The 72,089-nt window shown below is 39.0% G+C and overlaps 2 protein-coding genes and 1 pseudogene across 3 annotated transcripts; 2 read left to right on the forward strand and 1 right to left on the reverse strand.

Annotated features, from left to right (window-relative positions):
- Positions 1 to 17,098: 17,098 nt before the first annotated feature.
- LOC143569265 (uncharacterized) lies at positions 17,099 to 21,412 on the forward strand (annotated as a pseudogene). The gene is made up of 13 exons (XR_013141708.1): positions 17,099 to 17,494; positions 18,634 to 18,776; positions 18,864 to 18,980; positions 19,064 to 19,178; positions 19,267 to 19,404; positions 19,477 to 19,572; positions 19,942 to 20,055; positions 20,154 to 20,222; positions 20,293 to 20,363; positions 20,468 to 20,561; positions 20,659 to 20,787; positions 20,874 to 20,964; positions 21,060 to 21,412. The product of XR_013141708.1 is annotated as an uncharacterized LOC143569265 (transcript).
- A 1,755-nt stretch (positions 21,413 to 23,167) lies between these two features.
- LOC143569266 (peroxidase 9-like) lies at positions 23,168 to 24,995 on the forward strand. The gene is made up of 4 exons (XM_077055227.1): positions 23,168 to 23,462; positions 23,543 to 23,734; positions 23,828 to 23,993; positions 24,449 to 24,995. Exons 1-4 carry the CDS (start codon positions 23,169 to 23,171, stop codon positions 24,859 to 24,861), a joined length of 1,065 nt encoding a protein of 354 aa, XP_076911342.1. The 5' UTR covers position 23,168; the 3' UTR covers positions 24,862 to 24,995.
- Positions 24,996 to 28,600: 3,605 nt separating this feature from the next.
- On the reverse strand, positions 28,601 to 32,130 carry LOC143569275 (mitogen-activated protein kinase homolog NTF3-like). The gene is made up of 3 exons (XM_077055236.1): positions 31,739 to 32,130; positions 31,018 to 31,516; positions 28,601 to 29,347 (listed from the first exon to the last, which is right to left on the reverse strand). Exons 2-3 carry the CDS (start codon positions 31,438 to 31,440, stop codon positions 28,661 to 28,663), a joined length of 1,110 nt encoding a protein of 369 aa, XP_076911351.1. The 5' UTR covers positions 31,441 to 31,516; positions 31,739 to 32,130; the 3' UTR covers positions 28,601 to 28,660.
- Positions 32,131 to 72,089: the final 39,959 nt, after the last annotated feature.

The following is a 72,089-nucleotide window of genomic DNA, read 5'->3' on the forward strand; positions in this document are numbered from 1 at the left end:
AACACTCTTTATAACCAAATCATCCATATACACTTCTAGATTTTGCCCAATCTGCCCCTTAAAGGCCTCATCCATCAAACGCTGGTATGTAGCACCCGTGTTTTTCAATTTGAAGGGCATAATCTTGTAACAGAATGTGCCTTGGTCTATGCGAAATATTGTCTCGTCTTCATCACCTGCCGCCATGCGGATCTGGTCATAGCCTTTGTAAGCATCGAGAAAACATTTAAACTTGAACAGGGCTACAGCGTCGACCTTGAGATCAATTTATGACAGTGGGTAACAGTCCTTTGGGCACCCTTTGTTTAGATCCTTGAAATCTATACACATCCACCATGCCCCCGTTGCTTTTGTGAACGACGGCTGGATTGGCGACCCAAGTCTGGTACTGGATTAGGTGGATGATCCCAGCATGTAAAAGATCTTGGACTTGTTCGTTTATAGCTTTGGTCTGTTCCGGTCCCATTTTGCGTTTCTTTTGTACAATTGGCGTGAACGTTGAGTTCAACCGCAGCTTATGTTCTGCGAACCTACGCGGGACACCAGTCTTGTCCGCGGGTTGCCAAGCGAAGATGTCAATGTTCTTTGTTAATAGTTGTTTCAAAAATGTCCTTACTATCTCTGAGATAGCAGGCCCAATCGTTATCGTTTGATCCGGAAACTTCTTGTTCAACACCCACTTTTCTGACTCAGTCCTCTAAACTTTCTTTGGAACTTTACTGGGTTTTGAACTTTCTGTCGCGAAACAGTGACGGTTAATGTGGATAATTGCTACACCAGTGTGGGTCGAAACTCCTACCACACCATGAGTTGTAGAGCGATGAGCATTAAAGTCACCAATTGCCTCACGTCCCAAGATGACATCATGCTTTGACGTCACCGGCAAAACCAAAAACTCAACATCTTCAGTTCTTGAATGAGTTCCATCACTAAGAGTGATTGGAAAAGATATTACCCCTCGCGGGTACATCACTTCACCACCAAAACCAGACAAAGGAGCGTGAATCGATTTTAGTCTTACTTTGCCATCCTCGTCAAGTTGCTCAAAACATTGTTCATACATTATGTCCGAGGTACTTCCGGTATCAAAGAAGACATAATGTGAACGATAATAACCTATGAGGGCGGTGATTATCAATGGATTTTTGTTGCAAGGGCCTCCTTTAACTCATGGCAGGATTACAGGTTCGTTCTTCCACTCCTCTTCAAGAAATTCTCTTCTCTTTCATCCTACCTTGTGCCTGCCTTGTATCATGTGAACATTTAGTTCTTTGACTTGCTTTATGGACGGGCCCTGGTTATCTCACACGGGAGCTTTACCAGTACCTGGTTTTGCATTTTTGACCAAGTGTCCAAACTTTCCTGATTTTACTGCCGCCTCGATTTCACTTTTCAAGGCTATACATTCATTTGTGTTTTGCCCTATATCATCATGAAACGAGCAGTGTTTTTTAGGATCAAGGAATGATCTTCTCGTGAGTGGTTGAGATTTCATGAAATTTACGTTCTCAGTGGTAAGAATTTTGGAAGGAGTCTTCGACAGTGGAGTCCAATTGTTAGTGACTCGCGCTGAAGAGTTCTGTTTGTTTTTGTTGCCTATCAGAGATTTGCCATCAAACTGTTTTCCGTGGAAGGCTGGAGCCTTGACCTAATAGATCCCTTGGCCTGCCTGTTTGACCGCGGAGTTTGAAATTCTACTTTTGGAATTTGTTTCTGGTTCTCAGAACCCAAAGTCTTCCCGATCCTCGAACAACTTTGCTGCGGACATTATATCGTCCCAAGACGTGGGCATTCCATCCCTGCCAGTTAAAGTACGAATCAACTCGTACATTTTTTCGGAAGGCTCCCCGCAACATGTCCTCACTTAAGCCGCCAATATTAAGACTCCTATTGTTAAACCGAGTAATGAAGTCTTCAATAGACTCATTATTTCGTCTAACCACGTCCAATATCTCATACGGTTCATGAGTGTGTTTTTTCTGCTAACTGAAGTGTTGGGAGAAATTAGCAACAAAGTCATCCCATCTTTTGATTTTTCCGTCCGACAAATTTTCAAATCATCAAAGTGAACATGTGACACCAGTAAGGAAGAGTCCAACCGTTGACTCCTCCCACAGCTACAAAAATCAATAGGTGATCACTAGGATCAGTCATCCCGTTATATTTTCCCACGGATGTTGGAATTTTTTCATTGACTGGGAACAGGGCTGTTGCAATGCGCGCAATAAATTTTGACTTTTCAGCAAAGGCTGCCTGACGGTATGGCTTAGTGAAGTCTTCTTCAGCGTCACTATGGTACCCGGCCTGATGAACTATCGCTTGCGGACGACTAGTTCCTTCTCGCCCATGAATTCTGCTATCACCGCTGTAATAGCTGAACTCACTCGGACGATATGTCGGATCGTAACTGTCATACTCGTCTCTGTAGGAGGGTACACGCATGACAATACGAGGACGTTCACGCCTCCTCCATTCTTCTCCAGGAGCTCTCACCGTCTGAAGACTATGACGCATCTGACTCCTCCTCGCCGTTGTGGGAGGGGAAGGAAATCTCCTAGGAGATTCATCATAAGTCAGACTATGAGCATGAAGTCTCTCTTCACGAACCATGCACTCGTACTAGGCTGTGACATTTTCCTGCTGGATACGGAACCATTCTTCAGAGGATAACGGTCCCCTAGCCCTGGAGTTACAACGATGAGTTCTCGCCTGTTCAGAATTGTCAGAATCATCTTCTAGACCCAATTCTGTACGGGTCCGGCGATTTTCTACCGTGATTTGAATAATTATAAGTGTATTTTATATTAAAATTAGTTATTTAAATTATTAATTTATAAATTTGATTATATATTTATCATATCAAGTAAACAAGGGTAATTTTATAAAAATTAAAAAATAATGATTTTAATAAATAAATGTTAAACAATAAAATTAATTTTTGCAATAATAATAACGATTGGAATTGTTCGTTCAATCAACAATATTATAATCACAAACATAACTCAAATTACTGAAATCCTAAATTAATTATACATGTTATCCCATTGATTATTAACCCATAATATTATATTATTTAACTAGGAACCCTTGACGCTAAATCCCGTCGGGTTTAACCATCTCACATCCTTATTTGTTATTTGTGCATCTAATCATGTGAGTATTTCACTCCCATTCTTTTACTTGTTTTTAATGTTTTTGAGACATATGCGTATTTACAGTACTTTCTTATTATTATTATTATTATTATTATTATTATTATTATTATTATTATCTACATTAGCAACTGTTATCCTTGTGTGTATATCAGATTATGCCTAACTTGCTATTTGCTTACTTGCTTTATTTTTATCGCATTCGGAGAGGTCCATCATAATAGTATGATCATACGACCATCGTAGTGGCCGACGCCCAATCGTATGACAATTGTTTCACTCACAACTCATTTTTGGTAACCAATGCACGATTCGCATGGCAACGGTTTAGCCCTTTATTTATTATTTGTTTGAATTGTGTATATGCTATGGCTTAATTGTTATCTCACAGGAGCAGATTATGTTTTCTTTTAAATATTATATTGTATCTCAATTAACTGGTGTTTCACTCACTCAACCGCGTGTTGACAAAAGCTATTTTATTTTGTACGCATATGAAGGTTACTGTCTGAACTGATTTATCAAGATTTATTGAAGAACTTAGGAATTGATATACTAGAGAAAGATTATCAAGACTTAAATTTAATTTGAACTATTTATTTCCTTGTTTGTTTTATTTATGAATGATGTACTTGCTTTATTTGGATTTAGTTAAATATTTAAATTAAATAAATAGATATTATCATTTTAATTATTGCATGATAGTACGTTGAGAGCTGTGAGCAATCAGCTCACACCCCGACATTTCCGCCTTAGGTTAGGTATGACACTTTACATCGGAATGTCCGAGACCACAGACTCAAGAAGCAAATCTGAACCAAGCCGAGGCTAAGTCGTCAACTCTTATGATGGCCTCGGTTGAAGTTGTTAACAAACATCTTATGTTATACGAGGAGAAGGTTCATCCAATCTGTTATGCAAACGACTCGGTAAGCGATTCAATTTGGTATTTAGATAATGGGGCGTCTAATCACATGACCGGATGTGAACCCACTATGTCCAAATTGATTATCAAGTGAGCGGTTTAGTGAAATTTGGAGACGGGTCCAAAGTGAATATCAAAGAGAGAGAGGTTCTGTTATTTTTTATTGCAAGAATGGTGAGCAACGGGTTAAGAATGGCGTTTATTACATACCTGACTTATGTAGCAACATATTGAGCATCAGTCAGTTAAACAAAAAAAGGTGTAAGGTTTGGATAGCAAACGACCATGTGTGGCTATACGGGGAAGAATATGCATTGCAAATGACAGTCTCGAGAAGTCCAAACCGTCTTTATAAGATCGAGCTTAGAATTGGAACCCCGGTATATCTTTGAGCTTCAATATAAGACCAAGGATGGCTATGGCACGCTAGATGATGGTCAGTTAAAAGTCGTGTGTTTTATTATATTAATTGTTTAGTTTTAGTTTCAATATATTGTGTGAACATTGGTACTTCAAGCGTGTTTATGTGTTTCAGATTATCAAACGTTAAGGATGCTTATCGAGGTGATTTTCGGGCTTGGAATGAAGACTTAGAAGAGCAGAATTGATCAGCACGCTTTCCAACGCAGATAACAAGAAGAAAAACAAAATCCCTGTCAAATGTCCCTATCGCGCGACGCGAAGAGATCTGAAAAAGTTGCTTTGCACGACGCGAAGCAATTCAAAACGTGTCGCGACTATATTGTCCTTCGCTAAGCCCCACGAGCACGGAACGAAAAACTCAACAAAACGTTGAAAGGTTTGGATTTTATTCTATGTCCGAGAGAATCAGCGGTTACAAACAGAATACAAGAACTGGCATTCTCATTGTTGGTGTATATTCGATGATCTTATCGTTAGTGGTTCGAGTCAAGCCGAGATTGAGAAATTTAAAAGTCAAATGAATAATGAGTTCGAGATGCAAGATCTCGGAATGCTATCTTATCCTTTGGGCATCGAAGTAACACAAAAGAAGCATGAGATAAATTTTAAACAGGAAGCTTATGGTAATAACATTTTAATGAGTGCAGGTTTAAGCGAGTGCAACCCGACTCGATTTCCTAAGGAACATCGGTTGCAAGTAACGAATGATGAAGAAGGACCGTTTATGCAACCGAATATCGAAGAATAATCAGTAGCTTAAGGTATTTGACACACACAAGGCCGATTTGAGTTACTCAGTTGGAGTTGCTAGTATGTTCATGCAAGAACTGAAACAATCTCATATGCAGATTTTGAAGTATATATTACGATACGTACAAGGAACGAGTGGATATGGTTTAACGTATGTATGTTGTAGTAGAGAGTTGATTGGTTTTTTTATAGTAGTTACGGTATGGATCAGTCGGATGGATGAGGTACCACATGAATGGCGTTTTATTATGTTGTTGCATTGATCTCATGGCTCTCACAAAAACAACAAACTGTAGCCTTGTCATCATGTGAAATTGAGTACATGGTAGCAGCAACCACGGCTTGTTAACCTATATGGTTAAGGGGGTTGTTAAGCGAGTTGACCGAGCATGAAGAAAAGGCGGTGACATTACATTTGGATAATAGATATGCCATAGATTTGATGAAGAATCATGTGTTTCATGGAAGAAGTAAGCATATTAATATTAGATTTCATTTCATTCGTGAATGTATTGAACGTGATGAAGTCCAAGGTGAGCACATTAGTGGAGAGAAACAAAAGGCATATATTTTAACAAAAGCGTTACCGAAGTTAAAATTTGAAGAGATGAGGAAATTTGATCGGGATTGAAGATCTGAAAGGAATGAATCAAGATTAATAGGGTGAATAATAATTATAATTTCGATTCGTTAAAGATATAACCAATGGGTGGCTAGGTCGATCTCAAAGGGAGGATAAAGAGGAGATCAAATCAAATTTATATGTTATTTTAAAGTTTAATTTCTATGTTTATCTTTTATTTTTATTAGTATCCTAGTTCAAGTCAAATTCATATTTGTTTAGTTTATGAATTGGGTTATTTATTTGAAGTTGAAGTTTAAGTTGCAAAGTCAAGGGAGTGGATCTTGCGAGAAGTAATATTAGAGCGAGAAGTGCGAGAAGTGGATCTCATCCATTGATTATATTAATCAATGGTTTAAAATACAAGATGGCATTTTTGTAATTATGTAGACTATTTGAACAGATGTTTTATACCTAAAGGGGCAAAATCGACTAAATAATGTAAGCTTACAAAAGTAACGTCTGGAACCCATTATTCTCTCCCAAATTGCTCGCCGTCACTCCTATCATGAAATTCGTCTCTGCATATGAAATTGATACACAAAATCGACATCTTTAACTAGGGTGATTCGGTTTACTTCTGTATAAAAGGCAATCGCCGGTTTTTGTTACTGAAGCGTAATTGGGGAATTTTGTATACGCTATGGTGGCCAAAACCTATGTAAGGATTCAAGGTATGTAGTATCATTTATGGTGTTTGTTTGAATCAAAGTAACATGTATATAAACTAAATGATGATCACATTCCGATTTCTTTTAGTTGTAGTTCATCAGCAAGCCGTACACCCAATTATTGTGTAGAGATGTAATATAATTGTGTAGGGTAGATGGTGCAGTTAGTATTACTACAAAAAGAAGTCAAATTTGTGTGAATGAGCTATTGAAATGGTTGGTTGGGTAAATTGGTGTATATTGATTTGAGAAAACTAGGGTTTAAAAAATAGTTTGGGGAAATTTGTTGGATTTTCACTATAATAACTATTTTATAAAAAGTCATACATGATTTTTTAGTATAAACTCACACTATTGTTATGTTAGTGTATTGATATTTATGTGTATATAGGGAGGCTGTGTGGGATTATTTGCAAATAATGTGGGTTGTGTAAGATTATCTGCAACAGTCAACAATGTTTGGTTAGTGTAATGATATGTCTGTGTATCTGTGTAGGCTATGTAAGGTGTATCTGCAAACTGTGTAGGTTGTGTAGGTGTTAATTTGAGTATACATTATGTTATGTGTAAGCTTTGTATGGTTCATTTGCAAATTGTATATGTTGTTTAGGTATTAGTTTGAGTTAGAATTATGTTACGTGTAGGCTGTTTAGGAGTTAAATTTGCATAAGTGCATTCAATGGTTGTGTAGCGATATGTTAGCTGTATATGCCTCTATTTATCTAGTTAGTGTAACGGTATTTATGCACATATATGTAGGAATGGACCTACACAACCATTAAAAAAATCTCAAAAAGTTTCTACACGGTACTTTATGAATAATATGATGATCTGTGTAGGTGGTATTACGAACAAGTATAGAATATGTAGGCATTAGGTATATTATGCATCTTTCTTACAATGACAAATTTCAACCTAGAGATAGAAAAATGAATGGATCGACTAACATATCTAATTTAATTTAAGTACATGTCAAGTTGGGTTTGGTTGCCACCAATGTTTTTGTTTTTCTATATTTTGCTACTGCGTAGTTGTTGTGTATGAACGGATATTTGTTACTGTGCAGGAGCGACCATGGTAGTTGTGTATCCAAGTTGTTTAAATATTTAATGAATTAAGTAAGAATAATGTTGCATGTGTAGGGGTGTATGCAGTTTGTTTTCTGTGTAGGGTTAATGGACCTGTTGTGTAAGTAATTTGTTACAACGTAAGGGTGACAGTGGTTGTTGTGTATGTAGGTTGTTAAAATATTTAATGAATTAAATATAAATAATGGGCATATTGTGAAGTATTTGTTTTCTGTGTAGGGTTAATGGGCCTTTTGTGTAAGTAATTTGTTTTTTGTGTAGGGTTAATAGGCCTTTTGTGTAAGTAATTTGTTTTCTACGTAAGGTTGATGGGCCTCCTTTATAAGTAATTTGGTACTATATAGGGGTGATTGTGGTTGTTGTGTATGTAGTTTTTTTTATTTGACAGATTTCTAATGAATTAAATATGAGTAATAACTATATTATAACAACAATAATAATAAAACTATTTTGCAGATTTTAAGTGATATAATTTTAGTACATGAATAAGTGTACTCAGTGAAATGTATAATGTGTAGGCCTATGCATGCTTATGTGTAAGTTCCTTCGTGATTATGTGTAGGACTATGTAAGGCAAACATATATACGCGCCTGATGAGATTTTGTGCAAGATTTATTGTGTAGGAGTTATGCTATAAATGAATTCCAATTACATAATATTATTGTGCATATATGTGTAGAATGTTTTGTTTTTAAGTTAAAAATATTTATATTTTGTTGGTCAGACTATGTTACTTTGTTTGTATTTTTATGAAATACGTGTATTAACTTTATTTGTTTTATTTGGCTTAAAAGTAGATGGAAAGGCATATGACACTTGAAAATATTCGAAACAAAAGAAGGGAGGCTTGAAAGGCATTGATCTTTATTACCCGTTTATAGAATTTGGATAATTGCACTCTTAATTAATGGAAAGTTGTTTATTCTATGTCGAGCAACAAAATACATTTCTAGATTTTGTATATTATGTTAGCTATGTAATTTAAGGAAAATCAACAGGATTGGGAAATCGATCGGTCCATTGTAATTACAATATCTTAGTGTTTGAATCTTGATTTGGATAATTTGATCCATACAATTGGAAAAATAAAAATATAAGACAAGGAAAACTATTTCTCTAGAATTAATTAACAAAATTAATCTAAGTTTATTTGATAATAACAAATAGATTCAAACAATGGAGATATGCATAAAATCAGAAACAAATCGATGTATGTTTGTGTTGTTGATAAATTGTAAATAGGAAGAAATCCATACTAGGAGTTACATTTTAAATATAGTTCAAATAAAAATTAAAAAAAAAAAAGAATGTGTAAATCTCTAACATAAGTATTAGCTACCAAAAATAAGAAGACACACAATTTACTAATATACCCACATCATTAAATAAATCAAAATATTAGAAGAAAATACACGATTGGTTAATATTATTTCTCGCACTTCTCGCTGTAAAAAAACTTCTGAAATGATCCAATACCTATATAGTCAAAAACTATATTATGTTATTTCCGATTAATCTACCTATACTATTAAAAGAATTGACTTTAAGTCCACATGGCATCTTCCTATTGATCATTTTCAATTCTTTCCATTTATATCAACAACTTCTTTATTTTTCTTTACAATAATATAATTCTAAAACAAAATATTTTTTTTAATAAACCATTCAATGCATCGTATAATAACTGAACATGTTTATCATTCCTATTTTAAGAATATTGATTCATTGGAAGTATTTAAATTTATCATTAAATGTGGATTTGTAACTTATCATTTTGGTCAAATTTTAAATAATATTAACTCACTCAACCATTTAATAAATCAAAGAGTGGATTTTGTTAATGGGTCTAAATTATTGATTATTTATTAGACATTTATTTTATATGTGTAAATGTTTAGTAAAGTTGTTGAACCATATTCTGTTAACGTATAAAACGTATAATTTACGTAACGGTTAATTAACGTGTCTAAATTAAAGTTAGAATACATATAGATATATTAATTCTATATTAGAGTCCCTTCGAAATTAAAGTCATTTCATTTTTCCATTTTTGAACATGTACAAAAATAAAAATAAAAAGTTAGATTTGACTTTCAAATTATGGCAATACGACCCAATCGATGTTTAATTTGTGATTTTTTTAATCACTTAAAATCACTTTAATATTATGTTAATTTGGTAAAACAAATTACACCTTAACTTATTCCATATAGTCTTTGTACAAGAACGACATAATTTTTGGTAAATAGATAGCTTAGTCTTCCCCTAACATATGTAAACTTAAACACTATATATTCAATACATTTTCTTGAGTTAAATTTGACACACTATATATTAAAACACAATATGTCAATGTTCATACTTGGTTGCTTATGAAGTTTGAGATGCAAGATTTTGAAGTTCTTCATGCCGTTTTAAGTTAACCGATATTATACTTTTGTAGTATACAAAGGTATGTATTTTTTTTTTTTTGAAGTTAAATTCTTTATTAAATAAATATAATCATGCGCCATCCTATATATGTTTTTATTGTCAACATGTTTAGTGTTTAATATTTGTTGGTATGAAAGCCTTATTATATTTTATTTTAGATGTCTTCAAGATACATGAAACGTAGTGTTTTTGAGTCATTCTCTCCCAATAAGAGAAATAATATAAACGATGAGTCATTTTAATATTATTTGTTTACTCTCTAAAATGTTATATTATATTTTTCTGAAAACGTGCAGTGTCAACGGAAAGAGAACCATTGAGTATCATATCCAACGGTAATATTTTAAAATGATTATTCATTAATACGTTTTCATATATTTTTATTTTATTTATTATTTTGTTGGATTCAATTATTATATTTACACCAAGTTATGAGATATACTATAAATGTTAATTTTAAGTAAATATATTTTTTGCTATGGAGTATGTATTTTACAAAATTGAACATACACAAAAAAATGTAGATACTCATTTTAGCATATTACTATATTAAAAACGTATACTTATATTAACAACAAAAAAATATGTCAAAATGATTACAAATTGGAATGATAAGAATTAAGATTGTTATTTTGTATATTTCCGTTTTATTTTTATATGTTTCATTTTTAACAACCAAGTACCTTTATAATAACATTAACATATTACGTAACCATTTTTTTTTAATATTTTACAAAATCTAACATACGTTAGTATAGACAATAATTTGTTTTTTAAAATATGTTAAGTTTAATAAACTTTTTGCTTATGTTATTCTAATAACAATTAACTATGCAGTTACTTGTCCAATCACATCGTTTAATGTTAATCGATTAGACGATGGAGAAGAAAATGAACCGCCAACTACTAAACAAGGTTCTATATGTACAAACTCAAATAACACATGTTACTTTTTTCTATTCATTGACTGATTGGATAAAGTACATGTATTTACACTTTATTTCATAGGTTATACCAAATATTTTTATAACCATTCTTCTGTTTTTATATTTAATAGTTGCCACGATAAATACCAAAGAAGCAATTGTATAGGGAATTTCACGAGTGAAGAGTACAGACGGTGTTAAAATGCTTATATTAGAAAAGACGGAAAAGTTACAAACAAAACTACAAATGTGGTTTATAAGGAACTATTTAGTAGTTAATGAATTTTTGATTTTGAACTTTGGATTATCTATCGAATAATTGTATAAAGGATGTTAATTTCGTTGAAAGTTATGTTTGATAATTAATTTTTTTACCGGTATTATTAACAACTAAATATCATGTACCCATCCCAACTATATAACAACCTATTTTATAATTTTATATTAACTGCGGTTTTTACATGATTTATAAATTTTCACCGGTATCGTACACAGGTCAATAGCCTAGTTTATATTAAATCATCACAATATTTGATTTTCCATATATCTACTTCTAGTTTTCTCATACCAAACAACAATTACAAACCGGTGACGTAAACTGTTTCGTTCAAGAACACAATTATAGTGTTAAAAGTTTTAAATCCAACTTGTTTCTCCAACGTAATGTATTTGATGAGTCGTTTTCATTTATGATGGATTTTCAACTTTTTGAACATAGAGCATAGTGCCTTGGTGTGTTCGTTTTGGAACTTTGCCACTTGCTAGTGTAGCAAACTAAGATCGAAACATATATACTTTACCACTTAATATATCAAGTGGCAAGACTATGTCTTAAAGATTATATAGCCGTGTACTATGACTTATCACATTAAGACTATGTCTTAAAGATTATATAGCCGTGTACTATGACTTATCACATTTTCACTTTTATTTAATACAACATATATTCATGCCTTATGTTAAATTTATATTGTTATAGTGTGCAGGGCCGACCGAGCCGAAATAAAAAGGTCCGTAGCCTCTAACAAGTAACGAAATATTATAAGCAAAAAAAAAAAAATTAGGCTGTCACACCCCAGTTTAGGGCCTAGGCGTGTGACCATAAGTTGGTACATGTTTTGTAAATAAATCAGAGTTGCGGGTTTTATTTCAGCGGAAGTCTTTAATAAAATATTATTACTTTGAAAACTTATTAAACTCTCGGGTTTAAATACCCGTTCAATGTTTCAAATACATTTATTTCGAAAACATATTTCTTTTATAATATTTTGAAATAAAATATCTGAGCCATCAGATAGCATCTAATTACTATAACTCCAATCTTCTATTCCTCTTTGCTTGTATAGTCTAACATTTCTTGTTTCCCTGTAACATGGGGGAAAAATACGTCAGCACAAAGCTGGTGAGTAACGCTGACTCTAAAATCTCTTTTCAATACCTTTGTGAAACCAACAAAATACCTTTGTGACTACTCATTAGGCACCCAACTAAATTGGGATCAAATTACCCTAAGTACCATGTACAATTAATTATATACACAATATCATTTCTCTGAACAGTCCCGTAGACCTTCAGAGGCATGTTGATGATATGCATGGCCTCGGGGAAATGCCGAGTAACCATGTATGTTTGGATCCAGACACATGTATACTCTTAATCAGAGTGTCCGTTTCTTATTATTGCACATAAAGTTTTAAGGATTCGTAAATCCTATGCAAATATTCTGACTCAATATAAAAGGTTTGGGGCGTATTCACCTTGTCTGTTTATAATCAGTTTCTTTTACTGATTCCTGTTTTCTTATCCTTCTTCTTGTTCTCGGACCTATAGTACGAGAATAACATTTTGTATAAATAACTAGATCAACGATCTAGCTTTAGACCTTTAATCTATTTCGTATAGCTTTACCCTTGATAAAATCATTTGTTTATATAAAACATTTGGACCTTTAGTCATTTTCTTCATTTACCAATTATATGCTACGTTTCTTCTTCAAGAAGAAACATTATTCAACTATACTCTTTGAATATTATATTTCTTAATATTAAAGAAATATTATTTTAACTATAACCTTTGCTAAAGAAAAGTTATATTATTCTTATTTGTAATCAAGTTTAGCTATGACTTCGACTATGGTCTAAGCCATTTATAATAATATAATAACTTAGGCAGAACCTCTTACCTCACACGGGTATTTGAAGTTAGATATTCCTAAGTTTATACGGGCAGCATTTCTACTCTTATACGCACGTTTCTCGAGGCGTTCTTGATCCACCTTCCTTGGCACGCAAATCGAGGCAATGTTCGGTCGCCGGGTCATGCACGTACTTCGAGACAGAATGTCGGGTTGCTTTGGGGTGGCACGCACTTCGAGGAAAACACCGGGTATTTAGCACGGATTACGAGGTAATGATTGTCGGGTCGGTGGCACGCAAAACGATGTTCGACATGTAAACCGAGGTAGAGAGAGAAAGTTGTTTTAGAAAGAGAGTGGAGATTTGTGTATGAGAAATGCCGTGACCTACCCTATTTATAGCCAAAATTGGATCATATCGCGATACGCGATAGGCTCCTTTCTCATGTTCATCGCGTATCGCGATGACACATGTCATCAGGCGTTGCCACGTGTCGCCACGTGGCCTGACACGTCTGCCACGTGTCGCCACGTGGTCTGACACGTGTCCTTTCATGCTGACACGTGTCACCAGAGTGTGACACGTGTTGATGCGTCATCACGACCCATCGCGATACGCGATGGCCGTCTTCTTGAACTCATCGCGTAGCGCGATGGGTTCATGGATATTATTTTTCACTTTTGGTCCTTCATCTTTTGCAGCTTGTCACTTCTGGTCTAATTCTCGTTATCCAAAAATACTAAGGCGGCTCTCAAAGCGGCTCGCGGCGATGCAAGCGTGCGAAGTGCAAAGTGCGCCATCAAAGCGCCACATTGCGCCCAATGCCCTTCGCCGTCGCCATCGCCATCGCCATCGTACTCGTCCTCGCCCGAGCCCGTGCGCGTCGGGTGCTACGCACCCTCCGCTAGGACCACTTGGTCCATGATATTCATAAAAGAATATAACTATGGAAAATCTCTTCCTTATAAAGAGCTTCTATTTTACCATTTTTCATGTGGGATGGATTCCATCTCTCTTATTTATACCTTAGTGGAATGCTTCAACTTTCTTACATCTTCCAATGTGTGATGGAATTTCTTTTCATGTAAGTAAACTTAACTTAGGAAATATTTTTATTTCCTTATTTTTCTTATAATTCCTTTATTTAATATTTTTCCATTACTTATCTTTTGATCCCTCAACTTTCCTAAGTTGTCAAATTTGGATCGAAATTTTGGGGATGTTACATAGGCCTTATGTAAATGGTTTTTTTTGTTTGGTTTAAACAATTATATATTTAAATGGCCTTACTTAGTTATGAGTTACGTTGTGTATAAAAATAAACTTAAAAATGTATACCCCTTTACCACTAGACCAACCTAATTATTGTATAAATAGAGTAAAACACTAAATATACATATTTGTTTTTTCATATATATATATATATATATATATATATAAATTATGCCCCCGAAATCAAGTGCATCGGCCGGTCGCCCACATCGCCCTATGCCCGAGCCGCTCCTAACAGTGTGCGTTACAATACCACACCATACAGTCTGGTCAAAAGGAACATAATGAATATATAACTTGTGCATGCGTGTACCCTTGTTAAAAATTAAAAAGAAATTAGAGTAAAGTGTTATTTTCGTCCTTGTGTTTTGACAAATAATGTGAATTTAGTCCAAAAAGTTTATTTTTTTCATCTGGACCATCCACATTTTCCAATTCTTGTTAGTTACATTCAAATCACTAACTCTATTAAATTTAATCGTTAAGTCAGGGGTAGAAAAGTCTTTTTACTTTTTCTTTATTATAATACTTATTTCAGTGAAGTGCGGTTTCCGTCCCTGTGATTTGTCCAAATATGCGGTTTTAGTCCAATAGTTTCAAGTTTTCAATTTTCGTCCTTGTAGTTTCACTTCACTTGCAATTTAATCCGAATTTAATAACCTCGTTGAGTTTGGCTGTTAACCCATCATCTTATAAAACCTAAATACCTGATCAAGAGAATCAATGCAAACTTTCAATCTACACACAAAGGTGTTTTGCTTATGGTCGTTAGAAAATGTTTGGCTTAAGTATCACATGCATTCGTGTGATTTTTAACTAAAAGGAGCACATGAATAAGTAATGTTACCGTTTAGTGAGAATTAAATCAATGAGGCCTAAACATGTTATGCGAAATCTAATAATATTCTCACGTAATATAAGTTTATTAGCATAAAGTGTGCATAACTCAACACGTGCATGGAATAATACTATTAAGCACATAAACTAATTAAGAGCAACAACTTATAATTTAAACTAGTATCAAGGTCCTTTCGTTGCAGTTGGGACGTAAAACATTGAAATATGTAGCGTTGAAATGTCGCATTGGACCCCTGCTTTGTGACGAGATTGTTAAACCGAATGAATACTAGAATTAAAAACACTCAACAACGAACACCCGTAGTGGTGTCTTAACATGTAAAGTTAGATTGAAACATAAACATAGGAAAAAAAATAAATAAGTCAACTTAGGACCGAAACATTGAACGTGAAAAAATAGACGAAAATCGTTGAACCACACAACGATATTGCAGTGTGTTAACTCGCAAGATTCAAACAGAATTGTACGGAAAATGTGAAAGAGAAATTATTGTGAACCAAAATTGAAAGTAGAAAAATGTTAGGACATGGAGTTAAAAATTAAAAATGTTTTGTAACAAAGTTGTAAAAGATGAAAAATTCAGGGTTAAAAGTGAAAATGAAAATTAAAAAAAAACTCTTATGCACAATGTACAAGTTTTTTATACACACACGGTTCACATGTGTGTGTGTGCATAAGTGTTCATTACGACCATATGGTTGTTATGCATACGCAAATAAAGCAACTTCTGAATTTGAAAGACACGTTTCTTGATAACGACATAAAAGTAAACAAATAAACGAAAATGTCTACAATGAAACTAATAAAACTCTAAAAAAGGAAAATCTTATTAAGCTTTTTAAAAATTCTAATTCTTTTCACACACATGTAGGATCATATTGATTTCACTAGATAAAACATTGTATCAAATTAAAACTGAAAAATTACTTAGAAACTGTATATCTTAATGTTACTGGAACTATTAGACTATGTGGCCTAAATACCACATCACTTAGGCTAGCAGGAAGATGACGTAGCTTCCATGAGGGAAATTGACATGGTGGGACTTCCACACTACGATGATGGTAGCAAGAGGAAGAAGTGGACAATTGTGAAAGTAGCAAGAGGAAGAAGTGGACAACTGTGAAAGTAGCAAGAGGAAGAAGGGGACAAAGGTGAAGGCAACAAGAGGAAGAAGGGAACAACAACGAAGGTAGTGGTGATTGTGCTCGGTTTGTTGATGCGAAACAACGGTGGATAGCCACTTCCACGCCAATGTTGCAGAAATTTCAACATAACTGTGAAAGAGGCCAAAAAGGTATTGGGCAGCTTCTATACCACATTGTCTAATTTAAATTAACTATTTCTTTAAGCATGGTATAACTAATAGTTTATTAAACATATATAAAGATAAAAAAAAACTAACATTTATTAAACAAAAATACTCGCATATGAATTCCAACTAAAAGTTAATTAGTTAGTCGGTGTTTAGGGTAGTTTGTGAGCAAAGCCGAGTAACCTCTAAGATCACATGAATTCCAACTATAAGTTAATTATTTAGTCGGTGTTTAAGGTAGTTTATGAGCACAACCGAGTAACCTCCATGCTCATCTCAAATTCTAAAACAAACTAAGATTGGAAGCTCGAATTCAACTCGTATACAAAACAAACGAATTTCAAGTCACCAGCTATCTAAACCGCCCCAATTGACTACAAACGAAACTCGAAAATGGACAAGGGGTGTAAAGAACAATAACAAAAACTTCGAGGCAAAACAAACATATTTGATGTTTCAACCGTCACCGGAAGCTATTAACGACGATAAAGCTCCAACCAAAGCCACTTCAAATCCACCATTAATAATGAGTTTATGCTTTCACTCACCACTTAAACCTTTCTCACTCTCCACACAACTCGACTTCAATCGGAAGCTTAATTTCACAACTGGGTTATCTATCCAAAACTACAATAATAATAATAATAATAATAATAATAATAATAATAATAATAATAATAATAATACTCGTCACCGTCGGTTTAATCCGACAGTTAGGGTTTTAGAGCAAGGAACCGGTGTTTTATCACCAACCGATGACGTCACGGAAGATTCCGTTGGGACCCAGTTGCCGGATTCCGACGACGGCGTGGTTGAAGACGCTGGAATTGCTCCGGCGAAGAAGTTTGTGAAGAAGAGAGTTAGTGATAGTGAGGAGGAGGGAGATAATAATAATCGGTTCAAGCTGCGAAACGGAAGAGAGGTTTGTAATATTATTAATTTATCGAGTTCTCGGTTTATGTTCATTTATGTTTGTATGGTTTGGATAAAAAACAAATTAAATTAACGTGCTAAACGTGCAAATCAAGTAGTGTAATTATAGTGTAGTGTAATTACAACATAGTCCTTGTATATATAATTACATTACTTAATTATCACAGTTAGCATGTTAATTCATTTTGTATGTTAACTTTTCCCTTATGTTTGTAAACTGTTTGTTTAAAATAATGGCAAACGAACGTGACCCGCTTCACGTATAAGGGATCTGTTCGGTTAGGTATTTGCGTTCGTTTATAGGTGTAAGCAAAGTTATATCTTTGTTAAAAAAGGGAACTTTACATTTATATCTTGGCGTGTTGGTTTCTTGAGAATTGATCACATCTCACAAATGCGAAATGGGCTAGAAAGTGATCAGATCGCTTCTTGACTTTATAATCTGTATCTTTGAAAATGGGTTCAGAAAGGAAGGTGTTTTTTTGATTGAAAGTATACTTTTTTATTGTCTGCCGTTTGGTGCTATATAGTAGTAAGGGTGTTCATTAACTATTGAAACCGTCTAATTCAACTGGTTTGAGATATATGTGGTTTTGTGGTTACTTGTGGGCATGCAAACTTGGTGCATCAGGTGAATTTGGGTCACGGGTTAAAACAAGCTTGGGTCAAAATGGGCTGAGCAAAATGAGTTCAGGTCATTTATAAAAAAACATTAATTTGGTTTGGGTCAAAACGGGCCCTGTCAATGGCGGCCGCGATAGTGGAGACAAACAGTGGTCATGGGTGGTGCTAACCCATTTGGATCTTTTTAAGTTAACAAGCTTTTTTTACTAGTTACCCGTTTTGACCCGTTGGCATATTTAGGTAGACCTGAATTGATTGGTTGACTTATTTAGAATATGAACGTATATGTATTATATTCATGAACCATTCTTATCATTTTAAAAGTACTAGTACAAGCTAATGAATTTAAAAATAACTGCAAAAACTGTCAAATTGCTAAAACCGGCTGGTTTGGTTTGCCATTTTCCAAAACCGTAGTTAGCGATTTGGCCCACAACTTTCATCAAGTTAGTTTTAAATGTGATTTAGAGTAAATTATTGAACATTAGTTAACATTATTATCAGGTTTTTGAAGAGAAAGCCTACCTTGTAGGTGTTGCACGTAAAGATTTAACCGAGGAGTTATTCAGCATTGATGAGTCACTCAAAGAACTGGCCCAGTTAGCCGACACTGCTGGACTCATGGTTGTTGATTCCACTTATCAAAAGTCAGTAACATTTTTTTAAATGATTATCTTATTATGCTGGCATATGTATTCCCATATCATATGACAGTTTTTCAATATATGATGCAGATTATCTACTCCAAACCCAAAGACATATATCGGGTCCGGCAAGGTTGCAGAAATTAAAGCTGCAATTAATGCTCACGGTGTCGAAACTGTAATATTTGACGATGAACTCTCTCCAGGGTTAGTGATCATGCCAGCGGGCAAAACTCTTTCCTTGAATCCCTATTATTTGACTAAATAGCTATATTTGATTGAAAGTGCAGTCAGTTACGGAACTTGGAAAAGGCGTTTGGTGGAAACGTTAGAGTGTGTGATCGTACCGCTCTTATTCTTGATATATTTGACCAGCGAGCAGCAACACGTGAAGCTTCTCTACAGGTAATAATATCATTTAATTTAGTGAAAACTATTCTTTAACTAACTAATAAAGATTGTATTACAAGTTTTTATCTAAATTAATATTCAGGTCGCATTGGCGCAAATGGAGTACCAGTTACCAAGACTAACAAAAATGTGGACACATCTTGAACGTCAATCAGGAGGACAAGTCAAAGGTATGGGAGAGAAACAAATTGAAGTGGATAAACGTATTTTACGCACTCAAGTAAGGAATTTTCCTTTTTACAATATTAGTAAAGATAAAGTGTTTTTTAGTTTGACATGATTTTTTTAACAGATTGGTGTTCTTAGAAAAGATTTGGAGTCCGTTAGAAAGCATAGGAAGCAATATCGTACAAGACGTCTTTCGGTACCCGTGCCAGTTGTGTCATTGGTAAGAACCAAAAACTAAAATCCAACTCTGTAATTTTATTCTTTTTTTTTCAGATAATATTGATCCTTTTATATATAACACAAACCGAACTACATCTGGATAATGGGTAAGCGAGCAACAAGCTGCGCCGCTATCCCCTTTTGAATCGCAAAGCCTATTCTACTAAATATAAATCCTTGGTTCCTCGGGCTCTGCGAGTCACTGTGGACCACCTTCTGCACCCGCTCCAAGAAGCGAACCGCCTCGGGAGCTAGGGATCCAAAAGTGTCGAAGGCAAATGGAATGAACACGTGCTGATTCTCCAAACACGATGTTTCTATTAATTTTAATTACTAATTTTAATTACGTGACATGTTTCTATTAATACAGGTTGGGTACACGAATGCTGGAAAGAGTACACTTTTAAATCAGTTGACTGGAGCCGATGTTCTTGCTGAGGATCGGTTGTTTGCAACACTCGATCCGACCACACGGAGGGTACAGGTTGGTAATTTATTGAATTTCTATTTTATATATAATATTATTTATAAAGTGATTAGTTATAGTGTTAAGGTTTATTTTCAAAATGTGTTAATGCGTAGATGAAGAACGGAAAGGAGTCTCTGCTTACCGACACTGTTGGATTTATTCAAAAGCTACCAACAACGCTAGTGAGTTTTAATGTTTTTGTTAGATTGTATTAATCTCTTAATATTTAATTTCAAAATATATTCAATTTAGGTTGCTGCATTTCGAGCAACACTCGAGGAAATAGCAGAGTCGGCTCTTTTGGTGCACGTGATAGATATAAGGTCAGGCAATCACCACATCAATTATTATTTATGTTTATGTTTTTTATTATAAAAAAACAATTATTATATTATGAATTATGCTCAAGTATTATTATCTATTGCAGTCATCCACTGGCGGAACAGCAGATTGAGGCGGTAGAGAAGGTTTTATCAGAACTAGATGCTTCTACGATTCCCAAATTGATGGTGTGGAATAAGGTGAATTCTAGCTGGATATTCTTTTGTCTTTTATTTTTTATCTATTTTTGTTATCAATTATAGAAGAATTAGATGCTAAGAATTTGTTTTGAAACAGGTGGATAAGGCTACTAATCCAGAAGAGTTAAAGTTAAAAGCTAAGGATCTTGAAGATACAATTTGCATATCAGCTCTAACAGGCAGTGGTTTGGATGAATTCTGTAACGCGGTACAGGAGAAACTGAAGGTGTTGACTTTATTAAACTTGACTTTTTTCTCGGTTATGAATTGTATATTTAAGTTTCTGAATATAATGTATGTGTATGTTAACAGGATAGTATGGTATGGGTGGAAGCTTTGGTTCCAATTTGATAAAGGAGAACTTTTAAGCACCATACATCAAGTCGGTATGGTTGAACGAACTGTGAGTGCGCACTAATTATGTTTCAACGTTTCTTAAAAACTATTTACGGCATATAAATTATATTTAAATTATTTCTTGAAATTATGTTCTTTTAGGAATACACAGAAAATGGGACATTAATCAGAGGGCATGTTCCTCTTCGTTACGCGAGGCTTTTGACACCAATGAGACAAACGTGTGTATCGCGATCTCCAGATTCTTTGGAAGATGGTGTGTTGTTATAAAGCTACTTCAAACAGTAATATGTATTGCAGAGAGACCCTTGAAGAGTTGAAGATGATCTGTATATATATACCTTGGCTTGTGTAAACCAACGGTTTCTTTCGGTAATCACATGCTTTGACTTTTGACTTTGTAGCTTTCGTTTGTGCATAGTATCGGCATTGTCATCATGAAGCTACATTGTATCATTATGTAGTATTTTTTATTTAGAAATGATTGAAGCTTAAATTCATATAGAATATGTAACTAGTTTTTGAGTGTCTACCATCGCTAACTGTACTTGTAGACTTGTAGGCTCAAAAGACCAATGTAGCCCAAACTATCTGCGGTTAAAAATGTGGTTTGATTGCGTCCAATGCCAAGGGAAATGAGGTGAAATAGAAACACTCAAGTTGTCGGTCCAAAATAAAAGCACAATCTTGGCTTAAATTAGAGTTGCTGTTTTGGCCTTGAGGTGTGAATATCTGACATGATACGGACCTGTCATTAAATTTGTAGGTTTGAGTTTAGTCTAAATGTGTACAACTTGGTTTTGCGTCGAACCTGCTAATGCGTTTAGCTAAACAGGCTGACCTAGAGGTTTCGCATATTGATGGTTGTATAAGTGAATCGTATATATGTCTATACATTTGTATTTTTCGTATAAATTTGTAATATTAGAGTATTACTATGCAAATAAAGTAGAATGAAATATAATTTCAGGTTAAACAAGTCGTGTCCGTGTTACCCTGTAAAACTCGTGTTGTGTTTGGGTTCATGTTATATTTTCTGGTTCGCCCAATCAATTTACAAACCCAACCCATTTATCACCCGCATAGCCCAGTCTAGGGGGGAGGTAATAGACTAACCCAAAAGTTTGAGAGGCGAAAATTTGATGTTTGAGCAGATAGTCGCCTAAAGGTTCTTGACGCGAACTAATTTGCAGTTGCAGGAAGTATTGACGATAAATGATTATTTCGGGAATTCGGGCCAAAAGAGATTTTAGGCTTTTTAATATTTAACAAACAAGCATAAACCTTATAACCACATTGCAAAGATTGAAAATTTCATCTTTTAAAATGCAACATTTACATACATGAAGATTCTCCGAATTAGTCATTGGTCAAACAAGATCGAGTTCCTAACAACGCGTTTTCGACTACCCAAAACACATCATAGACTTGGTCCAAGAGATTCAGTTATTATGGTACCTTGTACTGATGTTAAAACAAGATGTTGATCACCTACTCCATCATTGTTTAACAGATTATGCCAATGATGATGACATACTAACATAGGATGCACATGCATGTGTGTGTGTGTGTGTGTGTGTTCTGTAACAGGTACAATGTTAACCAAAACCACTTTCCCAATCAGGAGGATTTGGTAACAATAGTGGTTGGTTTCTGCAACCAAGAGTAACCTCTTTTTGTTTAGGGATAGAGGAAACTAGCGTTGTAAACGAGTCGAGACGAGCCAGAACTCGGCTATGCTCGAGCTCGGCTCGTTTAATTTCCTTGTGCTTTAGCTCGTTTCAAAATTAATTATATCTAAAGATCGAGTTAGGCTCCTCAATAGTTTTTCAAGCTTGAGCTTGGCCAATTGTATTCATTAATTAACTTATATACATTTCAATTATGTTTTATATATATCTACAATTAAAATAAATTATATATAACATAATGCATATTATTTAGTTATTTTTATCATATATATAATAATTATTATTATAGATATATATTAAATGAAAATTATATACATAATGGACTCAGCCATTTAATTAAAGATCGGGCTCGTTTATTAAACAAGCTTAGTTTAGGCTAGAGCTCTGGTTTGAGCTTGTTTAGGAGGAGCAACCCTTCCCACTAGGGGTGTAAACGAGCCAAACTGTTCGTGTGCTACTGGACCCATTTGTTTGTTTATTTAGTGGTTGGTTTCTTCTCTATATATACCTCATTACCTCCCCATATTCATGCAATCATATCACAAAAAGTTACACATCAATGGCTTCTTTCAAACTTATGAATGCTATTCTCATAGTTCTTGCTATACTCTCATCCTCCACTTTCTGCTCAGCTTACCCGGGCTTCAGTTTCGGGTGGGGTCATGGTGGTGGAGGTGGTGTTAGCCGCCCTATCGGCGGTTTAAGGTTTTCAGGACTCTCCCCAGGTTTCTACAGTCAATCTTGCCCTCAAGCGAACGACATTGTCATGTCGGTACTTAAAACCGCAATCTCCAAGGACCCAAGAATGGCTGCTTCTTTGCTCAGGTTTCATTTTCATGACTGCTTTGTTCAGGTTAACTAGTTTTTAATCTTATTTTACTTTTTAAATAAGTTGTATCGCGATAGACGATATAAAGTTTAACAATCTTTCAGGGATGTGATGCATCTGTGTTGTTGGATGATCATCCAACATTTGCTAGTGAAAAGAAATCGGGCCCGAACAAAAACTCTCTTCGCGGGTTTGAAGTGATTGATCAAATCAAGGCTAAACTCGAACAAGCATGTCCTGAGACGGTTTCTTGTGCGGACATTCTTGCCCTTGCGGCTCGAGGCTCCACTTTCCTAGTAAGCACCCACCCCGAAAATATATATTTTTTTGACTAAAATACCCTTTTCGCTTCGAGAAATAACTAACTTTAACTGTCAAAAATATGCCAGAGTGGTGGCCCGAATTGGGAATTACCGTTAGGAAGACGGGACTCGAAGAAAGCAAGTCTTAATGGGTCGAATAACAACATTCCTCCACCGAATTCAACGATTCAAAATCTTGTTAAGTTTTTTAAACGTCAAGGCCTTAATGAAGTTGATCTAGTCTCACTGTCTGGTTAGTTATTTTTTTATATAAATATCGCGCTAACATGCTTTCTTTTTATGATGTACGATTGGTAGGGATGTACACGAGCCAAGCCGCTTGTTAGTCATTCGATATTAGCTCCCTAAAAACTTGAAACGAACTGGGCAAAAACAAGTTTGTGCCCGAGCTCAAGCCTCAAAATAAGCCTTTTTAATAAATAAGCTTGGGCCAAGCGAGCTCACGTTGGCTCGCAAGCCTAAATGAACGTATTATTTATATAGTTTCTATTTAGTATATTGAATATATATTTATATAGTAATTGTTATATATAAAATTTGTAATCAAAACATATATAAAAAATAATTAAAAATGTATACAAAGTAATCACGAATTAGGCCCTAGCCAAGCTCGAGCTTTAGAAATTCAGCTCAAAGCGAGGCGGACTCGGCTCTTTTACACCGCTAGTAAAAACCATATATTTGCAGGAGCTCATACATTAGGGATGGCACGATGCACGACGTTTAAGCAACGACTATACAACCAAAATGGAAACAACCAACCCGACTCAACTCTAGAAAGAAGCTACTACCATGACTTAAAAGCCGTATGCCCAAAAACCGGAGGTGACAATAACATTTCACCGCTAGACCTTGCATCACCCGTAACATTTGACAACACGTATTTCAAGCTCATTATGTCGGGAAAAGGTCTTCTTACTTCGGACCAAGTGCTTTTGTCCGGGAATCTAGGAACACCTATGCAGTTAGTGAAGGATTTTGCTGATGATCGCATGCTTTTCTTTAACCGTTTTGCGCGGTCTATGGTTAAAATGGGGAATATTCGTCTGCTTACGGGTAACAAAGGTGAAGTAAGGAAGAATTGTAGAAGGGTTAACTAATGATTTGAATATCTAGATCTTGTGTTTGTTTGTTTATGATTAAAAGAAACTAATGGGCTGCTGTTGAACTTTTATGTAATCTGTTAACTTATGATAATATGAACCGTTTTATTAGTTATTATGTCAAATTGGTTTATTATTATGTGAAAAATATGTCACGATTTAAAAGTTTGAACATGATTAACGTCACCTCCTACTTGTGCTTACATACATGCATGCATGCATGCATAACCGGACCATGATTTACATGATGTATGATTTATGAAGCACAAAAGTTTCAGATGAACCAAAGCCAATTTTTATGCACTATATCGCATGTATACAATTTGAGTTGAGACGAACCACTTTTATCAAAAATTTCAATTGGGTTTGTGTCAATACGAGTTTAAATCAAAATTGGTTAACTCGTTATATGTCATAGAAACGATGTATGTTTTAATCTAAATACTGAGTTGTGAAGTTTTGCATTAATTAACCCTTTTCATACGCTAAATGGAGAAAATAATGAGTCCACAAAAGGAGAATACCGAAAATACTCCTGAGTAGACGATGATATCATTGGTCGATACCAAATACTGAACAAGGAATAGATCCGATGAAGCTGAGTTTATGGACAACGCAAAGGAAAACATCAAGTCCTTTTTTCATGTCGCTTTTGATGGACACAATGCTTGCTTCAATGCAACTTGGCACAAGATATGTGAGTGTGTTCTTACAAACTCATGATCATGAAGATTAAACTGACACTTGTTTTGTTTCAATTACAGACGTTTGGAAGATTCCAAGAAGGGACTGCAGGATTGGAAGCTCAAAACACTCGGGCAAAGAACTAATCATTAGCAAGTCGTTTATTTTATGTTTTTGTTATTCAATGAGCTTTTGTCAAACAATTGACGCTCAAAACCTGTATTCAGTAAAAATAGTTTTATATGTTACATTTTACTTTGTCAAGATAAATGTTATTGGGTAAAAATTTTGGTTATGGGGGTTATACTTTACAAATATATCTCGTAAATGTATTTCATCATACTTGGCTAACACCCAAACGTTTATTAGTAACCAAGAGAAGATGAATCCGACGAATTCTCTCTCATTCTAAGCATGAAAACTCACCCTCAACTTCGTCTTCTTCCTCCTCAATACACCAACTCAAACTCTCTCTCTCTCTCTAAAAATGAAAAACCCACCTTTTATTCATCTTCAACTTCTTCATGGTTTTCATTTTTATAGAGAAAAAGAAGAGATAGGGAGAGAGATTGAGTACGTTGGTGTTTTGGGAGGTTGAAGAAGACATGAAGATGAGGGTGTGTAAGTTGTCATGTTTAGAGAGAGAAAGAGGGGAGATAGAGAATTCCGTCAGATCCAATATCTTCTCTTCCGTCAGATCCATCTCTAATTCCGTCGGACAGCCAAAGACGTTGACACATGGCGAGATTGTACAGGCGCATGAGTTTCATCGATTGGCAGAGCTAAACCGTTGGCGGCTGATGAAGAAACGTCAGATTCGACAGTTTAGGTGGCTATTTTGGGTATTATTTGAAAGGATGGCTAACAATGGAAGTGCGGTCAAAATGGTTATTTTAACTCATCCAAGCACGCGTCAATTGCTTTAACCTGCTAGTTTTTATAAACTAAAACCCATAATTAATTCTAAACCCCAACTAAAAATGGTAAAACATGATCTATTTATCGTTCTATTAGTGATTTTCTTCTTTATATAAGTTTATTCACGAAGGGCCATTTTTTTTTTTACTTGCGTGGGGCCTTCGATGGCCCTTGCATTCTCAAGGATGACCATGTGTAGATTAGTTAAAGTATCACTGTTTATGTGGCATTAAGTCAATAACGTGTCATTCTAGCAAACCAATTTAAGGTAAAACTACAACAGATAGTCTTAACGGTCCTTGCTACCAAAGTGATCTGTTTCACTATCCATGTTTTCATATGCTATCAATTTCATGTATAAATAGTTCAATTAATTTGATTATTGGAAAAAATGAATGTGGTGGGTTAAGCTGATTTCAATATAAAATTCTAATAATATGTTACTTCAAATAAAATATTTGCAATTGCTTTTATATAGAATAATAAATCCCTACAATAATAAACAATGATTACCCTACTTATAAAAATTAGTAACTAAAGCTTTTCTGGCACATAACATAATCTATGGAAAGTATAAATATAAATTATGGTCCTAATCTTCACTAGATTTTATTAATTGGTTTTTATACACATATAGCCATTAATCATAAAATTTGATTATCAAAAAACTTATAATCACACTGTGTCACTGTCGGTTTCTTACTCATCCGTTTCGTCACGTTCATTGGGAGCATCATAACAAATAGAAACGATAATTAGTTGTTTGTGTATGTCACTATTTCTCATTGAACTTTAAATATATTTTTAATTATTTTGTCTTTTATACTTTAAATAATATATATATATATATATATATATATATATATGTATATATATATATATATGTATATATATATATATATATGTATATATATATATATATATGTATATATATATATATATATATATATATATATATATGTATGTATATATATATGTATGTATGTATTTAATAATATATGCATTTAAAGTTAAAAAGTAGTAATTTCATAAAGTCAGGACCACACAATATTTTCGTGAACATATTATGGCAATAACGTTCTTTTCATTTTATAGAAACAACAGATAATATTCTAAAATAGTCTTTTAATATAAAAACTAAATAACAAATAAAGATTTTTTTTTCTTATGACGATACAGAAGATTAGGGGGAGTGGTCAACATAAGAAAAGTAGTTGGTGCTTGGTTTGACAGAATAAGTATGTTTATAGTGTCGGTAATTCCTTACATGACCCAAACACCACTAAATAAATAAATACACACATTTTGGGCAACTAACCGATTGAAAAATACAATTAGCGGAACCGGATATGAAATTCGGGTACAAAAATACCTAAACCGGGTATGAGGTCCATCAGGTAGGAACTAGAACCGATTCCGGGTCGGTTCCACCGGTTCGGTTTCAGAACCGGTTTTTTTGTGCACGTCTAAACTCGACACGTTTATTAAATAGGTCAACTCAATACGACATGGCCTGTTAAATAAATAAGTTAAGTTGTTAACCCGTGAAAAAAGTTTACACTTAAATCTAGAGATAAAAGTCTTAAAATTTAAAATAGATGTGTATTTTACATTAGATTCTAATTGTGAACTAAATACATACATAACTAATTTGCTCCTTAAAAGAATGTTCATTACAAAAATGTACATTTGAGCTTGAGTTGTTAGTTGATTTAATTAATTAATACTAAGTCACTAAGTATTGTTCAGTTTTGCAAATAAACATTAAACATGTCAACCCAAAACACGTCACGAATAGAATAAATATATGGGTCACGTTCGGGTCGTTGATATTTACCCACCTAAAGGCTTGGGTTTATCACCCAGCAATACATTCTAAAGCATATTTTAACTTTCAAGCATATGCCATACATCCTTATTGTCAAACACACGCATAATTCAAGATCATTATTGCAATAAAACAAGCATCTAATCATTCTTAAGTATCCATAACTAGTGTACAAGTACAACAATGACAAAAATCCATGAAACAAAACATGCGTATATACAACAGCATAACCTTGAGGCGATAACAACCTCGTGGGGGAATCGAATCGTTTATAACCAACAACACATTTTATGAAACGCTTATTTGAACAAAAACAAAATGCTCCAAACACAAAAACCCAATAATAATAATGATAGTAAGCATCACCTATGAATCAGAACTAGCAGCCGCTTCAGGATGATAATGAAGGATCTCTTGCCACATCATTTCCCTTATCACATCTTCCCCAAAATCCTCATCTATATCCATATCCAACGGCACATTAACTGCCGGATCACATCTCGGGTCATAAAGTGCTGACATGTATGGATGAGTTAGCGCTTCTGTCACACTGATCCGCTTCGACGGATCAAAAACCAACATTTTTTGCAATAAATCAACCGCTAAGGGGTGCGCGTGCGGATACAAATGAGATAACGAAGTCCCGTGAGAATAAGGTAACGACTTTATAAACTTTCTTGCTTTCGGGTTATCAATAAACTCGATTTCTTCTTCTCTTTGGCTTCCAAGAATGTTGATTATTAATCTTAATTGGTTTAAACATTCGGTCCCGGGAAATAACGGTTTTCTGCCAAGAAGTTCAGCAAAGATGCACCCGACAGACCAAACATCGATTGAGGTACTGTAATCATCACAACATAGAAGAAGCTCTGGGGCCCGGTACCAACGGGTGACGACATATTCGGTCATGAATTGGTCTTTACTGCTTCGTGTTCGTGCGAGCCCGAAATCGCATATTTTTAGGTCGCAGTTTGCGTTTATGAGTAGGTTTCCGGGTTTTAAGTCTCGGTGGAGGATGTTTGCTGAGTGGAGATATTTGAGTCCTCGCAATAACTAAGAAATAATATGTGTTACATTTAGAATTCATGAAATTAGCAATTAATATGATCGAATTCGTGATAACTAGATCATATAATCAGTTTCATACCAATTGTAATTAGGCCTGTAAACGAATCGAACATTCAATTAACTGTTCGTGAACCATTCGACGCGAAGTTCGTTTATTTAATAAACGAACGAACATGAACAAAATTTTGTGTTCATTTAGCTATATAATGAACATGAAAGCATGTCTCATTCGCTCATCTACGTTTGTTTTTGTTAAAGCTTGTTAGTTTGCGTTTTTTAGTCTAGTTTGAATAACTTTTTTGGTCCAATACATTGTTGTTCACATTGAATTTTAATCAGTTTTACTTCATGTATATTCATTCCATAGTTATTAAAAGCCCTCGCTTCTTGCGACTAGGCACATTTTTCAAGCGAGGCTCTATAAATGCGCTTCTAGTTTCTAGATGAGCGCTTCGGCATTGTCTATGCCAGGAACACGAGAAGATAAAAGCCGAGCAAAAGAAACACAAAGAGCGCTATTGAAACTTAGATCTTGGAGAGGTCAATCTTAACTATTTTAGAATTTTTGGTATTAGTTAGATGATATTAAATGTTATATGATAGCTTTTGTTTATTTTTATTTGAAGAAAGGTATTATTTTTCATATACAATATATATTTTTTATTTTTCATTTAAGTGCGCTTTTTTTTCCTCAGGCCCTCGCTTTTTTTGCGCCTAGGCTCAGGTGAGGCCTATGCGCCTTGAGTGCGCCTAACGCATTTGATAACTATGATTCATTCATTTACGTTCATGAACAGTTCATTTACATTATTAATAAACGAACACAAAGGAACACATCCTATTCTTAACAAGCGAACATGAACAAGAAAAGCCCATTTGTTTATTGGTCGTGTCCGATCTTTTGTTCGGTAAAACTTAAACAAATGAACACGAACTAGCTCCGCTCGTGTTCGTTCGGTTCGTTTACAAGCCTAACGCTAATAGAACCGAGTGTCTAAACGATAGCGATTCATAAAAGCTAAATTCTCTAATCGATAATAGGCCAAAAAAAGAGCTTTGATTTAATTAGTTCATTTTCATTGTGTCAAAATTCACTTTCATCCAAAAATTAAGAGTAAAACAAAATTACCAATTTAAGAATTGTTTACTTTCATTTCACATAATGTATCACCTTTTTAGGGAAAAATTCACTCAATAGTGTTCCACTAAATCTAATCATATGCAATTTTTTTATAAATGTTTTTTTTTTAAATTGAGGCAAATGAAACATAAACGAATTTTGTTACTAGTAAGTGATAATTTTTGTTAACTTGAAGTAGGAGGTATTTGTAAATAAAAATTCCACTATACGATAACCAAGTTTCATACCTGTTAAATTAAAGTCAAATTAGAAAAAAAAAATAATAATTCACTATATAGTAACCAAGATTCATATATGTTTCATACTTTCATTTGCCTCGCTTAATATTAAATTCTTTTAACATTCATAAAAAAAATTACATAGGACTGGAACAGCTAATAAAAGTGGAGTGACTTTAGTGTGACACATGTCAAACTTGGTTACTACTGTGTAAAGCTACCCTGATTTTATCTATAACTAGTTAAAATATACGAATCCGCTAAACACTTAGAACATATCCAACAAGTTAACATACCTGAAATAGAAAATACTGGCAATGATCATTTGTAAGCGCTTGCGATGATTTAATAATCTGATGCAGATCCGTATCCATAAGTTCATAAACCAAATAAACATCCTTAAAACTTCTTCTATTAACCGGGACCATAACATCTTTCAAAGCAATAACGTTTTCATGTCTAAGATGACGAAGAAGCTTAAGTTCACGCAAAGTCCTTAACGCATCAATACGATTATCAAACGCGTTATGAATCTTCTTTATCGCAACCTTCTCGTTCGTTTCACGGTTAACGGACGAGCAAACGATCCCATAAGCGCCTCTACCAATCGGCTTGATCGGCACATACTTATTGTCGATTTCAAACAACGCCTGCCACATGGAAAAGTAATGTTTTCCTTCCGATCCGACCCCGTTTGGCGGTTCAACCGGTGTTGCCATTTTTGTACAAAATGGTAATAATATTTAAAATAATATGCAACCGAATCAATCACTTGATGGTCATGTATGATGTATCCTACAACAAGATCAAAAATCACCCAACCCATAATTAAAGTCAAAGACTTTCAGACTCCACAAACAACTATTAATCATTTGAAACACTAATAAATCATATAAAGATACATAAAAAAATTACTAATTTTGGGTGAAAATAATCCAAGTAAAAAGCACATAAATAGAAAGTATCAAATTACTCAAAATAGCAAGAAATTAAATTCAAAACTCAATAAGTGCGTACCAAAAAGCCCTCAATTTGATGATATGATCCTCAGCGGCATCTCGTCGAACACTTGGTAGGCACCACCAAATTACCGAATAAACTCAAAATTAACGAACTTTACAGTAAACCCACTTCAATTAAGCTCAAGATTAACCATTTTAAGGGTTGAATTACAAAAACCCAATTGGGTATGAACCCTAATTTAATAAGACGGTGGGAACCAATTAGGAGAATCTTATAGGCAGATGAGATCTGATGTTATAATTTAACGTATTATCTTTGGATCTGTGTAGAAATGAATAACACGCGCATAATAGAGTGCGATTCGTTATGTTGTTGTGTTCAGACAGGTGATGGGTGAGAGTGAATCCAGCACTAAAATATTAATATTAAGGAAGCGTTGAGGAAGAAACCCATTCATTGATATTTTTGGAGTTAGGACTACTCGGTTTCTAGAGACCAAATAGTTTGACTCATAACTATATATATAGAAAAACATTTTTAATGACATATTGATTTGTTGTATTTAAACAAGTTGTGTTTTGGTTGACATGGTTTATATGTTTAAGTAAATGTTATACAAGGTCAACTTGTTTAATTTATTTATTATGTTCTTTATCTAGTTTGTGACATGTTTGGCCGGTTTATAGCTTGATAACAACTTGTTAATTGTATGACTTGTCTAGATAAGGGTGAAGGGACGACAATAAGTTGGGCTCAACACCCGTTGGGTAATTAATACCTATCGGACTTGTGGGTATAGCTATGGGTATTGACTATTGAGTATATCTGTTTATGATCTTATGCGGTTAAAAATTTCGAGTCGTGATGTCCGTTACCGGAAACCCAGTATTAAACGTGCTTCAAAAACTGACTAGAAATATTAAGTACGGGCTAAACTTCTAACAATCTATCACTTTAATAATTATAAGTTTCTACATAAACAGAATATATGTTCTTAACGATAATTTTCTTGTGTTTAGGCCACCACACTCCTCAAATTGGAGAGCGGTATTGCCCCACTCTTGAAAAACTATGTTGTCTTAACCGTCAATCTCCCAAGAACACAAGAAAAGATGAGAGAATAGACCAAAATAATAATTCTTTCTTATTCGTTTTCTTAAACGAGATTACAATATATAGGAAAACAAAGACATAAAAAAGGAAAAAGATAAACAATATGAAAACATAATTTGACTATAATAAGGAAATTAAATAAAAGATAAAAAAAATTACATCAACAACATCAACAACAACAACATCATCAACAACAACAACAACAATAATAATAATAATAATAAACTTATTAATGTAATATGATCGTTCAATTCTTGACCCCTTGAAAATGTTCTTGTCCTCAAGGACGGAATGTCGTTGCCATGGCATTCGTCACTCAAGTCGTACAACGACAAGTAGGGCGGTCTAAACGTAGCACTACCGTGGCCACCATTCGAGTCTTCCGGTGTTATTCAAGCCAATGTTAACGGACCACCACAAGGAGCGTAACACGGGTCGCCTTATTGCACATTTTAATAGTGTCGGCGCCAACAAGCTAAATGTATTGTTGTAAATTTAAGTGGCATCTTTATTAACCATCAAATTATCGTTTTGTTGCTTATATTTACTAGTCGCATGGCCACCTAAGGTCATATCCCTCAATCATTGAGTAACTTCCTCCTTAACAATGGTTTCATGATTAGACTTGGCAGTTGCATTGATGAAACTAGCGTGGAATTGAGTAAGCATTGCTGTAGTGAAATCATCCCAGATGAGGAATTTGAACTCCGAAGCCAACCATTAAACCACCAGAATGGTTCATAATCAAAGGATTCAATGACATAGAGAAACCGCTCGTCACCATAGATCGGGTAAAAGAGAAAATATCATTCAGCTTGAGAGATCCATAGGGCGTGATTAGATCCAGTAAAAAAAGGTAATAGTGGATGCTCCCACAAGAGTTCTTTCAAAGTCATCTAGGTTAAGGCTCAATGAAAGCATCAATTGTTATGTTTTATTCGAGACAACTGTCAATCTCCCAATAACACAAGAGAAGAAGAGAAAATAGACCCAAAATATTAATTCTTTCTTATTCTTTTTCTTAAACGAGAATACAATATATAGGAAAACAAAGACATAAAAATAGAAAAATATTAACAATAAGGACACATAATTTGATTTTAATAAGGAAACTAAATAAAAGATAAACTTCAATAATAGTAATAATATACTTATTAATATAATAGGATCATATCAATTCCCGGCCCCTTGATACGCTTTATTCGAGACAGGTTTATCTCCCAAGAACACAAGAGAAGAAGAGAAAATAGACCCAAAATAATAATTCTTTCGTATTCTTTTTCTTAAATGAGATTACAATATATAGGAAAATAAAAACATAAAAAAAAAAAGATAAACAATAAGGAAACATAATTGACTATAATAATGAAATTAAATAAAAGATAAACTTAAATAATAATAATAATAATAATAATAATAATAAACTTATTAATATAATATGATCATATCAGCGTTCCCCCGGGAAACTATACCGCCATCTGCAACTTGATAGTTGTTGTGTCACCGTAAAAGCAGAACTCTCTACCGTAACACATGGTGAAGTGAAAACCCGGTGCACTTGGGATTCGAACTGATAACATTGTAGAAGGTCTAGCTCAAATTCTTAATTTGCTTTAATCCATCGAAAGTGCTACAAATGAGGATCGAACTTGGGTTTCATAATATTTGTTACATTGTTAGCTACATAAACTGAACATTCTTTGGTATAGTGTTATAGGCGGCCTATTAAGGGGTGTTTGTCTTATATGTTGTACCCGATAGGCTGCATATATAGCTATAGGCCGCCTATCAAGTACATGCCTGCTATATATCGAGTACAACTGATATCATCGAACTGGTAAAGCTATCATATCGTACCATATAGGCCGTATAGCCCTATACGCGACCTATTAGTCTGTTTTGAATAATTAAGCTCACCGGCTCCCCATTTCTTCACTTTATTATATATATTATACATAGATAAACACATGTAACACACTTCACCAACAACTTTCGAGAGTCAAAACCAAAAAATAAAATGTGGTGGTTCGACAATATGTTTCCTGACAACGAGGAGGAGTCGGGATACACACCTAACGATCAGTCTAGCGCGTCGGGATTACCTGATTTGAACCAGGTTTCGTTGTATATTGATATAATATAATTTTGTTAGTTTTTTTATAACTAAAATATGTTACCATTACGTTTGTCAGGAGTATCACCATTACGATTGTCGGGCTGAACAGTCTTATGATCAGCCAAGCACACCCGAGTTACCAAATTTGAACCAGGTAATATATGTTTAATATAATGTCGTTATTTATTTTTAACTAATATATGTTACCGTTACATTTTTCAGGAGTATTTCGCTTACGAGAGTCAACCTAAACAATTTTACGGTGAGCCAATGTACCAGTTACCTGTTGGCGGGTCGGATTATGGAGGCCAATTGTCTTCTTCGCACCACACACCAGTAGAAGTTTCACCGTATAATGACGGAAACGAACATGCTGGGGGGGGGGGGGAACCCAAATGACGAAGATAAGAAGATAATTATGATGATGATTATATACGTGAGCCGACGGTTTCGTATGAAACAAATAATGTAAGATATCATATGTTTTGTTTTAGTATTTACTATTATTATTATTATTATTATTATTATTATTATTATTATGCGGTGCCTGCTGGCCCACACGCACTGCAACCTCGCACGAGTTTTTGTAGATTATTTTGTCAGTTACTACCACCGACAGTGGCGTTCGTCATTGCTGGGTGGCCCGTACGTCACCCAGCTTGCGATTTCGTTGGGCTACGCAGAGCAGCTAGCAGGTTTACGTATCCCAGCAATCGGTCCGCGCCCGCTGAATCGCCCCGCTGTACGGACATGCATATCGTGCAGCCGTTTCGAGGACATGATGTTAAGTCGGTAGACCGACTCGCGTCCGGCCAGTCGGCATGCGCTCTTTATTTCCCGGTGTCTTTAGTCGAGCCTGCCCCAATAGCAGTGGCGGAGGTCCAGATTGTTGACCAGCCTGTCGACGAGGAGGAGGATGCAGGTAGGGACACGGATGCTGATGTTGACGCACATGAGGTATGTTTTTTATATTATCGTTTGATTTTTACTTTTAATTCACTTATTTTATTAATTAGTTATTGTTTTGATATTAGCCACCGCCACAGCACGTCCCCCGTACTTATCGCGCAGTGCGTTTTGATGCCGACACTGACGCCAGGTTACAACACATGGAGCGAGGTATGCTGGAGATGCAGCGAGTGCAGCGTCAGATTGGCTGGATCGTCAGTTACCTCGGCGCCGCTCAGCATGGTGATAGGTACGGGGTACCACCTCCACCTACTTTTGACCACGAGGCGAGCACGTCGGGCGTTAGACGCGAACGGGGCGACGGCGTGGACGACGAAGGTCAGGGATCAAGCGTCAGACAGAGGGTCGACGACCACGTCGGTGTTCATCACGCGACGTTTACGGCCGCCAACACACCGTTTTTATAGTTTGTGTGTATTTTGTAAAAACTCGATGTTTTTGTATATAATAATGTTTTGGTTTGGTGTATATACGTGTTTATTGTTTGGTAAAAAAATTTTGTTACAAAAACGCTTATTTTTTTAAAAAATTATTATATAAAAAAATAAAAAAAGGAAAAAAAAATAAAAACATAAAAAGAAAAGAAAAAACACAAAAAATAAAATAAAAAAACACAATAAGACGAAAAAGTGGGTTTTTTAAAAGCATCCCTTAATAGACGGCCTATAATGCTATAGGCCGCCTATTAAAGGGTTTTTTAGAAAAAACCATTGGTGTCTCTAAATTTTCCTTTGTGAAATCAAATCTTCAATGATGACATCTACTTGAGTTGATTTCTAAGACAGTCGTTTCTAATTTAATCTATTTGCTTGATCTTCATATATGGTTTTTAATTTTTATGCCCTTTTTCATTTGGTCTACACCAAATACCTCTTGTATGTGTTGTGGATTATTGACCTCTAGTGAAATAGTACCTAGATTGAGATTGAGCTATATGTAAGTCTAATAGATATCCAAGATATATAATCAAAACATTGGACTTTGTAAATGTTATAGAGCAATTTCAAGTCTCGAATCCCTTTAAGATATCAATTTATCATTTAGTAATTATAATTTTCTTACAATTTCAACTTAATATTATTATATTTTTAATTATATAGTATATTAAATTATATATCACTATGAATGGGTTCACACAATTGAGTAAATATCACCTAACATTCTCCCTTTCAAAACCCGTAAAAATCCTAAAACTACTCTCATACCTGGTTCCATATCTAAACATCCATTTTGAGAGTTTCGGTTTTAAAGTTTCCTATTTGGTTCGGATTTCTTCGCCAACCCTAGCTTAGATCACGTAACATATGAATTACAAGCTTAAAAAAAGTTATGGTCACGTAACATATGGGATTATGGGGTCAGGGACGATTATTGGTTTATTCAAATAATTTGTGGGGTGACTATGCTAGGTTCTTAACTATATAGCTGGGTAAAGGTGTATAATCACCTCACTTTTATATATACATATAAGATATTTACTAATTTTGCTTATATTATTTCACACTTGTAAATGCATGGTATTTTCAATGTGTTTTTTTATTCACTTTATCTGTGTCGTACACCATATATTATATTGCATATTATATTAAAACTCATTCCAGATGTTGTAAGGTTGTGATTGAACCACGCGAACGAGATTCATTCTGCCATATCAAAGTTTTTTTATAAATACATTTTTATATTATTATTTTAGGGCTTACTAATTTATATTTATGATTAAATTCGCGTTAACTCGCTGCTACGACATGTTGTGTGTGTTAGGCCGGGTGACACATAATAATAGGGACATTAGTGTGCCGACCTTTCTGTAACTTGAACCCGCTTGCCCTTGAATCATTTACTTCATGTTGAGTCATGTTATGCTAGTGAGCTATGTTGTAAACTCTAGCTTCTCTCAATAGATCAATGCAAGGGTACCGCTAACTTTCCAGTATATCAAGATAGTATTAAGTATAGGCTTACACTTAACTAATTTTCCACAATTTATGTATTACTCTAGTCTCTAAATTAAAATGAGCTGTTTACCAAATCGATCAACCAAGAAGATAACTTAGAGTCTTAGCTTATTTAAAAGTAAGTCGAGGACAAGGCTTTGAGCATTGGGTGGAATCATCAACCCATCTATCGTGGGTACGAAAAATGACCAACATTCTAACTTATCCAACATTCTAACTTATCCTGTTTAAAAAGATTTGAGTAATACCTCGCTTTTAAGGTAAGTAAATTTAAATGAAACATGCATGGCTCATGTTTATTAAATTTGAAGGGAAAAAATGCCTGCTATGCGAAAATTAGTGGATGAAAACATATTTAATTAAAACAAAAATATTGTAAATTCTGTTGTGAAGTGATTTTCGCAACTAAACAATCAATAACGAAAGATAGTCTCCATTCAATATTCAGAACTGATTACAATAAAACTGAGGTTAACAAAACATTAGAGAAGGGAGCTAGGAATCTAGAAACTACAAGAAAGGAGATGGAAAATTAGAAACTTAGAAATAAAGATGGGAACATACACTCATTCATCATATTCGTTAGCCCTAATCTTTCTCTCTCGCTCGTTTATATCTCCATAGCGTTCTTTGATCCACTCACTTTGTTAAGCCATAAGAATGCACTGGGTTGTTTTGGATATTAGTTGGGTTAGGTCCGTATAGAGGTAGGGTACCAAAAAGACCCAAATGCCTTTAAGTACTACCCGCGGGTAAGAGAGGAATCCCTCATACGTCACCCGCGAGGCATATGAATCATCCGCATAACTTAGTCAAGGAAGAACACTCTTGAGTCAACATGCGGGAGCATCCTGGCACCCTCAGAAGTCATCCGCAGGACGAGGTATTCGTTCGCCTAGATGACCAGGAGGTAATGACCCAGGACAACTGTGATTAACTAACTACTTTCTAGAAGATTTACCAAGATGCTTTCTTGGGCAATACGTGATCTCTCGACCAATGAATAAAGGACACCTGGCGAGGCCGTTATAACCGTGCACATAGCCAGGGTTATTTATCACCCTATCACATGAAGACATGTGTCCAGGTTGTTATACATGCACATGCGACATATAACTGAACCTATCATTTGAGGACACGTGTCCGGGTGGTTACGAGAGCATCTTCTGAAAAGGACAGCTGGTCCAATCACCTTCCTACATCCTTCGGCTATAAATACCCTCTCAATCTCCATGAGGTATTCATTCACTTTCACTGTACTCTCTCTATATACTTAAGTACTTTATCTCCTTCAGAATTGTACTTATTCTCACGCCGGAGGGTGGTTACGGGAAGACCCCCCTCTTGTCCTTCCCGTGACGAGACTCACGGTGTCTGTTTTGCAGGTTCCGGTCACTGGACTTTGGGAAGTTATACTCATATTGTGTTGGTTGTTATCGTATCATACCCTGTAGACTCATTGGATCCAAGACTCGTTAAGGGGATCGGATCCGGGTTTCTTCATTGGCGCCATCCGTGGTGGTGTTAGAACTGCATAAGTTTTCGTTGGTTTTTTGGTTCGTTCGATATGAGTAAACTTCCTGAAGGTCCGTGGTACCCCTGCACCTGCTTCACGTGTTATTAATACATAAGCACATGAAGGTCTTGCTTCAAGTGTTTTTGCGCGTATTACAGCTCCAGGTTCACGAATCATCGATACAACACCAGGTGGTCGTACCCTCGAGCGTGTCACAGCACCAATTGGGCCAACTCCCACTGATTTGGGACACGTTACGACACCAGAAGGTTCCAATCTGGGTGACCTCGGACGAATTATGGGAGAAACTCGCCGAACTCGATCAATACTGGGTCTGGAGGATGATTCGTGCGATTCTGATCTGGCGGGGACTCATCGACATAATTCCAGATCTAGAGGACCACTGTCTCCAGAAGAGTGGCTCCGCATACAGCAAGAGAGTTTGGCAGCTGAATATGAGCGTAGAGTGCGCAACGAACGTTTTCATGCCCGCACTCTGACTTATGAAGAATCTCCCCGGATATCTCTTTCTCCTCCACCAACAGTGAGAGGAAGTCAAATCCGTTATAGTCAACAGACGAAGCAAGAGTTTGGTGAATTACGGAGGTTGCGCCCCAGTCCTTGAATGGACATGCGGGTTCCATCTTATGTAGATGAGTTTGATAGTTATGATTCAACTTATCACCCAGGAGATTGCAGTTTTTACACTGGTGACAGCAGGATGCGTCCGCGGAAAAGAAGTAGTCGCCCGCAGGATGTAGTCCGTCACACTGAGTATCATAGCGACGCGAAAGAAGATTTCACTCAACCGTATCGCCCAACAGCTTTTGCTGAGAAATCGAAGTTCATAACAAGCATCGCTACAGCACCTTTCCCTGTCAATGCTAAAATACCTACATCAGTGGGTAAATATAATGGAATGACTGATCCAAGCGATCATCTTCAAAACTTTGTGGCGGTTGGTGGTGTTAGCGGGTGGACGCTCCCCTATTCGTGTCACATGTTCGCATTAACACTAACAGGGGCAGCACGAGAATGGTTTGAAAAGTTACCTGATGGTCAAATTTCCAGCAGGGATGATCTGGTGAAAAAATTTTCTCAACAGTTTAGCCAGCAAAAGAAGCATACTCGTGACCAGTCAGAAATTTGTACGTTATCCGCCGAGATAACGAATCCGTGGAAGATTTTATTACCCGATTCAACGACGAAAGTCTAAACATCGGCGTAATCAGCAAAGACATGCTTCGCGGTGCCTTCCGCAAGAATGTCAGATGTGATGCGTTGATCTGCACACTAACAGGTAGAGATGGAATGCCACAAGAATGGGATGATATCATGACCGCGGCGAAGTTGTATGCCTTAACTGAAAAAACTTTGGGGTATAACAATTCAAAGCAGAAGTTAAAAGTGGAATTCCAAATTCCACGACCTAAGAAACAGGCAAAGGGGTCAATTTGGTCAAGACTTCAGCAAAACGCGGAGGTATCAAAACCATTCGATGCAAGATCTCTCATTGGCAATAAAAATAAATCGGGACCCTCAAACCGAGGTTCCAATAATTGGACTACACTTTCAAAGACCCCTACCGAAATCCTCACCACTGAGAATATGAATTTCAGTAAACCACAACCACTCACGAGGAGGTCGTTCCTCGACGCTAAGAAACATTTTTCGTTTCACGATGACATCGGTCACAACACGAACGAATGTAATGCTTCGAAAAACGAGATTGAGGCGGCTGTAAAATCTGGGAAACTTGGACATTTGGTGAAAGGTGCAAAACCCGGGACTAATAAGGCTCCCGTGCGAGATAACCAGGGCCCGCCAAAAAAGCAAGTCAAGGACTTAGACGTTCATATGATCCAAGGCGGATATAAGGTTGGAGGAAAGAGACGAGAGTCCGATAAAGAAGAGTGGAAGAATGAACCAGTGATTTTTCCACGGATCAAAGGAGGTCCTAGTAACAAGAATCCCTTGATCATCACTGCCCTCTTCAGCCACTATCGCTCGCAATATGTTTTCTTTGACACTGGTAGTACATCTGACATCATGTACGAACAGTGCTTTGAGCAACTCGATGAGGAGGATAAGGAGAGATTGAAGCCTATTCATGCTCCTGTATCTGGATTTGGAGGGGAGGTAATGCACCCGCGAGGGGTAATATCCTTCCCGGTTACTCTTAGCGATGGAGTTCATTCAAGGACTGAGGAGGTTGAATTTTTAGTCTTACCAGCAACATCGAAGCATGACATTATTTTGGGGCGGGAAGCGATCGGAGATTTCAATGCTCATCCTTCCACAACACACGGTGCAGTTGGAATTCCAACTCGTACTGGAGTGGCTATCATTCACGTCAATCGCCACTGTTTTGCGACGGAGAGTTCTAAGCCCAGTCAGATTCCGAAGCAAACCCGACAGACTGAACCTGAGAAGTAGGTATTGAACAAAATATTTCCTGATCAGACAATAATAATCGGACCTGCTATTTCAGAAATAGTGAGGACTTTCTTAAAGCAGTTGTTGACCAAAAATATGGACATCTTTTCTCGGCAGCCCACGGACATGACTGGTGTTCCGCGGAGCATCGCGGAACACAAATTAAGGGTAAACCTGATGTTTACACCAATTGTCCAGAAAAAGCGAAAGATGGGCCCAGAGCATACGAAAGCCATGAATGATCAGGTACAAGATTTTCTTCATGCCGGGATAATCCGAGAAATTAAATATCAGACGTGGGTGGTTAATCCGGTCATCGTTCCAAATAGTAATGGAACGTGGCGAATGTGCCTAGACTTTAAAGACCTGAATAAAGCCTGCCCGAAGGATTGTTACCCACTACCTGAGATTGATCTCAAGGTCGATGTTGTGGCCCTGTTCAAATTCAAGTGCTTCTTTGACGCTTACAAAGGCTATCATCAAATCCGCATGGCAGCGGGAGATGAAGACAAGACTGCGTTCCGAACAGACCAGGGCACATTCTGCTATAAAATGATGCCATTTGGTCTAAAAAACGCGGGGAAGGGGGGGGGGGCACATATCAACGATTGATGGACAAAGCGTTTAAGAGTCAGATTGGTCGAAACTTGGAAGTATATATGGATGACCTTGTAATCAAAAGCATTGAGGAAGATCAAATGTTAAGAGACATCGAAGAGACATTCGAAACCTTAAGGGGTATCAACATGAAGCTGAATCCAGCCAAATGTTCGTTCGGGATGGAAGAAGGAAAATTTCTTGGAGTAATTGTCATTGGTGCGGGCTTTAAGGCTAATCCGGATAAAGTCCAAGCCGTAGCCCGCATGGCTACTCCTTCCTCCCTCAAAGAGGTTCAGACACTTAATGGTCGATTGGTTGCCCTGAATCGCTTTTTGGCGAATCATGCAGCTAAATCCTATCCGTTCGTCTCAACATTGAGAAACTGCCTCAAGAAGGCACATTTTAAATGGACCACAGAAGCTGAACAAGTTTTCTTGGAGGTCAAAAAATGCTTGATGGAATTACCCACGTTGAAAACACCTTCCGCGGGGGAACCTTTGACGTTATACTTGTCGGCATCAGACATGGCCATTGGGGCTGTCCTCCTGACAATAGAAAAAACGTTCAAACACCGATTTACTACGTCGGTAGGACATTGTCAGACCCGGAGACCAGATATTCAATGCTGGAAAAACTTGTTTTAGCATTGGTCTACGCTGCCCGACGTCTCCGCAGGTACTTTCAAGGGCATCCCATCAACGTGTTAACTGGATACAAACTTAAGAAGGTTCTGAGTAAGCCGGAATTGTCTGGGCGATTGGCGAAGTGGGCCATCGAGCTGGGTGAACATGCGATAGAATATAAATCCAGGCCTGCAATTAAGGGGCAAGTGTTGGCGGACTTTGTCACTGAGGTCCCGCGACACAAATTGAAAGAATGTTTGATTGAGCAGCAACCCCAAGCACCTCCTGAACAAAGACAAATTTGATCACTGTTCATGGACGGGGCTTCAAGCAGTGAGGTATCTGGCGCAGGCCTCAGGCTAGTCAATCCCAAAGGCCACAAATTTACATACACCATAAAGTTACACTTTAAGAGCACTAACAATGAGGCGGAGTATGAAGCTTTCCTGGCGGGCCTGCAGATAGCCAAAAAGCTTGGGGTGAAACACTTGGAAGCCCGCTTGGATTCCATGCTAATCGCGGGACAGATAAACGGCACATACGAAGCAAAGAATGATGTAATGGCTTCATACGTGTCATAGGCGAAAGATTTGATGCTTCAGTTTTCTTCGTGCAAAGTAATTCACATAAAGAGAAGCGAGAACAAATCAGCGGATGCCCTTAGTAAGCTGGCTTCAACGGATTTCAAGCACTTTGCTAAGGACATCCGCATTGAAATATGGATCGTCCATCCGTCCCGCAACATCAAGTTTTGGTAATTCAAACGGGAGTAGAGTCCTGGATGACACCTATCATAGCGTACCTGTCATCAGGAGCTCTCCCGGAAGAAAAAATCGCGGCTCGGAAGACAAAACACAAAGCCTTGAATTACCTGATGCATGACGGTGTTTTATACCGATGGTCCTTCCTTGGTCCACTACTTAGATGCGTGGATGCCGAGGACGCGAACGATTTAATCAGAGAAGTTCATGAAGGCATCTGTGGTCTTCACGCAGGCCCGCGTATGGTCGTAGCGAAGCTGATGAATGCCAGATATTACTGGCCGGGAATGCATCTAGACGCTGTGTAGGAAATCAGGAAATGTGATTCTTGCCAGCGTCATGCTCCCACACACTACGACCGAAGAACGAACTCGTTCCAGTCACTTCCGCCTGGCCCTTTCAGAAATGGGCTATCGACATAATGGGACCTTTCTCTGAAGCCCCGGGACGCGTCATATTTTTAATAGTAGCCATCGACTACTTCACGAAGTGGGTAGAAGCTAAACCAGTTGCATCTATAACAGTGGCAAGTGTTAAGAAATTCCTTTTGGAATTCATAATCTGCCGGTTTGGTCTTCCGCTGGAACTTGTGAGTGATAATGGCACTCAGTTCGCAGACAGTGGGCTAGAAGAATGGTTGAAATAACTGCATATATCTCAAATCTTCACATCTGTAGCCCACCTGCAAGCAAATGGTCAGGTTGAACGAACCAACCGAACAATTAAGGAAGGGATCAAAGCAAGGTTAGGAACTAAAAGGACGGGTTGGGTCGACGAGTTGCCCCATGTACTTTGGGCCTTCTGCACCCAAAATAATTCTAGTAATTCTGAGACTCCCTCTAGTTTAACCTATGGCGTGGAGGCCGTGATTCCAGCCGAAATTGGGATCTCATCCGCAAGAGTTTTATTGATTGATGATAATGATGATGAACTCTGGATGAATCTAGACCTCCTCGAAGAGAGAAGGGAAATGACATCGATCCGCGAGCACAATTATAAACGCCAATTGCAGAAATATTATAACTCGCGGGTCCAAAAATGCGAGTTTGATGTGGGAGATTTTGTCTTCCGCAACAATGAGGCCTCCGGACAAGAGCCTCCGGGCAAGTTGGCTCCAACTTAGGAAGGACCTTATAAAGTTAAACAAGTGTTATCTAAAGGTGCTTACAAGTTAGAAAAGTTGGATGGAACTGAGATCCCTAGAACTTGGAACTTAGCACAGTTAAAGAGATGTTACATTTAGCAAGGAATGTTTTTATTTTTATTAGGCATGCGTGCCACATAGATTAATGAAAGACATGTAATGTCATCTATTGTAAATTCAGTCGGCTTACGCCCTGTTTATGAAAGTTTGCTAGTTTCGTATGTTAATCTTATGTAATACACAAGTTCTGGTTCGCATATCAGAAAGACTCAAATGATCGGATAACAAGAATGGCGTAATCATTTATTGACAAAAAGAATATCCTACAAGCACTTATATTATAAACAATAAGACAAAGTGTATCGGATAAAACAACTTCTTAATATTCATCAAAAGGGATTACAAAAAGATGTTAATTACAAAAAAGAAAAATCTATATCTATGATGCTACGCCTTCGCCTTCCACGTCTTCAGCGTCCGTATCATCTTGAGATCCTTCGCTTTCTTCCCCAATCCCAAGTAGAGCTTTCAAATGCTCTACGCCATCCTCTTTATCTGCAAGCTCAGTTATCTGCCCCGCAATAGAAAACTTCAAAGTCAAAAATTTTGGTTTTCTCAATAGGGTCTTGGCAGTATCTTGGCCATGCAAAATAAATTCCTCCCGAAGCCTGCCATCTTCCGCAAATTTAAAACCTTCCTGGAATCCTGTTTGGCGGCCGGCTTGGAAAGATGCATTTAAGAGGACGGCGACACAGTCCCCGAGTTCATCACTCGCCCGGACATGGGAAATAACCTGCTAAATAAAAATGTGAGCAAATGTTTCACAAATGATCATGACAACATAGAAAAACATAGTTACCTGGGGAATTCCTTCCGACAACAACCACTTCTTGTCCGCCTTAGCCCGGACAAGCTCCATTTTATAGCCAACTCATTCCAAGGCCTGTTCTCGGTTCTTGGAAGCAAGGGTGCTAAGGCGTTTGTCATTAAACGCTGATTCAGCCTTTAAAGTCTTTATCAATTCATCACGTTCATCCAACTGCTGCTGGAGAACAGTTTTGGCTTCCTCAGCAGCAGAGCGACAAGCTTTCTCTGCTCCTAGTGTGTGGCGGCTCTCCCTAGCTTCATCCACAGCCCCAAGGGCTTCTTTCTTGGCCTCAACCAATTTAGCTTCAAGGTCCTCCCATGCCTCATTCATCACCAACCAGTCTCGGCTTATCTTCTGACTGATGGAAACCGCATTCGCTATACAGTAAGAATGAGTATTCAACAATTCTTGGCGAATGCGGTTGCGTTGACGCTCCCGCTCCGCAGGAGGAAGGATTTCCTTCAAATATTCGAAACATACTTCCGAGTCGCTAATAGTCGAATTCTGGCGTAAAGACCATTGCGGACGATGTACTGCAGCCTCCTCCTCGTGCGGAGGCGGAGATTTCTGCCGCCCGTAAGTAAACGAACTTACTCCTCCTTGATCCTTGAAACGATGGACATTAAAGGAGAGTGACATAACAGGATCTTCGGAACTACCGATTTCCTTCTCCTTAAGGGGAGAAGTGTCCGATACAATAATCGGATCACTGGCAGTGTTGGGTGGCGATGAGGGCGGAGTAAGAGGCAGAGTTGAACTCTTTAAACCTGAAACATCTTCTGAGAAATCTTTCAGGGCTATTGTAAGACGACAATAGCTCATCAAAAAACATGTTGGGTATAATATAATTGTCAAAACTCAGAAAATGTTAAGTTTATCTAACGAAATATTTTTGGAAGAAATCTGCTGAAGGCGGTCTTCCAGGTTCACTGTTTTTTGTTTTTCGGACGGGGTAACCTAGGCAGGCTTAACTTTACGTTTACCAGCCACCTTGGAAACACCCGCGCCAACAGCTTGAGACGCTCCCTTGACGTCAACATCATCAATAGTATGTTGGTCACCCTCGGTAGTGGCATCAGCACCTTCGTTACCCGCCACTTAGCTGGTGGTTGCCTTCTGATCCTGCTTGCAGGTCAAACCTACAGTTGAGCGCACAACATTAGTAGCATCAACTGACAAACTTCCTTCGCAGAATGATGACTCCTAGCTGGACAAAATGAGTACAATCACTCCGCTGGAAGTAACAACAGTCACGGGTCGAGGTTGTATAATGCCCTCACCTTTCTGAACAAATTCCTAGACAAACCCCTCACCTTTAGCGTACATCGCCTCGGAAACCACAGGTTCGGAGCGAAACGCGGTGGGAAATAGGAAATTGACGTGTGTGCGTTCCAAGAAAGGCGCGTCCCTTGGATCGATTTGACGGCGCACCATCAATCCCTCTTCATGGTCCAATAGAGTATCGAAGGCGGAACCCTCACCTATACAAACAAGAATAAAAGTCAGGAGTCAAGCACTTATCAATTGAAAATTGAAACACCAAACTTGCTTTTATTTGGCCGCTCGTAATAAGGATCCAAATCAGGGAATGGCCATAGGCGGCTCATCTTAGCACTCACCATCGCCTCCTCGTGTATTGGGAGCATGGGAGTTGGTGTTGCGGTCAGTGTTGTAAACCACGGAAGACCCTCATGGGCAGCGGCGGGAACCACTGGCATCGTGTCCTCCGCCTTGCGATAAGTCATCGTGAAAGAAACAACATCCTCTCGGATCCAGAAAAATTTTGGCTTCCAACCATGGAGTCTGCGGATCCATTCGGTACTAATAACCCCCTTACCGGTAGTAGTAAAGCTATACCAACCGCCGCGGTAAGTCATCTTGTAAAAGACAGCAAACATACCGACAGACGGTTCAAAATCACGGGCTTGACAACAGAATTCGAAGTGTCGAATTCTTAACATCCCAAAAGGATGGATTTGTGATATATGAATTCCGTATGTCGTCAATATGGACTGAACGAACCTCGTCACGGGTATCCGGAAATTTCCCGTTGTAAAGTGATCCACATAAACAGCCATTTTCTTTGGGGATGGATCGGTCGCAATAGAAGCGTCCGCCGGACGCTCTGGCTCCCACTCCGGCGCCAGGCCATACACGTTAACAACGTCGTCATAATCCTTCTTCTTGAGGTTCACGACAACCTCATGAATAGCAGGAACACTCTTCTTATCTCCTGCCATCTAAATGGATCAATATGTTAGATTCTAGCAAAGAACTTATATTGGAAGCTTAAAAGGATGGAACGAAGAAATCTCAGATTTGCTTTTGAAAGGATAAGGGAAGAAATCTGTAAATGATAAAGATTGAATGGAGGTGGATATGGTCTATTTATATGCATCGCAATTAATGCGACTGACGGACTGCCAGAGGAGAGAAAAAAAGTGGACCAATGGATGATGGACACGTCAGGCGGGAAAGACAAAAAAGCGAGAACAAGCTGTCAAAAGGTGTTGCACACGTCTTGTCAGTTATCCCATGACATTTCTCTTCCCACCATGTCATCACAACCATTTCACTTGCAAAAATTCAAATTGTTGACAATTCAAAGATATCTCAAAGATATTTTCCCTCATATAATATAATATTCACAAAAAGACAAAAAGTCCTTTCTCATTCATATTAAAAAGATAATTACAAAATATGAAAGAAATTACAAGTCTTAGAGACTAAATCTAGCCTAAGGGTTAGGAGCTGATGTATCTTCCGGAGGTGTTGACGGAGTGTCCTTAAGAGGAGTGGAGGGAGTATCCTCGGACTCATCGTCCAGAAAGTTCCTCAACTGTTGCACACCGTCGTCAGCGGAAGCAAACTCCGGAAGCATACCCTGCAACGGAAACACTAGATCATCATACTCTTTGATCCGCATGTCATATTCTTACTTGACATCAAGGCCATGAAGTGGATGGTCCTTAAAAGAGCGACAGGTCAAGGCATACATCATCCCTTCATTAAAGCTTGTCATGCGGCCAAGTTGGGTTGAAGCAGCAATCAAAAAGGCAAAGCTGTCAGTCAGCTCCAGACTTTTCTTAACGTGTCGAATAACCTAACACAGGGAAAATAATTCATTAGCATCAACAAGATTAAAGTAGGTGATAAAAGATATGTAAGAGAAACTTACGGAGTCAATCCCTCGACCCAATAACCAGTGGCGGTCTTGTTCAGCACGCTCCGTCCTTACCTGAAGCGCCCGGAGCTCGTCAGCTGCGCTGGATTCCGCTTCCTCATGAGCTTGCAAAAGTAAGTCATAAGCAGCTTGTATCTCGGTAGCGTTTTTGTCCTTAAGCTCAGCTTGCTCCTTTTGTAGCTTCAGTTCTGCTTCAAGCTCTTGAATTTTGGCACCTTGGCTGGTCACTTGGCTCTCCAAAGCTGAGTTAGCTTCAAGTGCCTTGGCCAAGTCCTCTTTCTTCCGCTGAGCATCGTTGCGGGCAGCTTCGCGAAGAGAATTTTGCTTCTCACAAGCTTCCTTCCATTGACGAGCGGCAGTAGAATTCCGATCCTTGTCGTTCTTCAGGGCAATTTCGGCATCGGATAGTTTCCACTTTGCTGTGTTTGCCGCTGAACGGTACTCCTCAGTCTCTTTCCTGGCATTCTCGGCAGCCCGGGTCATCTCTCCCATTTTCCAGCACATCTTCTGCCATTCGCTTAATATTTCTTGTCCGCAAGCCAAAGTGTTGGCAAAGGACGAAGAAAAATCAGTGTGGAGATCATGAGGAGAACGTCCATGCTGGTGAACCCGTTCCGCCTGCGGCACACATTGATTAACGAACGACATGCAAACATCCGGGTCAGTAAAACGAGACCCATTGACAATATCCTAGTCAGGGACAAACAAATGGAAGTCCTCGCCTTGATTCGTTCCTCTGCAATAATCAGAACTTGATGCACGGAGGCGAACGGGGACTGAGGAAGATTGTTGAGGAGCACCATGTGTTGCTACCTCCCCGGCACCATGAAATGAATGCCCAAATTGGAAACCTCCCCTCCCACCTATGGGTGGAGGCTAAGAAGTGGTAGAAAATGGTGGAGGAGGACGAGGCGGGGATTCATCAAGTCTAAAACCTTCCGCGTTCACAGCGGGATTGTTCTCTTGGAAACTGGTAGCCCCTCCAGCCGCAAAAAGGTAATCCAAAGAATCGTTACCCCCGGATTGAATATTTAGATCTTCTACATTTTCCTTAGTAAGAGGGGTAGGAGGCATATCTTCCTTCTCCTTCTTCGGAGGAGGAGATGGTTGCTTCTCAGATGCAGGTGTTGGTGACGGTAGCTTGTCCGACACAACACTCCCGCCAATAACCATAGACGGATCTGCACAATAAAGTAACATCTAAGTATTGATCAAAACAATGAGCTTTTAAGAGATAGTACTTACCAGCCAATGTATTCATACGCTCAGCAAGACTGACCTCATGCGTCATGGGGTAATGGAACCGCCGCTTCTTCTTCGCTGATCTTTCTCCGGCATCTGCGTTACTTGCACCCGCATCACCTGCCTGAGAAAATCGATGGGTCCTCTTGTGCCTCAAGTCTGCCAATAGGGAGGAGACATATGAAAATTCAGGAGCATCATCAGAGCTCCCCCTTCTTGGGTTGCAGAATCGTCACTCGATGAAAGAATGACAACCACCCCATCAGAAGTAAGGGCGTTAAGCGGAGGAGGATTTAAAACATACGCACCTAACTAAAAGGTGGCATCCGAAACTACGGGTTTGGCACGCACTTTCACAGGAAAAAGAAAATGCTTCTTAGTCTTTTCAAGGACCGGTTCGTCTTTCGCATCGTGAATGCTCTTCCGCACACAACCCCTACCCTCAGAAAAGACGTTTAACATAGGTCCTGGACCTGAAAGAAAAGACAAAATTAATTATAAAAGTCTTGAACAAAAAAAGAAAAAGAAGAAGGTAACTTACGTTCGTCTAAACCGACGAACACAGGCTCCAAGTATGGAGATGGCCACAAACGACTCATGTCCGCCCATACAAGGGTTTCCTCGGGCAATGCTCGCATCGGGGATGGCTCCGAAACCAAGATGCGGAACCACTCCCGACCCTCATGAGGAGCCGGAACAATTTCCGGGAGTGCCTTGTTGGTTGGACGTCAAACCATGACATCCGGCACAACATCCTCGGATACCCAAAAGAAATTGATGCACCAGTCCTTGGAGCCCTTCTCGACCTCGTGACCAGTAACCCGATCAGCTATTGGATGACATGAGAACCTGCCACCCCCCCGGTTGACTATTCGATAAAACACAGGAAATCTATCAAATCGAGGCAACATATCGTGTGCCATACACACAAATTCGTAGTGATGAATTTGCATGACGGCGCGGGGATGTAATTGGGATAATGGAACCCATAAGCATTCAGAATCTTCATAAAAAACTTAGTCATGGGAAATAGGAATTTCCCATAAGTGAAATAGTCGGCGTAGACAGCCATCTTGCCATGAGGTGGCAGACTGGCGATAGATCCGACAGAAAGGAACTCCGGTCCCCATTCTGGTGGGATACCGTAAGTACGGATAAGATTCTCGTATTCAAATTGGTCCCAATTAACCTCCACTTCGTCAATATTTGGAGGTAAAGACTGATTAGCCATCGCTTCAGCAAGAAATGTAGAACGAACAGTCGTAAGGGAAAAGTCGAATGGTTAATCAGAGCTTAAAAGTAAAAAGGAAGATAATATATGAAAATCAAAGGCGATTAAATTTCTCAAAGAAGGTAACCTCCACTATTTATACACATCGCAATTAATGCGATGAGATATGAACAGTGGAGAGAGGAAATTAGGATCCAATCGGTAAATGCCACGTCACGCGGGACATTTGAAAAAGAGAAAAAGGTGCACAATCGGGTACAGTAATAGCTGGCATAACGTCCCATCATCTGCCCACGCGCCTGCAAGTGGTTAACTTGTCCTTTACCATGTTTATCCACACCAACAGAAGATATTTTCTATCAAAAAGTTCAAAAAAAACCCTGAATTTTACCTTAAGTCCAAAATTTCACCCGCATAAAAACTTCACGCGGAAGAAACACTGGACTGGGGGACTTATAGTGGTAAGGTACCAAAAAGACCCAAAATTGCCCTTAAGTACTACCCACGGGTAAGAGAGGAATCCCTCATAACGTCACCCGCGAGGCATATGAATCATCCGCATAACTCAGTCGAGGAAGAACACTCTTGAGTCAACATGCGGGAGCATCCTGGCACCCTCAGAAGTCATCCGCAGGACGAGGTATTCGTTCGCCTAGATGACCAGGAGGTAACGACCCAGGACAACTGTGATTAACTAACTACTTTCTAGCACAGTAGAGTACAACTTCCAGATGTCCAATGACCGGAACCTGCAAAACAGATACCGTGAGTCTCGTCACGGGAAGGACAAGAGGGGGGGGGGGGGGGGGTCTTCCCGTAACCACCCTCCGGCGTGAGAATCAGTATCTTTCGTAATAGAAAGTCTAAGCACTGAGAGTAAGTACAATTAGAGTAAGTAGGAGTGACTGTTAGTGAGAGTGAATGTGAATGTCTACCTCATGCAGGTTGACAAGGTATTTATAGCCGAAGGATGTGGGAAGGTGATTGGGCCAGCTGTCCTCTTCTAGAAGATCTTTGATAACCGCTTGGACGCGTGTCCCTTTGTGATAGGTTGAGCTATACGTCCCATGTGCATGGGTATAACAACCAGGACACGCGTCGCCTTATGATAGGATGGACCATACCCTGTCCATGTGCACGGTTATAACAACCTGGCCAGGTGTCCTTTGCTCATTGGCTGGCGAGTCACGTATTCCTCATGTAATCAATCATGGATATTCTTCTAGAGGGTAGATAGTTAATGACAGCTGTCTAGTTGGCATTGCCTTCCGGTCATTTTGGCGGACAAGTCTTCTGTCTCGCGGATGACTTTTGAGGGTACCTGGATGCTTCCGCGTATGGTGCGAGGACGTTCTTGCTCTACCGTGTTATGCGGGTGATTCATATGTCCCTCGGGTATTATATGAGGGGTTCCTCTACGACCCGTGGGTGGTATTTAAGGGTATTTGGGTCTTTTTGGTACCCTACCTCTATAAGTCCCCCCAGTCCAGTGTTTCTTCTGCGTGAAGTCTTTATGTGGGTCAAATTTTGGACTTAATTTATTTTGGGGGTTTTTGAATTTTTGAAGTTTGGTAGAAAATATCTTCTGTTGGTGTAGATAATCATGAAAAAGGGACAAGTTGACCACTCGCAGGCGCGTGAACAGGTGATGGAATGTTTATGTCGGCTGTCACTGTACCCGTCTGTGCAACTTTTTCTCTTTTTCGAATTTCCCGCGTGACGTGGCGGTCTTTGATTGGGCGATGACTTTCTCTCTCCACTGTTCATATCCCATCGCATTAATTGCGATGGTTATAAATACAGGGAGTTATCTTCTATTCGAAGTTTTATCACCTTTGATTTCTGATTATCTTCTTGTTTTCTCTCTGATAAAATACTGAACTTCTCTTATATCTTCTTGCTATTTCACCAAATTTTAGTTTAATGGCAACCATTTAGTCTGAGGTTTATGAAATAGAAGTTCTATGGGATCGGTCTGAATATGAGAAGTTACTTGAGACGTATGGCATTCCACCGGAGTGGGAACCGGAATTTCCCTCTCCCAGTTCTATAGCCAGCCTGTCACCGCCAGGCAAAATGGCTGTCTATTCCGATTTTTTTGTCTATGGGAATTTCTGATTTCCCATGACAAAATTTTTCATGAAGGTATTGACTGCATATGGGATCCACTTATCCCAGTTGCATCCTCGAGCCGTCATGCGAATTCGTCATTACGAATTTGTGTGTACTGTTCATGAAATGTTACCTCATCTTGACCGATTTCCGGTCTTTTACCGCTTTACCAGTCGTGATGGTTGGTTCACGTGCCAAGGGTTTTCCGATCGGAGTATCGGCTACGAGGTTGAGAAAGGATCTCAAGACTGGCGCACCAAATTTTTCTGGATTTCTGAGGACGTGGTGCCTGTTACCATGGTTCGTCGTCCAGTAAATAGCGCTCTTCCGGACGTTGTCACGGCCGCTCACGAGGGTCGTGATTGGTATCGTATTTTAACGGCGGAACCGACGCCAATGCGGGCGCTACCTGAGGAAGCTCTGGTGTGGGCAGGCATGAGCCGCCTATGGCCATCTGGATTTATGGAGCCTGTTTTTATTAATTTGAATGAACGTAAGTCATCCTTTTTGCCCTTACTCTTCCTCGAAGCTTTTTATGATCGATTTTTTTTATCTTTTCAGGTTGGGGTTCTATGCTTAACGCCCTTTTTGTGGATAAGGGTTTTGTCCGGAAAAGCATCCGTGATGCGGGTGACAAACCTATCCTTGAGAAGACCAAAGACTGATTTCTCTTTCCGAAGAAGGTGCGAGCTGAACCTGTAATTTCAGACGCAACCTTTCAAACAGGTGCGTACGGTCTAAATCCTCCTCCACTTAATGCTCTTACTTCTGATGTGATGATCGCCATTCTATCATCGAGTGACGATTCCGCATCCCAAGAAGAAGGAATCTCTGATGACGATGCCTCTGAACCTTCCTCTGTCTCACATTTATTGACAGAGTTGGAAAAGAAGAGACCGTTCTCGTCCTTTCAGGCGAGTGATCCGGGTACAAGGGCCGCGGATGCCGGAGAGGGATGCTCGAAAAAGAATCGAAAAACCCACCGTCCTAAGAAGCCGCAGTACAGTCTTGCTGAACGTATGGATACAGTAGAAGGTATGTATTTTACTTTTTGTTCTTTACTGTTTTGGAATATTAGCTAAGTATAGCTTTTTTGTGCAGATTCATCGATCTTTGGGGACGATGTGTCTAAGAAGTTACCATCTCTAACCCCCATATTCGAGAAACAACCGTCTCCTCCTCCGGAGAAGACAACGGAAGATAGGCCACCTACCCCTCCAACTGAGATCACCGCGGAGGAGCCATTCGTCCAGTCTGAGACTGAAAGTCCGTTTGACTATCATTTTTCAGACTGGGACTGCTACTGGTTTTCAGCAGAGCAGCCTTACTGTTAATGCGGAAGGTTTCAAGACGGATGAATCTCCGCCTCGTCCTCCTCCACAAATTTTTGCTACCTCTTCCCCTTTAACTACTGGTGGGGAAGGAGGTGTTCAAGTTGGTCAAGCATTCCGAGGTGCCGGGGAGGCGACAACACAGAATGCTCCTCAACAACCATCCTCGATCCCCGTTCTCCTCGAAGCCTCAGGTTCCCGTTATTACGGAGATGCGAACCTGGGGGATGATTTTGATCTGTTTGTACCTCCATGGGATATTACCAATGGGTCCCGGTTTTCTGATCCCGAGACTTGCATGAGCTTTGTCAAACACTGTGTGCCACCAGATGAAATGGTGCACCAGCGCGACCGTCCCTGCCACGACCTTTACACGGACTTATCTTTTTCTCTGGCAAACACATTAGCGTATAGCTAGGAAATTCTACGTGAATGACGTACCATGGGCGGGAAACTGGGCGAAGCTTCTCGAGTTGTTGAAGCTGCGAAGAAAGAAGCTGAGGATCATCGCTTGGCGGCCAGAACTGCCAAGTGAAGGAGACGGACGCGGAGATCACCCTTAGGGCTGAGCGGGATCAGAATACTACCGCTGCCCGTCAATGGAAGGAAGCTTTGAAAAGTAGAATTCCCTTCTTGAAGCTGCCCGCGCTGAGGCACAAAAGAAAAAGGAAGACTTGGCGGGGGCTCTTGAAGTTAATTCGGCTTTGGAGAGCCAGGCTTCCAGCCAAGTCAACCGAATTCAAGAGCTCGAGGAAGAGCTGAGATTGCAGAAGGAACAATCTGAACTTAAGGACAAAAGTGCTGCTGAAATGCAGTCTGCTTATGATTCCTTACTGCAATCTCATGCGAAGGTGGAAACTCGTGCTACTGGAGCTTCTGTTGATAACCAAAGGCTGGGTTACGAGATGCAAGAGCTGCGGAACATAGCAGAACGTGCTGAGTAGGATCGTCAATGGTTCCTCACCCGAGGACTTGACTCATTAAGTTTTTTCTCATTTGGTGTTCATTACACATCTCATGCTTTGATACTAAAACTTATGTTTTTTTATTTTGACAGGTTATCCGTCACATCAAGGGAAGTGCAGAGCTAACTGATAGCTTTGCTAATCTAATGACTGCCTCATCTCAGCTTGGTTGCATGAGAGGCTTTAATGAAGGGATGGCCTATGCTCAAAGTAATCACACGTTTAGAGATCATCCAATTCATGGCCTTGATGTCAAGCAGGAGCGGGACAAGCGGATTAAGAAGCATGATGGCCTAGTGTTCTCGCTGCAAAACATGCTTCCGGAGTTTGCTGCAGCCAGTGATGGTGTGCGACAACTGAAGAGTTACCTTGATGATGAATCTGAGGATGCCTCCTCTGAGGACACTCCACCAACTCCTCTGGAAGACTTTGTAGCCCCAAACCCATAGGATATGATAGGCTAGGTTTTTAAGACTTGTAATTGCTTCTCTATATTTTTGTAACTATCTATTAATTACTCAATGAGAAGAAACTTTTTATCTTTTGGGAATATTATATTGTTTGTGGAAAGTATCCTTGGAAGATATTTTCGAAATTTGAAGTTTCTGCAAGTTGGATAATTTTGATGACGTGGCGGAGAGAGGGATCTTAAGGGACAACTGACAAGACGTGTATGACGACATTGACAGCCTGTTCGCACTTTCGTGAATCTCCCGCCTGACGTGTCAATCATCCAACGGTCCGCAGTTTCTCTTTCTTCTGTTAATCCATCAGTTGCATTGATTGCGATGAGTATAAATAGGTTATTCGTGATTTCCATTTTACTCTTATCTCTTTCAAATTCTTCTTCTCTCAAACATTAAAAACTTGAACTTTCTGAAATTTCTTTGTCTCACTTACTACAAACCTTATTTAGATGGTTGGAGATAAAAAGAGTGCTCCTGTCATTCACGAGGTCGCTGTGAACCTCAAGAAGAAAAATTATGAAGACGTTGTGAACGTATATGGTCCGGCGTCGGAATGAGAACCTGAGCGTCCAGCAAGTGGTTCCATTGCAACCAGTCCTCTTCCAAAGAAGATGGCTGTATATGTGGACCATTTCACGACGGGAAACTTCCGGATCCCGGTGACTAGATTTGTGCAGTCGATCTTGACGACTTATGGGATACATATATCACAAATCCATCCATTCGGGATGTTGAGAATTCGACATTTCAAATTCTGTTGTCAGGCTCGCGACTTCGAACCATCTGTTGGCATGTTTGCCGCTTTCTACAAGATGACCTTCCGCGATGGGTGGTGTAGTTTTGCTTCCATCGGGAAGAAGGTTATATGTATGGAATGGATCCGTAGTCTTCATGGCTGGAAGCTGAAATTCTTCTGGATTCGGGAGGATGTTGTTCCTTTTGCGATGACTTATCGCAAGGCGGAGGACGCCATGCCAGTGGTTCCGGCCGCTGCTCTTGACGGTCTTCCATGGTTTATGACTTTGACCACCACGCCGACTCCCATGCGCCCTATCCATGAGGGGGCGATGGTGAGTGCGAAGATGAGCCGCCTGTGGCCATTCCCTGACTTGCAGCCTTATTATGAAAGGACCAACAAGAGTAAGCTTGGTGTTACTTCTCTTCATTCTTTGATAGATGTCTGATTTCGGACTTTTATTATTATTTTTACAGGCGAAGGTTCCGCCTTCGATACCTTGTTGGACCATGAAGGGGGCATGATGGTTCGTCGCCCAATCAATCTAAGGGACATGCCCTTTTTGGAACGCACAAGTGTTAACTTCTTATTTCCCATCGCGTTTCGTTCGGAATCTGTAGTTTCCGAAGCGATGTACGCCAAAGGTGAGGACTATGTTCAAGAGTCAATTCAAAAAGGTGAGGGAATTTTACAACCCCGACCCGTGACTGCTATTACTTCTAGCGGGGTGATTGTACTCTTTTCATCTAGTGAGGAGTCATCGCTTTGCGAAGGAAATTTGTCAGTTGATACTATTAATGCCATGCATTCAACTGCAGGTTTGACCCAGAAACTTAGCAAGAATCCATCTGCTACGGGTGATGATGATGCGGACGCTACTGGTGAGGGTAGTCGTCCAACTGTTGATGACGTCACCCCTGAAGGTGAGCATGAAGCTGTTGATGCGGTCGTTTTCAAAGCGGCTGGTAAACGCAAGGTTCATCCTACTAAGGTTGTTCCGTCAAAGAAGTCAAAAAAGCAAAAGCCTGCTGCTGACCTGGAAACGCGCCTTCATCAACTTGATTCGGAAGACAATTCCTTGGGTAAGTTGAATGTTCTTCCAATCTATCGATTGTTATGGATCAAATGTATATCTGATCCGTTGTTAACATTTTTCAGTGGCACTGAATGATTTTTCTGAAGATATTTCAGGTCTGAAGAGCTCAAAGGTGCCACCTCCGCCGTCATCTCCTCCTCCTAACACCGCCGAAGAACCAATCTTTGTGGCGGATGAGTCTCCCTTGAAGAATAAGGAAGTTGATGATACTGATCACATCAGTATGTCACCTTCCTTCAACGTTCATCACTTTAGATCAAGGGGGTGTGAGCATGTTCGCCCATGGGCCTCAAACCTCTCTGTCTCCTCATGAGGAAGATCCTACCCCACATCGTCCACGTTGGTCTTTACGCCGAGATTCAACGTTTCGCGACGTGGACGTATGTTTTGAATATCTGCGGGAAAGTCTTCCTCCTGCTGAAAAGGAGCGACATCGTCGTAGTATTCGCCAAGAGTTGTTAAACTCAAACTCTTATCACATGGCGAATACGATCTCCACCAGCCAGGAAATAACCATGGACTGGTTGGCAATGAATGAGGAGTGGGATGAGTTGGCGGCTGCAGCGTCTGACGCGAAGGAGCAAGCCCTCAAGGCAATCAATGAGGCCAGGGAGAGCAGTCAAGCACTGGAAGCAAAGAAGAATGCTCGTGCTAATGCGGAGAAAGCCAAGGCTGTTCTCCAAAAGCAACTGGATGAACAAGCTAAGCTGATAAAAACCTTGCAGGCTGAATCAGTGGCTAAAGAGAAGCGCTTGGTTGATATTGCCACTAAGAGCCGAGAACAAGCTCTGGAGTGTGCTGGCCATGATGGTCGGGTATTTTGTATATATATTAGTGTATTAATTATGTAGTTTTATTGAATATATTGTTAGAAATTTGGTACTTCATACGTGGTTTTGTACATTGATCATTAAAGATGCTAAATTGGAGACTTGTACGAGTATGGAATGATAACTCGGGAAGTCCGAAGCATGATTTGATGTCTTGGGAAGTGTTACAAGGATTCGGGAAGAGTATGGATGAGTGATCATAAGCCGATGCTAAAACTGAACAAGATGGGTTGACAAAATGCGACCTTGAAGTAAAACGAGCATACCCTGAGCTAGAAAATGAGTTACGGGAGCCATAATATATAAATTTTGGGTTTCTCGACGAGAGGAATCTGAAAATGAGGTTTTCTTAGGTCGCGATACGCGATGGGATGTTCATATGGCCATCGCGTATCGCGATGGACATAAAAGACGGGAAAATTAGGTTTTAAGCAGATTCTTCATAAACAATAACCCTAACTTCGTTTTGACGACCAAAAGGCAATTCCAGCAGCTACAAGAGGCGATTTTCACCACCATATCTTGTGCCAAGACCCTACATATGATTTATATCATCCGTATTGAAGATCCAATGATGTCAAGGCTCGGCTAATCTCCTAGAATCGCACCCGGGATGTATAGTTTGTAATCTTTACAGTTTTTTCTCAAGTGACTAAGAACACTTGTGTATAATTATTGATGACTGATATATGATTATTGATGTTTGGTATTTCTGTGTGTTCGGTCAGTTTAGGTTTACGTTAGTCTGAACAATCTGTTACCAGTTACTAGATAATTAATCATATAACTGTTTGGTTTGATTGAATACGATAAAACATACAATTGCCCTTAACTGAGTCACACTGGCGAGGACCGCTTGATAACCAGTGCCGTGTGTAAAGTAATTGTTGATGTCTAAGGTTTTGTCTGATTGATCATTCTTTAAATAATTGTTAATAATTAATATGTTAGGTTGCATGAGATAATTGTAGGTTGCTTACTTGAATTCCCGGGTGTGATTTGTTTGTTAATTGCTTGAACTTTTTTACTTGCGTGTTACTTAGTTCTCTAAATTCACTTTAATTGCTTGTGTGATCAATACTAAAAGCCAGTTACTTCATAATATTAAGTCTGTACACAAATTACATTGACTACATACTCCTGGTGGATACGATACCTTACTTATCCTATCTAGGTAGTTTAATTAGGTTTTTGATTGACTCAAACGACGGTCATCAACATGGCGCCGTTGCCGGGGAGTTAGTGCGCTTAGTGTTTTCATGTTATTTGATTTTTGTGTTTATTTTTAATTTTAGTCTTAATTTTTGTTTTCTGTTTTTAGTTTAAATTTTATTTGATTTTATTTTATGCGGGTTGTGTTAGTTGTGCAGATAACAGGTTTATGCGCACCTGCCATTCGGGCCGACAGTCTTCGTTAATTTACGAGCCCGAAATCGAGAGGTTAGCTCGGCAGAACCGAGTTCAGAACAGAAATTCATAGATGGAAGATCAGAACCAGAACCAGAACCAGAACCAAAACGAAAATCAGAACTAGAACCAGAACCAGAACCAGAACCAAAATCACGACCCACTCCCACAAAAAAATGTGTTTCACCCCTATAACATACCTCACCCACCAAATTTCAATAACCAAAACGAACAAAATAACCAAAACGCCCAAAATAACTCAGCTCGTGCTTCCAGAACCCGACATCGAAACCGCAACCTAAACCGAAACCTAAACTTAAACTTTGACCAAGCCAGACCATCAACTCCAAATTATAACCCCAATCGCAGAGTTCGGATAAATATTGATAATGTTCAACCGAGTATTCCGACAGAAGATGAAGAAGAGGAGGAAAATAATAATAATGGGAACGAGGATTTTGAAGTTGAGGATGAGGTAGATCGGTGGGTTAGGAGAAATCGGGCGTTTGAGCCCGAGAACGAGGTTGTGGAGCCGGAAGAAGTAGGTGATGATAATGGGGATGAAGAGGTAGAAGAGCCAGTTAATTGAAGATGGGCTGAAGCAGTTAACAGAAACGGAAGGGATCGAGACAGGGTGAATCCGGCGGAAAGGCCCGAAAGAGTTCGTGGTATTCAGGTTAACCGGGGTGGTTTGGCGAACCCCGGGGGCTCAGGAGGAATTATATGGCCCAGGTTCACGGTGTTAACAGTCGGTTCAGACCGGCTATTTCGGATGGAGCATCCCCGTTGGTCCCACATGAACGAGTGTCGGGATGACCGACTTTTAAGTCCCAGCCGTCATACATCAACATCGTACCTCATTTTCACGGGTTGGCTTCTGAAGACCCGTATTCTTATTTGACTGACTTTTCAGCTATCTGTGGGTCGATTGGGGATGGTACTTATGATCAAGATGAGGTTCGGTTGCGATTGTTCCAGTTTTCATTGAAAGACAAGACAAAGAACTGGTTTAACTCGCTACCGATGCACAGTGTCGGGAACTGGGCCGAGATGCAGTAGGTGTTTTTAAACGAGTATTATTCGCAATCAAAGACAAGTGAAGCCCGAATGGAGATCCAAAACTTTTCACAGTTATCGGGTGAATTATTTCACGAAGCCTTTACCAGGTATAAAGATATGATCAGAAAATGCCCATATCATCAAATCGATCTGTGGAAACTGGTGAAGTGTTTTGTTGATGGTTTGACATACGAGGATCGAAAGCATCTTAAGGCCTCGTGTAACGGTCAGTTGCTGAATCAGCCTAAGGAGGATGATTGGGATTTTTTGGAGTTTATGTGTGAAGATTCCAAGGCAGAAGCAACAGCTGAAAGACGAAGACGTGGTAACTCCTCCAGGTCAGTTAAGTCAGTCACGAGTGAGTCTGAAAGAATTGCTGAGTTAGAACGTTTACAGGCTGGGTACAGAAAGGGTAAGAAGAAAGAAGTCAGGAAAGTTGAAGTGAAATTCCCGGTTTGTGAAGATTGTGGTAAACTAGGGCATAAGGCAGAAAATTGCCCCGATTTTTTTGATGACGAGGAGGATGAACCCGAGGAAGTTAATTATGCTTACGGGGATTCCAAAGGTCAAGGATTGAATTCAAACACCTATCACCCGGGCCTGAGGAATCACCCGAACTTTCATTACGGGAACACGTCTACACAGTTGAACCCGAACTCTCAGGGATCGAGCCAGAACAGGTCGTAGGGTAATTACCGTCAGGGCGGTTATTAGCATCAACAAGGTTCGTTTGATCAGAATCATGGGTATAACAGAGACGGTAACCGGGGTGGAAATTCATCGGGTAATCAGGACCAACAGAGGGGGTCCTGGGGAAATGCGAATGAGTCTGTGCACTCAAAGTTGGATACATTGATGAAGATTATGGCAGACCATAAGGCTGAAACGAAGAAACAGTTTGAGTTACATGATAAGTCAGCAGAGGCATTGTCAAAGCAGATTGGTCAGCTCGCAGCAGATATGGCAAAGTTGCAAAAGACCGCAGGTCAACTCCCGAGCGATACCACAGTCAACCTGAACCATTACTGCTCAAGCTCTAAGAAGGGAAACAATGTGCACATCAATGCTGTAAGTCTTTTACCTCATTTTGAAATTTCTGTTGTTGAAGTTGATTCACTACCACAGTTTGTTGAGGGGGTGGTGGAAGATGTTAGTGGTGAGAGTGATTGTGTCGGTCAAAATGAATCAATTTTCCAAAATGAATCAGAACCAAAAACATATGAAATGTCTTTTTGTGAAAATTGCACATGTGAAAAATGTTTAAATGGTAAATTGACCAACATGAGAGATGAGGAGGTGGAGAATAATACCACCTCAAGAAAACTCCAAGACCCAGGAGTGCCGCTTTTATCAATTCAAATTGAAAAATTTAAAACTGATCGGGTACTTCTAGATCTTGGAGCATGTGTTAGTATCATGCTCGGTAGTTTATATGATCAGTATGAATTTGGCCCATTAGACAGGGTAAACACCACTGTGGTGTTGGCGGACCAAACTCATACACTTCCCCGAGGCATGGTGACTAATGTGATGGTTCAGGTGGAGGAATTCTTCTACCCAGTTGACTTTCTTGTACTTGACTATGCTAAACGTGTGAATAATACACAACCTCAAGTCATATTGGGTAGGCCATTCCTTGCCACAGCACATGCGGTAATTGATTGTGCTAAGAGGGTTTTGGGAATTAAGTGTGGAGACCGTGATAAACGGTTACTATTGTTTGAAAATGCTATTAACCCTCTTGTTGACAAATGTGTATCCTTGGACAAGGATCACACAAAAGAGGAATGTTTTGTGATTGACATGATAGATAAGAAGGGATTTGAGAAACAACAGAGTGAGAAGGTGGAAGAGAAAGGTAGCCGACCAAGGAAGAAGAAAGTGAGACATCCACCCAACCAAAATGATCAAGAGTGGAGACTAAAGATGTTCGGGCCAGATCCGGGCCTATCGGAAGACTGGCAACAAATGATTCAAGAAAAGCGTGCTTATAATGATGAGGTTGCACGGGAGCGGGCCAGACGGCCACCTTGAATGACATACAAGTTACAAAAAGGGTGGTAATTGTACATTTTGTATATTTTTAGTTTCCATTTTGTTTATAGTTTTTATATTACTAATTGTATTTCAAGCGTACCATCATAGCAAAAGTTAAATGTGGGGATACCGCATCAAGAGAAAATGAAATTTCAGTTAAGCGATCCAGAGTTCTTACATGTTCATTTTGCTGTGGTTAATCCAGGTACGTGTATATTATGTTGTAACCGAACTTTGTGGGTGTAGTTCACTATAAACCCTCATGAGACCCCACTCGTCCTCACGGGCTACCGTTTAAAGGGCTTGTTGCATATGCTAAATGCAATCGTGATTCCTTCGAAATTGAGTTAGGTCTTGTAACGTTTTAACTTGTTTAACTAAATTTATTATGAAACGACTTAATTTGGCTTGGTAATTGTTTTAATAAAATTAACGGAAAATCATTTTCATAACTCTTAAAAGACCTATGTCTTACACTTGTGAGAAGCTTGCTTCTACACGTCTTGAGATTTTGCAGGTTCAATTGTCAGTTTGGTAATTGGTTGAGACGAGAGTATATGAGTGTTTATGAGAGTTCGTGAGCCGACTGGTCCTCTTCCAGTCTCGTTGATATCAGGTGATTTCAGTTTCATAATTTATTTTATTTTCGTAGTTTAAATGTTAAAAGTGTAATTGTATAACTTCTAGTAGAACCATCACATTTGGGCCCCGAGTTTTTAAATTGCTTAACGGTAAAAAAAAGTCAACTTCAAAGCCGTCCCTCAAATGTTCTTTATTTATTTAGCTATTTCAACATTGAGGAAAATGTAAACCTCAAGTGTGGGGATGGGGAAATTTGAAAATTTTAACCCGATAGTAACTCGAAGAGTGTTCAGAAACCAAAGTTGTTAACTGTGAATTATTGCCATTAATGCCAAGTTATAGGTTTCTGGTCATGGTTGGTTTTTCAGCTTCTCAATAGTCTTACTCAAAAATGTTTTCATAACGAGAAGTTGAAAATGGGGTCGTTTAGGCAAGGATAACGAGTCATGGGGACAGGTACACATGTTTATATCGTCAACCCTATCCCTCCGGTACGTGTGTGAGTTGACCCAAATATATATAATACACATATAATATATAGTACATACATGTCAATTGAGTGCTTTTATCGATGTTCATGGATTACGGGATCGTAGTAGGCAAAATGCAAAAGTGATAAGAGGCAATTAGGTTAAGCCTTGTCTGGATGAGCGAGAGTGTGGGTACTGGGGGTTTGGGCCTCATACATTACACATATGAGCATGGGTAATGAGAGGGGCGGGGGGTTGGTTCCCTTAGAAAACATTTCTTGGACCTATTTTTCATTTGATTAACCCCGACATTATGTTACGAGACGATCCAGCTTAATAGGGTTCTTTGTATTTGTATTCGTATTTGTCTGTTTTTGTATTTGTAGTTAGTTCAGTATTAAGCATCACATTTAATGTGCTTAAAAAAAAAGATGTCTGTTTATATTTAGTTACGTAATTATGGTAAAAAAAATTGATGAAATTAGTATGTATGTTAGCTTTGCGTATTTAGAGGTTTTGTAATAAGCCGGGTCGGATCGTTTGAGTTAATTAAATATTTCCCTTCCATACCCTTACACCTGGCCCCATTACAACCCTTTTAAGACCTCTTGATTTGCATTTGTGTCAAAGCAGCTTTATGGATGAATATTTGCTTATGAGTGATACTGAGAGCAGAGTGATACTAGCACATCTTTTGCTAGTCCAGATATTAAACCGAGATGAGAGATGTTATATTATAAGGGGTATGAGCATGTGTACCTTAACCGGAAACAAAGTACACTTGTCTGGGCGGCTCTATTGTTTTTATTATAGCACTTAACCTTAATTGTGGGATGTCAATCTAGAAAGTGTCAGTCTGGGAAACTGGGTATGACCTTAAACCTTACTAGTATTAACGGTGATAATTTACATACATATGATGGAGGTTAATGTTTGCTTTAGAGTTTGCTTGAGGGCAATCAAAAGATAAGTGTGGGGATGTGATGGTCGGGTATTTTGTATATATATTAGTGTATTAGTTATGTAGTTTTATTGAATATATTGTTAGAACTTTGGTACTTCATACGTGCTTTTGTATTTCAGGTCATTGATCATTAAAGATGCTAAATTGGAGACTTGTATGAGCATAGAATGATATCTCGGGAAGACCGAAGCATGATTTGATGTCTTGTAAAGTGTTACAAGGATTCGGGAAGAGTATGGATGAGTGATCATAAGCCGATGCTAAAACTGAACAAGATGGGTTGACAAAATTCGACCTTGAAGTAAAATGAGCATATCCTGAGCTAGAAAATGAGTTACGGGAGCCATAATATATGAATTTTGGGTTTCTCGACGAGAGGAATCTGAAAATGAGGTTTTCTTAAGTCGCGATATGCGATGGGATGGTCATATGGCCATCGCGTATCGCAATGGGCATAAAAGACGGGAAAATTAGGTTTTAAGCAGATTCTTCATAAAAAATAACCCTAACTTCGTTTTGACGACCAAGAGACGATTCCAGCAGGTACAAGAGGTTTTTTATTGACTCGTTTAATGCTTGAACTCGTTTACTTGCGTGTTACTTAGTTCTCTAAATTCACTTTAATTGCTTGTGTGATCAACACTAAAAACCAGTTACTTCATAATATTAAGTCTGTACACGAATTACATTGACCACATACTCCTAGTAGATACGATACCTTACTTATCCTATCTAGGTAGTTTAATTAGGTTTTTTATTGACTTAAACGACGGTCATCATGCCACAATATGGAACTTTTCTGGGCTAAGGCGGACAAGAAATGGCTGCTAGCAGAGGGAATTCCCAAGTATTTGAAATTACTTATATTTAATTATTCCAACAGGTCATCGCCGATGTCCGGGCGAGTGATGAACTTGGGAACTGTGTTGCTATCCTCCTAAAAGCATCTAAGCAAGCTGGCCGTCAGCTAGGCTTCCAGGAAGGCTATAAATTTGCTTCCAAATCCAAGCTACCGGAAGAATATGTCTTGACTGGCTAAGATACTGCTGCCATCCTTATCCAGCAAACAAAGGATTTTGATACTTTGAAGTTTTCTTTGGCGGAGCAGATATTTGAGCTTGTAGATAAGGAGGATAGCATTGAGCAACTAAAGGATCTTCTTGACCTTGGGGAGGAAGGTGATGAAGATTCGAATGACGCAAATGACAAGAACGCGGAACATGAAGATGCGGCGTCGTAGACATATTTTTCTTGTTTTTGTAATTATGATCCCTTTTGTTGTAACTTGTTGTAATCTCTTTTGAGTATATAAAGAAATTCTTTTTCATCCGGTACACTTTGTCTTATTCTTCATAGTATAAGTGTTTGTAGGATCTTCTTTGTTTGTCAACAAATGATTACATAACAATACATGTCACAAAATACTGAAATAAATTTTCCATAGTTGAGGCATAAGCAGAATTACAAAAGATGAAATTACATAACTTTGCTAGTCTATTTAGGCAGGCAGGCCGGAAAGAAAAACGTACTATATGTAACACTTCTTTAATTGGGCCCCGTTCCAAGTTCTAGGGATCTAGTCTCGTCCAATTTTTCTAACTTGTAGGCACCTTTAGATAATACTTTTTTAACTCTATAAGGTCCTTCCCAAGTCGGGGCCAACTTGCCCAGAGGCTCTTTCCCGGAGGCTTCATTGTTGTGGAAGACAAAATCTCCCGCATCGAACTCGCATTTCTAGACCCACGATTTATAATAATTTTGCAATTGGCGTTTGTAATTGTGCTCGCGGATCGATGCAAGTTCCCTCCTCTCTTCAAGGAGGTCGAGATTCATCCGGAGTTCATAATCATTGTCATCGATCAGTAAAACTCTTGCGGTTGGAATCTCAATCTCGGCCGGAATCATGGCCTCTGTTCCGTAGGTTAAACTAAAGGGGGTATCAGAATTACTAGAATTCTTTTGGGTGCGGAAGGCTCAGAGTACGTGGGGCAATTCGTCGACCCAACCCGTCCGTTTAGTTCCCAAACTTGTTTTGATTCCTTCTTTGATTGTCCGGTTGGTTCTCTCAACCTGACCATTCGCTTGCGGATGAGCTACAGATGTGAAGATTTGAAAAATGTGTAGTTCTTTCAACCATTCTTGTAACCCATTATCTGAAAACTGAGTTCCGTTATCACAAACGAGGTCCAACGGAAGACCAAACCGGCAGATTATGAATTCCCACAGGAATTTCTTAACACTTGCTGTTGTTATGGAAGCAACCGGTTTGGCTTCCACCCACTTCGCGAAGTAGTCGATGGCTACCATTAAGAATTTGACACGTCCCGGTGCTTCTGGGAAAGGTCCCATTATGTCAATAGCCCATTTCTGGAACGACCAAGCTGAAGTGACTGGAACATGCTCGTTCTTCGGTCGTAGTGTGTTAGGAGCATGACGTTGGCATGAATCACACTTTCTGATTTCATGCACAGCGTCCAGATGCATTCTTGGCCAATAATATCCGGCATTAATCAATTTTGCTACGACCATGCGCGGACCAGTGTGAAGACCACAGATGCCTTCGTGAACTTCCCTGTTTAAATAGTTCGCGTCCTCGGCATCCACGCATCGAATTAGTGGACCAAGGAAGTAACATCGGTATAAAACACCGTTAAGCATTTGATAGTTCAAGGATTTGTGTTTTATCTTCCGGGCTGCGGCTTTTTTGTCCGGTAGGGCTCCTGATGACAAGTATGCTATAACGGGTGTCATCCAGGATTCCACTCCGGTTTGGATTACCAAAACTTGATGTTGCGGGATAGATGGGCGATCCAATATTTCAATGCGGATGTTTTTAGCGAAGTGTTCGAAATTCGTTGAAGCCAGTTTGCTAAGAGCATCCACCGACTTTTTCTCGCTTCGTTTTATGTGAATCACTTTGCATGAAGAAAACTAAAGCATCAAATCTTTCGCCTGTGACACATATGAAGCCATTACGTCATTCTTTGCTTCGTAAGTGCCATTAATTTTTCCCGCAATCAACATGGAGTCCACGCGGGCTTCCAAGTGTTTTACCCCAAGCTTTTTGGCTATCCGTAAGCCTGCCAAGAAAGCTTTATACTCTGCCTTGTTGTTAGTACTCTTAAAGTCTAACTTTATGGCATATGTGAATTCATAGCCTTCGGGATTGACTAGCCTGAGACCTGCACCAGATCCCTCACTGCTTGAAGCCCCGTCCGTGAACAATGACCAAATTTGTCCTTGCTCCGGAGGTGCTTGAGGTTGTTGTTCAATCAAACATTCTTTTTCTTTGTGTTGTGGAACTTCCGTGACGAAGTCTGCCAACACCTGTCCCTTAATTGCTGGTGTAGGTTTATATTCTATCGCATGATCACCTAGCTCGATGGCCCACTTTGCCAATCGCCCAGACAATTCTGGCTTACTGATAACGTTCTTGAGTTTGTATCCGGTTAAAACGTTGATGGGGTGTCCCTGGAAGTACCTGTGGAGGCGTCGGGCTGCATAGACCAATGCTAGGACAAGTTTCTCCAGCATTGAATATCTTGTCTCTGGGTTTGACAATGTTCTACTGACGTAGTAGATCGGTGTTTGAACGTTCTTCCGATCCATCAGGAGGACAGCCCCGATAGCAATGTCTGACGCCGAAAAATATATCGTTAAGGGTTCCCCCGCATAAGGTGCTGTCAACGTGGGCAATTCCATCAGACATTTTTTCACCTCCAAGAAAGCTTGTTTCGCTTCCGCGGTCCATTTAAATTGTGCTTTCTTGAGGCAGTTTCTTAGTGTTGAGACAAAAGGATAAGATTTGGCTGCATGATTCGCCAGAAAACGATTCAAAGCAACCAAACGACCATTGAGCGTCTGAACTTCCTTGAGGGAGGAAGGAGAGGGAATGCGGGCTACAGCTTGGACTTTATCCGGATTAGCTTTGAAGCCCGCACTCGTGAAGATTACTCCAAGAAACTTTTCTTCTTCCATCCCAAACAAACACTTAGCTGGATTCAGCTTCATGTTGATACTTCTCAAGGTTTTGAATGTCTCTTCGATGTCCCTTAACATTTGGTCTTCCTCAACACTCTTGATCACAAGGTCGTCGATATAAACTTCCAAATTTCAACCAATTTGGCTTTTAAATGCTATGTCCATTAGTTGCTGATACGTGGCCCCCGCATTCTTTAGCCCGAAAGGCATCATTTTGTAGCAAAAGGTGCCTTGATCGGTACGAAAGGCTGTTTTATCCTCATCGCCCGCGGCCATGCGGATTTGATGATTGCCTTTGTAAGCATCTAAAACGCATTTGAATTTGAATGGTGCTACAACATCAACCTTGAGATCTATTTCTGGTAGCGGATAGCGGTCCTTGGGACACGCCTTGTTTAGATCCTTGAAATCTATACACATCCGCCACGTCCCGTTGCTTTTGGAAATGATAACCGGATTGGCGACCCAGGTCTGATATTGAATTGGACGAATGATTCCAGCCTGTAAGAGGTCTTGAACTTGCTCGTTCATTGCTTTTGTTTGTTCCGGACCCATCTTACGTTGTTTCTGAACAATTGGTGTAAACATTGGGTTTACCCTCAATTTGTGCTTCGTAATAGTCCGCGGGACACCCGTCATGTCCGCAGGTTGCCATGCGAAGACATCTACATTCTTTACTAACAACTGTTTCAGAAAAGTCCTTACTATCTCAGAGATAGCAGGTCCGATTGTCACAGTTTGATCAGGGAACTTCTTGTTAAAAACCCACTTTTCCAGTTCAGTCCGTTGAGATTGTTTTGGAATCTTGCTGGGTTTTGAGATTTCTGTAGCGAAGCAATGTCGATTAACATGAATTATTGGTACACCGGTACGGGTTGGAACCCCTACCGTACCGTGAGCTGTAGACGGATGAGCGTTGAAATCTCCAATCGCTTCTCGCCCCAAAATGATGTCATGTTTCGATGTTGCGGGTAAATCTAAAAACTCAACCTCCTCGGTCCTTGAATGAGTTCCGTCGCTTAAAGTGACTGGGAAAGAAATCACCCCTCGCGGGTGCATTATCTCTCCTCCATATCCTGACACAGGAGCATGGATGGGTTTCAGTCTTTCCTTATCCTCTTCATCAAGTTGTTCAAAGCACTGTTCATACATGATGTCCGATGTACTACCAGTGTCAAAGAAAACATATTGGAGCGGTAATAACAGAAGAGGGCATTGATAATCAGGGGGTTCTTGTTACTGGGACCTCGCTTGACTCGTGGAAAAATTACTGGTTCGTTTTTCCATTCCTCTTCGTCAAACTCTCTTCTCATTCCTCCCGTCTTACGTGTGCCCTGGATCATATGGACATTCTAGTCCTTGACTTGCTTTTTGGATGGGCCCTGGTTGTCCCGCATGGGAGCTTTACCAGTCTCAGATTTCCCATCTTTCACCAGGTGTCCAAGTTTCCCGGACTTCACAGCCGCCTCAATTTCGCTTTTCAAAGCATTACATTCGTTCGTGTTATGACCGATGTCATTATGAAACGAACAATGTTTTTTGGTGTCGAGGAATGATCTCCTCGTGAGTAGCTGTGGTTTCCGGAAATTCACATTCTCAGTAGTGAGAATTTCTGCGGGAGTCTTTGAAAGAGGAGTCCACCTGTTGGGACCTCGATTCGAGGGCCCTCATTTGTTCTTGTTGTCGATGAGGGATCTTGCATCGAATGGCTTTGATGCTTCCGTGTTCGGCTGAAGTCTTGACCAGATTGGTCCCTTTGCCTGTTTATTGGGTCTTAGTGTTTGAAACTCGACTTTAAATTTTTTGCTTTGAATTATTATTCCCCAATATTTTTTCAGTGTTGGTAAACAACTTCACCGTGGTCATAATATCGTCCCATTCTTTCGGCATTCCATCCCTACCAGTGAGTGTGCTGATCAACTCGTCACACTTGACATTCTTGCGGAAGGAACCGCGAAGCATGTCTTTGCTGATCTCACCAATGTTCAAACTTTCGTCATTGAACCTAGTAATAAAATCTTCAATGGATTCATTATCACGGCGGATAACATCCAGAATATCTGACTGGTCATGCGTGTGCTTCTTCTGCTGACTGAACTGTTGTGAAAATTTCTTCACCAGATCATCCCAGCTGGAGATTTGACCGTCAGGTAACTTCTCAAACCATTCCCTCGCTGCCCATGTTAGTGTCAATGCGAACATGTGACACCAATAAGGGAGCGTCCATCCGCTCACCCCACCTACCGCCACGAAGTTTTGGAGATGATCACTTGGATCAGTCATGCCATTATTTTTCCCCACCGATGTAGGTATCTTAGCATTGACAGGAAAAGGTGTTGTCGCAATGCTAGCTATAAACTTCGACTTCTAGGCAAAGGCTGCCGGGCGGTATGGCTTGGTGAAATCTTCCTCAACGTCACTATGATACTCGATGATGGACTACGTCCCGCGGACGACTACTTCTTGCTCTTGAACTCATTCTGCTACCACCCGTGTAGAAACTGTAGTCTCCCGGGTGATACGTTGAATCATAGCTGTCATACTCATCGAAGTAAGACGGCATCCGCATGTCCGCGCGAGGACGAGGGCGCAACCTTTTTGGTTCGACGA

The sequence above is a fragment of the Bidens hawaiensis genome, unplaced genomic scaffold, assembly GCF_021521415.1.
Source record: "Bidens hawaiensis isolate Kalapana, Puna unplaced genomic scaffold, B.hawaiensis_p1.1 tig00024437_1, whole genome shotgun sequence".
NCBI lineage: Eukaryota > Viridiplantae > Streptophyta > Magnoliopsida > Asterales > Asteraceae > Bidens > Bidens hawaiensis.

Bases quoted from the DNA above. Each gene is read 5' to 3' on its own strand.
- LOC143569275 (XM_077055236.1), bottom strand. From the start codon at position 31,440: ATGGCAACACCGGTTGAACCGCCAAACGGGGTCGGATCGGAAGGAAAA. The intron at 29,348-31,017 runs GTATGTTAACTT...ATTATTTCTTAG, and splicing joins GCCAGTATTTTCTATTTCAG to TTATTGCGAGGACTCAAATA.
- LOC143569266 (XM_077055227.1), top strand. From the start codon at position 23,169: ATGGCTTCTTTCAAACTTATGAATGCTATTCTCATAGTTCTTGCTATA. The intron at 23,735-23,827 runs GTAAGCACCCAC...AAAATATGCCAG, and splicing joins CTCGAGGCTCCACTTTCCTA to AGTGGTGGCCCGAATTGGGA. The intron at 23,994-24,448 runs GTTAGTTATTTT...ATATATTTGCAG, and splicing joins TGATCTAGTCTCACTGTCTG to GAGCTCATACATTAGGGATG.